Source organism: Diplotaxodon limnothrissa, linkage group LG10 (assembly GCF_057381915.1).
Source record: "Diplotaxodon limnothrissa isolate DT_005_m linkage group LG10, D_limnothrissa_male_GT1.1, whole genome shotgun sequence".
In the NCBI taxonomy this organism is placed as follows: domain Eukaryota; kingdom Metazoa; phylum Chordata; class Actinopteri; order Cichliformes; family Cichlidae; genus Diplotaxodon; species Diplotaxodon limnothrissa.
Window position 1 is genome coordinate 26,340,048 of NC_140605.1, and position 72,089 is coordinate 26,412,136.

At 39.9% G+C, this 72,089-nt stretch overlaps 4 protein-coding genes across 5 annotated transcripts; 2 read left to right on the forward strand and 2 right to left on the reverse strand.

Annotated features, from left to right (window-relative positions):
• Positions 1 to 4,086: 4,086 nt before the first annotated feature.
• On the reverse strand, positions 4,087 to 5,751 carry LOC146624562 (tripartite motif-containing protein 16-like). Its single transcript, XM_085364011.1, has one exon. The coding sequence runs from the start codon at positions 5,749 to 5,751 to the stop codon at positions 4,087 to 4,089; it is 1,665 nt and encodes a 554-aa protein (XP_085220137.1).
• Positions 5,752 to 6,709: 958 nt separating this feature from the next.
• Positions 6,710 to 10,200, forward strand: txndc15 (thioredoxin domain containing 15). Its single transcript, XM_085364012.1, has 6 exons — positions 6,710 to 6,894; positions 7,315 to 7,631; positions 8,153 to 8,299; positions 8,674 to 8,837; positions 9,532 to 9,662; positions 9,828 to 10,200. Exons 1-6 carry the CDS (start codon positions 6,804 to 6,806, stop codon positions 10,022 to 10,024), a joined length of 1,047 nt encoding a protein of 348 aa, XP_085220138.1. The 5' UTR covers positions 6,710 to 6,803; the 3' UTR covers positions 10,025 to 10,200.
• A 962-nt stretch (positions 10,201 to 11,162) lies between these two features.
• LOC146624564 (pterin-4-alpha-carbinolamine dehydratase 2) lies at positions 11,163 to 27,286 on the forward strand. The gene is made up of 4 exons (XM_085364013.1): positions 11,163 to 11,307; positions 12,171 to 12,302; positions 25,149 to 25,229; positions 27,038 to 27,286. The coding sequence occupies exons 1-4, from the start codon at positions 11,209 to 11,211 to the stop codon at positions 27,131 to 27,133; spliced, it is 408 nt and encodes a 135-aa protein (XP_085220139.1). The 5' UTR covers positions 11,163 to 11,208; the 3' UTR covers positions 27,134 to 27,286.
• Positions 27,287 to 47,022: 19,736 nt separating this feature from the next.
• pitx1 (paired-like homeodomain 1) lies at positions 47,023 to 58,060 on the reverse strand. 2 transcript variants are annotated; one of them, XM_085364016.1, is made up of 4 exons: positions 58,013 to 58,060; positions 56,895 to 56,949; positions 50,558 to 50,760; positions 47,023 to 47,571 (listed from the first exon to the last, which is right to left on the reverse strand). In XM_085364016.1, the coding sequence occupies exons 2-4, from the start codon at positions 56,938 to 56,940 to the stop codon at positions 47,023 to 47,025; spliced, it is 798 nt and encodes a 265-aa protein (XP_085220142.1). In that variant the 5' UTR covers positions 56,941 to 56,949; positions 58,013 to 58,060. The 2 variants fall into 2 exon arrangements, with proteins under 2 accessions (XP_085220142.1, XP_085220140.1); XM_085364014.1 differs by lacking the exon at positions 58,013 to 58,060 and adding an exon at positions 51,952 to 52,101.
• Positions 58,061 to 72,089: the final 14,029 nt, after the last annotated feature.

Sequence of the window (72,089 nt, forward strand, 5' to 3'; positions counted from 1 at the left end):
GAATTTACATCGGTCATTGTAAGTGCCGTTTATATTCCACCACAAGCGGACACGGTCACCGCCTTATGCGAGCTGCATGAGGCACTCACACAGCACCAGACACAACACCGGGACGCTGCGCTTATTGTGACGGGGGACTTTAATAGCGCCAACCTCAAACGCGCAGCGCCGAACTTTTATCAACACATCACCTGCCCCACCAGGGGTGAAAGGACACTGGACCACTGCTACACTACGGTCAAGGACGGCTACAAGGCACAATCCCGCCCTCCGTTTGGCAAATCTGATCACGCCGCCATCTTCCTCATGCCAAAATATAAACAAAGGCTGAAACAGGAAGTTCCGGTTCAGAGGAAGGTCGCGCGCTGGACGGATCAATCGGTGGCCGCGTTACAGGACGCACTCGATGACGCAGACTGGGGCATGTTCAGAAACAGCTCCGACGATGACGTCAACGTGTTTACGGAAGCGGTTGTGGGATTCATCGGGAAACTAGCGGATGATACCGTGGAGACAAAGACTATCACAACGTTTCCCAACCAGAAGCCGTGGGTGGATAAAACCATCCGCAACGCTCTGAGATCCCGCACCGCTGCCTACAACACGGGACTCACAACGGGGGACATGGACCCGTACAAAGCCGCGTCATATAACGTGCGGAGGGCGGTGAAAGAGGCGAAGCAGCGCTATGGGAGGAAACTAGAGTCACAACTCCAACAGAGTGACTCTAGGAGCCTGTGGCGGGGACTAAGGACAATAACGGACTATAAAGCACCAACAACCGGTATGACGAACGCGGCCGTGACTCTGGCAGACGAGCTGAACGCTTTCTATGCTCGCTTCGAGGCTGCAACTAAGGTCTCCAACAATGCTAGTGTTAGCGGCGCTAACGGCTGCAGACAGGAAGATACTGCCAGCACCGGAAACGTGCTCGTCATCTCCGAGCATGAAGTAAGGAGAGCCTTCAAAAGAGTGAACACCAGGAAAGCAGCAGGACCAGACGGCATCCCAGGTCGTATCCTAAGAGACTGCGCATACCAGCTAGCTCCTGTGTTCACTGAGATATTCAACATCTCTTTATCTCAGTCGGTGATCCCCACATGCTTCAAAGAGTCCATCATTGTTCCTGTCCCGAAGAAACCCCACCCTGCTTCTCTCAATGACTATCGCCCTGTAGCCCTCACCTCAGTAGTGATGAAGTGCTTTGAACGCCTGGTCAGAGACTTCATCATTTCTTCACTACCAGACACACTGGACCCACTACAGTTCGCTTACCGTCCAAATCGTTCCACAGACGATGCCATCTCTCATCTCCTCCACACATCACTCACTCACTTGGACACTAGAAGGGGGAATTATGTTAAAATGCTCTTCATAGACTACAGCTCTGCATTTAATACCATAATTCCCGCCACACTCACCACCAAGCTGGAGCATCTGGGACTCAGCTCATCTATGTGTCAGTGGATCTCCAACTTCCTAACTGGCAGACCACAGGCAGTAAGGATGGGCGGACATGTCTCAGCCTCCACCACTCTCAGCACTGGAGCCCCCCAGGGGTGTGTTCTGAGCCCCCTGCTGTACTCTTTGTACACATATGACTGTGTGGCCACTACCAGCTCCACCACCATCATCAAGTTTGCTGACGACACCGTCGTGGTGGGCCTGATCTCTGATAACAACGAGACGGCCTACCTGAAGGAGATTAGGAATCTGGAGAACTGGTGCCAGAGGAACAACCTCCTTCTAAACGTCAGTAAGACAAAGGAGCTGATAGTGGACTTCAGCACTAAGCAGGAGAGGAACTACCAGACCCCCGTCATCAACGAGTGCCCAGTGGAGAGAGTGGACAGCTTCAAATACCTCGGAGTTCACATCACGCAGGACCTGTCATGGTCCTGTCACATCAACACCGTGGTGAAAAAGGCCCGACAGCGTCTCTACCACCTCAGACGCTTGAGAGACTTCCAACTGCCCTCCAAGGTGCTCAGGAACTTTTACTCATGCACCATAGAGAGCATCCTGGCGGGAAACATCTTAACCTGGTTCGGGAACAGCACCATGCAGGACAGACGAGCTCTACAGAGGGTTGTGCGGTCAGCTGAGCGCACCATCCGCTCCGAGCTCCCTGACCTGCACTCAATCTACAGCAGGCGGTGCCGGACCAAGGCCAGGAAGATCGTGAAGGACCTCAGCCATCCCAACAACAGACTGTTCTCTCTGCTGAGGTCAGGAAAGCGATTCCGCTCCCTGAAGACCAACACAGAGAGACTGAGGAGGAACTTCTTCCCGCAGGTGATACGGTCTCTCAATCACACCACCACACAGTACTGACCCACACATATGGTTCTTACACACACACACTGGACTTTCTGGACATTGTTTTTGCACACATTGTTTTTTTGCACAACACTGGTCACTATATTCTTCATTTCCGGTTAATACTTGTACAGCTGCTGTTATTGTGTATATATTTATTTATATTTAGATTTCTTCATACATTCTTATATAGTTCTATATTGTGTATTTTGTTGTACAGTTATTTTATTTTCAACTTTAATTTATATATTTTATCTTATTCCTTCCCAGTTAAATTTACCCTTCATTCTAATTTGTGTTGTACAGTTATTTCATTTTTAACCTTAATTTATATTTTATTCCTTCTTAGTTAAATTTACCCTTTTTAATTTTTCATATTTATTTCCTATCTTATTCATAGCCTTTTCCTTTTTTGTTTTCTTTAGGTCACGAGCAGTTGTCCAAGCATTTCACTACATATCGTACTGTGTATGACTGTGTACGTGACAAATAAAATTTGAATTTGAAAATTTGAATTTGGTAATTTTGCTGTAGGGGCTTTGGATTGAGGATTTTACACTTATATTTTGGGATTTTCCAAGGTTACTTCATTTCTGGAATGATTTTCAAAAAACAAATTTAACAGCTTTTGGGAACTGATGATCATTTAGATCCATTACTCTATACTAGCCATATGTCTGTATGATATACCAGATGGAAACTGATACATTTGTCCAGAATTCTGCTCCATTTTGCTCCATATTGACAATATGGAGAGTTTCCTGCTTAGGTATGTTAAGGGGTTTAAATAATGCTCAGTTGGTACTACAGGGCCCAAAGTGTGCCGAGAACATAATCACCACAGCATTACATCATCAGCAATCTGAACCATTGATAAAAGGCAGGCTTGAGTCAAACTTTCATGTTGTTGTATCTATTATCAGTAACTCCCTGCAGGCAGGCAAAGAGTGTGAAACTGCAGCACCTGCTAAGCAGATCTTCTCGAGGAGTGATGGCCAGATGAAGCCGAATGAAACCATAGAGCTCTCCAAGTGGTTCGAAAAGAAAGATGAATTTCTTCAGGCTTTGTGTGTACACAAGCCCTTCTGCTGGAGGGTTCTTCTTGTTAAAAGGAAGTTTTTCTTTCCTAGTGTCGCCAAAGTGCTCGCTCAAAGGGGATCTTCTGATTGTTGGGGTTTTTTCAGTTTTCTTGATCTTAAAGTAGGGTCTTGGCTTAAAATAAAAAGAATCTTGAGGCAACTGTTGTAGTTTGGCGTTATATAAATAAAAGTGAACTAAGTTTCAGGACCCAGGATCTTGGAGGATCCAAGGCAGCGCATCTCATGTGGGCGAAAACTCCAATGCTTTGCTTTTTTGTAAATTAAAAAAAGGTATCCTATATAAAATCTTTTTTTTTGTAAAAATAAAAGTACATCAAACGAAATTATTCAAACCTACATGTCATCATAGACACATATTGTGTCATCCTTTTGCATTTTTCTTTTTGTTTCCCGCGGTTAAACTAGTGACAACAGTTTTTATCATTATTTCTCAACACACTGTATAAATTGAGAATTTCTGAAAAATCTAATTTTGATAAATGTTTTAGTTATGAGTTTGAAAGTAAAGTACAATATTTACATACATACATTAGTTATTAAATTATTGAAAAATTATTTTGTAAACAGAAAAAAATAAGGTACAAATCATAACATACATAAAGATCTTTGATAGTGTACATACATACATCTTAACAAATACTGTATTGCACAGTTCAATATCTCTTATCTACTTGAAGTCAAACAGCTCAGCAGTGTCTCCAGCACTTTGTGGAAGCCACAGTCCAGCATGGAGAGGCTGAGTGAACCTGGTCTGGACTCTGTGGAGGAGATTCATGGTCTCAGTGATGCTGTAGAAAGAAAGAGTTCCTGCCCTGTGATCCAAATATACTCCTATTCTGGAGGACAGAGGGCCTGAGATGAGAGTGGAAATGTTGTTGTGTTTGAAGTTGTAACCACTGCCTGAAACTGTTAATGCCCAGGATTTGTCATTAAATCCAAATCCACATTCCTTCACCGTCCCTCTACGGCCGATATGCTTGTATGCAACAGCTACTCCAACCATCCCGTTGCACTTCACCTCCAAGTAACAGTGTCCAGTCAGACCCTCTCTGCTCAGGACCTGCCGGCAAACAAGGAATCTGTCTGGATGACTTGGATATGACTGGTTTCTACTCATCAGTGTTACTTTTCTGTTGCTGTCACTCAATGATAAAAGTGTGTTCACTGTATCTATATCCAGTGTTATCTGACAAGAATATTTCAAAAAGTCGTCTCTGGTTTTGGGTTCTCCTTGAGGCAGTAAAATATCTGCTTTGGTCGTTCCAACTGAGATTTTTGGCCACTCATCACTGAGAAGAGCCTTCACTTTATCTCTGGTCCGTGACACAGATGCAGTCACATCCTCAAAGTACTGCAGAGTAAGATTGTTGTAGGTGGGTACGTTTGTAGATGCACTCTGATGTGACAGTGAGGAGTAGTTTTTCAGAAAATGGAGGTGATCCTCTGTCAGTGAGAGCTGCTGCAGTTCAGTGTCTCTCCTCCTCAGATCTCTGATCTCCTGCTCTATTTTCTCCTGAAGCTCTTTGACTCTGTTCTGTTCACATTTTTGCTTGGATCTGATCTGCTGCTTCACCTCAGAGCTTTTTTTCTCAATGAGACTGATCAAATTTTTGAAAGCCTTATCACATTCTCTGAAAGCTTTATCAGCAGAAAGATTCATAGCCTCAACTTGCTCTTGGAGCACCTTCACATCTTTTTCTCTGTTCTGGATTCTCTGTTGGACATTTTGCTGATTTGTTTCAAGATCTTTCTGTTTCTCGGCTCTTTCTGCTGCAGCTGACACTGTGACATGGTCTTTGTGTTCATCCATTAAACAGAGATAACAGATACACTGCTGATCAGTGCGGCAGAAGATCTTCATCACCTCATCATGGCGAGGGCAGATGTTCTCCTGAAGCTTTGAAGTGGCTTTGATGAGCTTGTGTTTCTTTAATGGAGCTACGTTGTAGTAAGGCTGAAGGTGCTGCTCACAGTAAGAGGCCATACACACCAGGCAGGACTTGGAGGCTTTCAGCTTCCTCTCTGAACAGAAATCACAGGCCACATCTCCAGGTCCAGCAAAGGTATGATCAGATGAAGCTGTTGAATGTTCTGCTTTCTTTAAGTCTTCCACTAACTCACCTAAAATCATGTTCTTCACCAGGACAGGCCTCGGTGTGAAAGTCTGCCTGCACTGAGGGCAGCTGTGTGTTTCCTTCTCATCCCAGCAGTTTTTGATGCAGTCCATGCAGTAGCTGTGGCCACAGGGAATAGTGACTGGATCTTTAAGGAGGTCCAGACAAATGGAACAGCTCAGTTTTTCTTGCTCCAGCTGAATCAGCTGCAGCGCCATTTTGTCCAGTCAAATTAAGTTTCACTTTCAGCTACCAGAGAAAATCTGCATTCATTGCCTCCTTACACACTAATCTGTGGTGTATGGTCTTTTCAGCGCTTTCATTTGATCACATGGTGTTTAGATTCATATTTTAACTGGCTGAGGAGTAGAAGGGGAGGGAATAAACGGACTTTGTACCACTTTAAGACACTCAGTCAAGCCAGCCCCCACCTTAGTTTGCATTACGTGTATGTGCTACACATTACGGTACGGGAAACTTAGACCTAAATCCAAAATAAAAGCAATCTAGCAATCTAGTTGTGAATGTAATTTTAACATTAATCAACGTGAGTCGGTGATCAATGATGTAATATACCATGAGATAAATATCAATACAGAAATAAACATTAAATACAAATTAAAAACTGCCAAAGGCAGAAATATTCAAGTATGAAATACTTATGCATAACCACATTTAGAAATTACAATTTCAAAAGAAGTGTACAGCCATTGCAAGTAAATTCAGTTTCCACAGAGTAATTTTGACACCATTACTCAAGCAGTATAGGGTAAGTAAGTGACTCTGATTTTGGATATCAGCGTTTTGACATCACTTTATACAAACCATTTCCCCCCTCTCAAATCACCTTTACATATTTTGAAATCGGTTCTCGGTTTCCCTTACCGTAATACGTAGTATGGACACATACGCAAAACAAAAGGTGGAGCTGTGCAGTAAACTTCAGGAAGTGAGGTGACGCTATCTTAAACCCTGTTTGATATACCCGAGTACCCAAACTGGAAATCAGTGTTCCCCGTAAAAGGCACCAATAACAGCACAAAAACGGCCAAGGAATGGTCTAGAAATATATGGGATGGATTTCCTAGAGAAAAATAAATGTATGGGTTAAAAAAAAGCATCCCGGAAGCCACCTTTTCATGTGCATCGTCTATTTTCTTCCGCCACAGATCCGACCACTCGTTCCTATGAGTCCACCAGCATCTCTTCACGGCTCAAAATGTCGTGACAGCGTTTCATAATCGTGTTTGGCTCGTTACATTTCAAAAACATGAGGGGGATTTTAAATAAGCTTCAATTACGGTTTGTCTTATTGTTTTTGCTGCATCATGAGGATGTTTTCAAGTTTTCGTCTGGTCAAGGTAAGAGACTGATAGCTGCAGCTAGCCTCAATGCTAACAGTACAAACCTTTATCTAATATAATGTTTGTATTTAGGTTGATCATTAACAGTAACACAGGATATTCTCTCTGTGTAATATTCTATTAGTTAGCTAGTTCTTCAAAGGGATTTAGATGACTGAAATAATGTGAGAGGCGCTGTTTATTCTAATCAGATGCCTATGAATCCGAAACAATTACGTGTCATAAATGTGCAAAAAACTATGAAATCGGGAAATGAACAAATGCTTTTCACAGGAGTGTAACTGTCAGCTTATGGCAAGAAATCTGATTGTCCTCAGATAAACTTCTGCAGTGATTCACTATTAAAAGTCAGATGGAATGGAAAACAATTACAAATATGTTATATGTACTGAGTTTAATTATTTTTTTGTCCCTTAGAGTATGACGACTCACTGGAGCTCATTTTGTCAGAGGACACTTTGTCCGATTTGGAGAACAGCCCCAAGTTTGTAGAGTCCGGAGACCTGGACTCTCTGCCGAAGAGGCAGTTCAAGACGGCTGAGATCGCAGATGCTGTGATGGGCACTGAAACTCCCATCGATCCATCTGACATCGAGTCTCTCTTCCCCAAAAATGTGAAAGACTTTCAGTCAGGCTTCTCCCCGCCCTGTGATGACAGCAGTGCCCAGTGTAGTTCACCGGCTCCAGCTGAGAATGGTGGATCACAGGAGGAAGATGCTGAATCATCACAGCAGGTTAGTAAGATGAAACTGTGAGACATAAAAAGGGACTGCTGTTAGACTGCAGCCTTAAAGGGTTACCACCTCAGTTACCACAGTGACTGACATCTAAATTGATGTATAAATTCCAAAAGAAACCCAAAATATAAAGATAATCACAAATTAGTAAATGATTTATTATTAAGGTAAAATTTGCACTTGTGAAGATTTGCAGATTTGTCTTCTAAGATGATTAAGTGAGACAATGAGATCCTTTGATTCTCAAATGTCTTCCTGGACAAATTTACTTTAAGATATTAACACTGGTTGTTATAAACCAACTGACTTAAACCGCTGTTGGATCAATAAAGTCTTCTCCTATCTTAAAAATGAATTGATAAAAAAATCAATAACAAGGTTAATTTAATTTCAGCCTCAGCTTAGCTTTTATGTTTTGACGTGTGCTTGATAATGTCTCACTGAAGATTAGCCCAAATATGCATAGTTATAAATGCAGTTTTGCTGAAACTAACTTTTCCTTGAATGTTTCCCTGCAGCTCACGCTTGACATTGTGCGTGCGGAGGTCATAACGGTTGAGGAGCACAACACCACGGAGACCGCCAAGACGTACAAAGTCAACTGTGATAGACGGAACATCACAGGAATGGAGAACTTCACTGTGCAGGTCCTCAATGCCTCACAGGTACTCACTCCATCCTCTGAGGCACATGTTTACACGCTGTGTAAAGTGTGTAAAAAGTGTGCCACCAATTTCCCAAACATTTACACCAGTTACCATATACAAGATTAATTTATCAACTTTTCTAATGCATCTATTTGTATATTTTTTGTGTGTATAAACCTTTTTGTAAATCAGTTTTGTTTTATTTCATCATAGCATGACTCACTGTTTGTATCGTGAGCATTGTTGTTTGTTGCCTTTACACCTTTCATTTTTGAGTGAATTTACCAGAATTCAGGTTCTGTTTGTATCCCTCTTATAAAATTCCATGCAGGAGAATTTCCTGTTTCTCTCCTGGATAAAAAACACTAAACCCATCCCTTCTTTTCTTTCAGGATCTAATGGAGTTCCTCAATGCTAACAGCACAGAGTGCTCTGTGGTGCTGTTCTTCACCGCCTGGTGCCAGTTCTCAGCCAACCTGGCACCTCACTTCAACGCCCTTCCCCGGGTTTTTCCCAGCATGCATTTCTTGGCACTGGATGCCTCACAGCACAGCAGGTAAATGATCACCTTTGTTCTGGTTTTAACTGTGTAATCTCACTGTGAAAACCCCTCTTAGAATACTTTTTAAAGCTGTTGTCGTCTGTGGCTCACCACCCCTTAGCATCTATATAGAAGCAGAATATAGCTCATGTTTATTAGCAAACAGTTAATTGCATAATTAGAGTAGTTGATAAAAGTTCTTTTGTGTTGAAAATGATAAAAATACAAATGTAGAATAAAGTCTTTTTTGTGACTTTGGTTTTATAATCACATTTGAGGCAAAGTAAGTAAATTAAAGACCAGAATTTTGAAAAGCTGAAAATCATTTTGTTGCAACAAATGTTTGGACTCTATTTTGTGTAAACATCCAAGAATTGATTGATTATGTTCTCATAAAGGGTGCTTATAATAATCTGTATCCCTGTACATTATACATGACATTGTGTAAGTATAATGTACACAGAGGGTTGGTGTGACAGAGGAGAATACTTGGTACAGGATTAGATGGAGGCAGATGATCCACTGTTGTTACCTTTAAAGGAAACAGCTGAAATAAGAAAAATCAACTAACTGCAGACTCAAAAATTGTTTTGAATGCATCTATCATGTATATTCAAAAGATTTTTCTGTAGGTTATTTTGTTGACCAGTGAATATTTAAATCTATTGCGTGTTATTTTCTTGTAATGCATGTCTCCATCTTCCACCAGCCTCTCCACGAGGTTTGGGACTGTGGCAGTGCCCAACATCCTGCTGTTCCAAGGGGCAAAACCAATGGCTCGTTTCAACCACACTGACAGAACGCTGGATACGCTCACATCTTTTCTTGTTAACCAGACAGGTACAAATGCAGGTTATGTGTTACATTATATAGAGCTTACTGGTTTGGGCTAAAAAGGGTCAGAATTGGGTGGTTGGAAGAACATTTTGAGTCATGTAAAATGAATCTGAACGACCACTCAAATGAAACTTGCACCCATGTGTGATCCAACTCTGTGTGTTCCAGGTTTTGAAGCCGGCCCTGATAGAAATGTGACAGACGTAGACCGCCTCGGTCCCCTCCCTAGCGTTCCCGTGAGGAGCATCGACTGGCTGCTGGTCTTCTCCATCCTCTTCATCACAAGCTTCACTCTGTACGCCATCCTGCGGACTGACAGCATACGCTGGCTCATACCCGGACAAGAGCACGAGCATCAAGACTGAAACCTCACAGACTGTTTGTCAAGAATGATGTAAAGAATTGTTCGCTAAACAGTTTAGTTTATTAAAATGGCTAATGTGCTCATGTTTTAAGTGTTTGAGTGAAATAAAAACATTTGAGCTCTTGCGGTTTAGAATAAAGATTTGCATTAAAAGTAACATTTTGAGGCTGTGTGCGAGAAGACAAACTGTGCTGTCATTTTTTTTTGTGCCTTTTAGTTGATGTTCAGCTGAACCCAAGTAAGTCCAAAGTACAAAAAAACTAAATAGTTGACATGTCTGTACAAACACTGCTCCTCTCATGCAGGCACACTTTGCTCCTCTTCCTCCTCCTGGCTCTACTGTGTTTTGTTGTCTTGCAGTCCCCTGATTCAGCTGCACTGAACAAACATGTAGGCTGCAGTGAGTGAAAGAGAGGAACATCCTGTGGAGATATTTTACAGCTGTAAATGAAAACATTGCAAACAGTGATGTGTGTAGGAAGGAAATTCTCTGTTGTGGCAGCAAAAGAAAAGAGGACAGAGGCGCAGACCCCCTGGCACAGGTCAGAGGTCACTGGCAGAGTCCTTCCAAAGGATCAAAGAATATTCCGTTAGCTTATACAGTGGTGAAAATGACGTTTCAATCATGGCATATGTCAGATGTTCAGTAGTAGTGTTAATTAATTGAAGAGAAATTTGTCATCATAGTTGTTACTTTAGCAGACTGATACCTATAGGGTGTATTAAGACATTCTATATTTATATATTTAACCTAATGAAACGTGTTCAGTAAGTAATTTTATTTAAGTGAAAAAACACCTCAAACATAAAATATCTGGCTATAGCAACTCTTTTGGGTTATTTTTTATTTATATAAGCACACAACAGAAATTGCATCGAAATCCAGTTTGAAAAACACATGAAGACGAGCGAAAAGTGACTTTTGTCATGTTAGATAATTAGCAGTGGAAAGCAAAAAATCACATCATTTACTTGTCCTTAAAAAGCATTCACAAATCCATGGCTCTCGGCTATATTTGCAGTATCATACCACTGCTTCTCAATAGAAAACCAGACTCCATTGGAAAAATGCGTGATTTTAATCAGGCACTACGTTAAACAGCTATGGCAAAGTATGAGAGGGCAGTAGAGGAAGAGCAGAGGGGGCATTGGTAGGGAGAGAGGACAGCTGACAGTTTACTGATAATGTTTAGGTTAATGTTTAGCCTGAGGACAGGCAGCCTTCTACACCTGCCGAGCAGCTTGAGGGCGCCTCCGTTCTGCAGCAACAACTCATCTAAAATGGTGAGTAATGTAGTGACAGGCTTTAGCATTAGCATTAAATAACAGAAGAAACAAACTCCACGTGAGGAAAGTCTGTTTTTGAACACAGCTAAGTGTGTGGGTGCACTCCCACGTGACAAGCCAAGCACCGTTCCGACGTGTAGCCTCCAAAGTATCCAGCTCGCGTCGTTCTATCACGTGAGAAACCGTACGCTGAACTCTACCAGGAAAAATGTAAATACAAACTTTAAGGCGTCCATTTACGTTAAGGCGCAAACGATTAAAGTGTGTAACAGTTTTATGAATTGCTCTTATGCTGTTCTTTAATTCGGCGTTAGTAGTTTTTTAGATTTCTCAGTTAATTTGATCCCTTTGCTTTTTACGTTGGCATTTGGCTCATGTGCAATAGAAATGTGAGCGGGGCGAGGTTGGTATTCATATTATTGCGAAGTTGAGATTAACTGTATATTAAAAGTTAACCATCACATTTATTTATTATTTTAGCCTGTGAAATGCCTGCATTTTGTACGCTTTGTTAGGGCTTGGTTGAGACTTTTAGAGTAGGGCGGGGCTTGAGTAGAGTCCCGTCCAAATCCGTTATTTAAACCAATCAAGTTAGGTCCCTTATGCAGGTTACACCCAGGTAAGCCTGACCTGTTGTCCTGGAAAGGACGGCGTTAACGTTCATTTTTGGGTCTAGACCGCCACCTTTTGGACGCAGCGTGAATAGCAGTCAGAGAACTCCTAATACTAGACTAAGCATGTGTGTAAAGGTTGAATCAGCACTTTTCATTATAGTGCAAGAAATTTTTTTTACAAAAAACGTGATTTGTCCTTTATAATTCCAGGGCTAAAGAGTTTAACCGTAATATGATTTTGTCCAGTCATCAGACTCACACTGGCTCTCCCCTGAAGACCGGGAGCAGCTATTGGTCGAGCTCAGGGCCACAGGCTGGATGGAGGTGGAGGACCGTGATGCCATCTTCAAAGAGCTTCACTTTAAAACCTTTAATCAGGTGTGTGTATTTATGTTAATATAGTAATTAGCTTTGTTGAAGTCTTAGATCTAATTAGGGATCTATGACTTAGAATTTTATTTTTTTTATATTGCTGTTATTTTTTCATCACTTCCTTTGATTTGAGTTTAGACCTAATTTAGATTATGTTTATGTAAGGCTAGCCATTCATGATCAGGTGCAGTTAGGTGTATCTAACGTCTTCTCCCCTTTCCCTGTCATGCATGTGTGCACTTTTTTCAAAATATGCATAGGTCCTATTCTTGATTTACCACGTATAGTTGAGTTGTGGCGGACTAGTCCACAAATTGCAGGGATGGCGATTCTATCACTGTCTTCTTCTGTCCACATTCCCTTGAGCAAAACCCTGAAACTGTAATTGCTTCCAAAGGACAGGCAGGCGCCTCTCTCTGCCACGATTAGTATGCAGTTATGCGTGCAAAAGATTGAACGACAGGCAAAAATCAGCAGCTAATTCGACATCTAGGCACCATTGCATATGGTGATTGAAACTGAAGTGTCTGTTGTCATTAAATCAAGCGCAGGATGTAAGATACTAAAGGTGTAATAAAAGAAAAGTGCCTCAAAATAACAGTTTTATATAAGTGCTGGGATCACAATATCAGACCACAACAGCCATGCCTGCACAGCTGGATGGTGTGTAAATGGTGTTTCTTTGAATTTGACATAAAGGGGGGGAAAAAAGAAACATGCACATCTATTTCTGTCTTAGTGGTCTTTTTTTATTCCAGGTGGCCAGTAGAGTCTGGGATGAAGCAGTCATTTTTCCAGTTTCTGTAGCCTTGAAAATCTGTTCACCTATAGGAGGGTTGTTGCACGCTGCCAGATGCATGCCCAAAGTGTTGATCGGAAACTCATAATTTCAGCTGTGATTCTGGTAGCATACTGAGCATAAAATTGTGATATTGAAATCAGTAGTCAGACATGTCTCCACAGGTTATAACTGTGTCAAGTTTCAGCATTTTTTCTGAAGTACTTATGAATGACCTAAGACACCAAATGTGCAGGATAATAACATCTAGGGCTTGGTATTGTTTAAAAACAATACTGTGATTAGCGTTCTTCGTGTCAGTGTCATCAATGAACTATTGTTTGGTTGTTATGCAATATCTCTGACTTGGTTTACGTGAGACTGAATTATAGAAATTTTGTGGTTCAAGAAAAGACATGAAGTTGCAGGAAAAAGTTAGTGATTTAAATAATATTACGTCCCCGGCCTGGGGTAACCTGGATGTAACATGAGGTGCAGCTACCCACACCAACCACACCGAAGAAAAGGCCAGAAACAAACAAAAGACAAATCTCCAACTTAAACTCATAACCAATAAACAAGACAAAAATGGTTCAACAAAAAAGTTTTCTTACTCCTGCTACTGCTGCAGTGCTCAATATATATACAGTGTAATAGTCAAAATTATTTACAAATCTATTTATGAACAAACTGGTTTGTAGCTTGCAGTAATACAAAGCACACTGCTCAGTCCATTCTACTCACTAACAGACATTCAGATCAGATTCCTCATACTTAGCAAGTATATTTAAAAAAAAAAAGTATCTAAATTAAAACACTTTTCCCTCCAATTATATTGTGGTTTCGCGCCTTATACTCTGCTTTTTCGTTTTCTCAACAAAAACTACAATTTTAAATAGAAGCAGTGCCCGTGTTCTTATAATTCCACCAAACTTGCCAAACAGTGCATCTGTGTTTAATATTTACTGAAAAAGGGAAGCTGAAGAAAACCTTGCCTTAAAAACTGTTATGATTCCCATTGGGGAATATTATTCAAAGAATAACTAAAACAGACCATGAATCCAAACAAGCCCTGAATGCCAGATTGTTACTTTAGTCTAGAGACACTTTGAGGCAGTGCTCAGGACGTTCAGTGACACCAGGATAGTTTAATTGCACATGTTGCAGAGGTCTGTTCTTTATATAATTTGTGCCACTATCCATAAAAACCAGCATCCATCCTTTGAATATTTATCACGAAGTGTTTAAATTTTAAGTGCTTCTAAAGACACACAAGGACACAGTGCAAGGATACTTTGGGATGCTAATCAGAGTCAACAGTAAAGTATGGTAATATTTGAGTAGGGCGAATATGCCGGGCGGCGGTGTAATCCTTTATTTATCCAGATAAAAGTATCATTAAGATACCCAACCATGAGGGCATCTGAAGTTACACCAAATACAATGCATAACAATATAATGCATAAAGAAACAAATACACCTAGTATTCCATACAGACAAGTGAACCTGATCATGTGAACCATGTGCAATAACAGGATGGCGGTTAGCACTGTTGCCTCACAGTAAGAAGGTCTGGGTTCAAATCCAGCTTGGTCTCTTACTGTTTGCATTTCGCATTCTCTCCTCATGTCTGTCTGCATGGGTTGTCTCTGGGAAATTCCTGCTTCCTCCCACAGTCCAAAGACATGCATGGGGTTAGGTCAACTGGTGTTTCTAACTAAAATGACTCTAGGTGTATAAGTGGGCATGACAGCCTGAGACGCTGAATTGGATAAGTGGAAGAAAATGGATGGATGGAAAAATATGCAGGTACTGTATGAGGTACTTAGATGAAATGGACAGGTGCACATTGGTGGTACAGTTTAGCTCTGAATTTTCAGGATTGCACTGAAAGTAAGTGTTTCATTTAAAATGAATTATGGCAATTTATCAGAAGGTTATTTATAATATTTATATAGTTATTTATAATATTGGTGACTGTGTCTACTGTAACACAGTTCCTGAGAGCTGCCTGGCAGCTGAAACTAGTTCTCTTGCTTCCTGGGGTAAAACAAACATTAAATATTCTTTTCAAAAGTTTTTTGGCACGTCTTGTAAGCAGCTGCTCCGTTCGCTCACTCTGTGCGGGGCGAAGTAAACTGCAGCATCTCAAGGCCACTTAGCGGACTTCCTCTAATCCCATCGTTAGTTGTTTTAGTCCCTAAAATAGTCTGTTTTTACACTTCCCCATGTTTGAAGTCGGAGGGTGAGCGCTGACCTCCCCCATCTACTCCTCCTGGCTCTAAAGCCTCTCCTCTTACCCCGACACGTCAGGCTGCATTACTCTGAGACTCGCCAGGAGGCCAGTTGGTAGCAATTAGGGTTTTGATCAGAATGATTTCTTTCACAAACAATCAAATTGGTTAAAATGTTTCATCTGGTTCACAAACCACTAACAACCCCATCATTCCTTCTGCTGTGCATCGCTTTCTCTCTTCTTTTTCTCTTCTTCTTTTTCTCTTCTTTTTTTTTTTTTAAATTCTTACTTGTTGCCACCCTCCTTTCCCCTGTCTCTGCCTTTCAGTCTTTGTCTGTCTCTCATTCCCATTCTGTGCCCCATGTTATTGGGGGAATGAGCTCATGTTGTTCCAATTTTACATGCTGGCAGCTCGCTCTGTCTGTCTGTCTCTCTATCCTTCTTTTTCACCCTCTTTTATTCTCTCCAGACACCACTCAAACTCTCTGATGCATTTTCACAAACTCTCCAGCTCGTTTTTCATGGCTGCTCTTAAAGGGCTTTTACCGAAGGGGAATGGAGATGAGGAGCGACATGCTGGCTGATTTCCATTCGCCACTTATCTCCAAGTGATGGGCTTGAGGAAATCAGATCCCCAAGAGTTTATAATGAGAATAACAAATCCCCTTCCTGTGTATCAAAACACTTCCTCTCCTGATCTCTAGGGGGCGGTAGAGCCATACTCATGCATTGAAGTGAGTACAGCAAGTTGAGCGAATTCATGAGATGCTCAAGAGCTGGAAATGAATTTAAAGGAAACATGGCAGCTGGGATTGCTTCTTTGAGTTTATTTTTCTTTGATTACAGCAAGTGGAAAGTGTTATGATGCCTTTATAAATGGCTCAGGAGTTTAGCTGCGGCGTGTGGGTATACAGTGTGATGTTTGTGGCATTAGTCGGAGGAGTAACTGTGAGTTATTTTTCCTGTCAAGTCCAGTCTGTTTAATGTGCTTTGAGAGGTGAAATCCTCTTTCTGGAGTCGCTTTGGTCAGTGGGAGTTATTGCAATCACATATAGACGTACGTGTGTGTGTGTGTGTGTGTGTGTGTGTGTGTGTGTGTGTGTGTGTGTGTGTGTGTGTGTGTGTGTTTAATACTGTAAATCTGGGCTGGAATTGAACATGTTCTAAGTTGTGGTCGCTGATATTGTTTACACATCAAGCTTTATGTTATGTATGTTTACAGATTACCATCTGCTATACATTTCGGTGGATGAAGTGGAAACTTTCATGCGACACAAGTGAAACGGGTAGCTTTCGGGTGCAGCTTGTATAAGAGAGGGTGAGCTGTGCATGCTCAACTGTTGTGTTGTGTTAGCTGAGGTTGACATCGATGGCATTCCTCCTTCTCCCACAAATATTCAGTCAAGCAGCCCTGGGAAAAAAAAATCACTCAAAAGCTACATTTAGGATAGAGGGGAAAAATGGCCGGTTATTATCTTCAGTCTTTCTTGTAAAGTAAACAAGGGCAGTCTTAACCTAAGGAGGGAAATTTTTAATGGTTAAATATCTGCATCCATAGCATGCTCCACTGTTTTTATTAGAGGGATTAAAAAGCAAATGGGTATGAGCACCAGTGAAGAGGTTATTAAATTTATCAGTGATAGTATTGTTGGCAATTAATGTTATTTTTGGACAATTTTCAATCGTTTTGAAGTTTTCATTCATAAATTATTTTAAAAATAAAAGTATTTATTTTTCATTTATTTAAACAGGTAATCCCATCAGAGATTGAATGTCTCATTTACAAGAGAGACCTGTTTCAGACGAGCATAATAAAATTACAACAGTTAAATAGAAACAGTAAAGTAGTAAAATATTGCTCAATGTTTACGCATCTGGTTCATTTCTGTTTTCCACACAAAACATTGCCTTGAATGTTCATTTTAATTGTGCAACATGTTTGTTTGTAATTGTGCAATCATTGATGATTCGGGTCAATTTATTTTATTTATATGGCTCCAAATCATCATCATCATCTTTATTTATAAAGCACTTTAAAACAACCACAGCCGACACAAAGTGCTGTACATTTGAACTAAATAATAAAAATACATAATAAATAAAAAAATAAAAACCAAATGAAAGAAAAAGTAAAACCATTAATTAGTTTTTCTTGTAATTGAATAAATAATTAAGTCACAACAATAGTATTATTAAAACATTTCAATTCAAAGACCTACGATGATATTATTAGATGAAACGAAAACATATAGCAAATATACACATTAAGATAAAGCATTTAAAAGTATTTCCTATCATGTGCTGTATTAAAATATATATGGATTCTGACAGTTTTAGTTAATAGTAAAAGTTAGTAGTAAAATTTATTTAATTGCTGTATGTTTAACTATTTTAAAGGGATTACATATTTACATTATTCACTCACTGCTATCTTGTTCTTATAGACCCCCCCCCCCCCCTCCCCCCCATATTGGGATATAATACAAACATATTTCACTGGCTAGCTTAAAGTATAAACACTGCATCCACTCCTGCGTCCATCGGTTGCTGATAGTACGCTTATTTTTTCACATTTCACTTCAGCCTAGAAATGAAAAAGTAATCCTATCTTGAACACATAACATTAGTGGAACTGTAAATGTAAAAGTATAATTTTACTCAAATGCATCAGTAATTACCTGGATTTCATCCCATACATTATTTTTAAAATAATTTTGAAAGGCTGAAAAGACTCCCCTCCTACTCTTGTAACTCTTTTCCTCGGAAACGACTTCAAGCTGCTGTGGAAAATATTTTAAAATTAATTTATTGTAGCTTGCCATCACCAGTGTGTGAATGTGTGCGTGAATGGGTGGATGACTGGATATGTAAAGCGCTTTGGGGTCCTTAGGGACTAGAAAAGCGCTATATAAATACAGGCCATTTACCATTTTACCATTTTATTGTTATTTTGAAAAATAGTCACTTCAAATAAAAAAATAAATAAAATAAATTCCGAACATTTTAGTTTTATTTGTGTGAAATTTTTTTTAAGTGTCTGCCATACACAAACAACCTCCCAAGGTTGCCGCAAACAATAACTACATCACAAGCTCTGGGAAAAAACTTCTGGACTTAACTTCCAATTTCGAGTCTGAGGTAGCGACTCTGATTTTTACTGAAGAGTGCAATGCTGTGTTCAGACAGCTGCCTCTGCTCCTGCTCTGCTCTTGGAGGCTGATCCCCCCCCTCCCCCATCCCTTTTTTATATTCAGTCAGAGGCTCCCTCTCCTCCAAATCTCCTTCAAGCCTCTGCCTCTCGTTATGGGACTTGGTCTACTTGTGTTGAATAAGTTGTCCTACAACTAAAACTGAGCCCCTGGGTAAACCAAACTCCCAAAGCCATCCTCCTCCAGCTTCACACACACACGCACATGTTTTCGCATACAGGTTAGACTGATGAATTCATTTGCTCATGCTCCATACCAAACAAGCAGGGCCTCTTCTCCCAGGCAAATAGTTGAGCAATCAGATTGGACAGTCTGTTGGGTTGATTTGTCAATTTCCCAGTCAGTCAATATCAATCAGTGAATTTATTTCTTTTTGAAATGAACGTTAATTCCTTTCGTCATGTGTGCTGTATTTATGTAGCACTTTGAGTCTTACTGACCACTTTACACTGCAAGCCACACCCATTCATACAGCCCTTAATGTTTTTATAACCTCAGCGTCTTCCTGTTACAGATAATATATTGTGGGCAGTTATGACGCTTTGGTGTCTTGCCCAAGGACATTTAAACTGGCGGATTGGTTGGACAGCGAATCAAATCACTGACCTGCCAGTCGACCTTCTAGACCTTCCAGATACCAAAAGATAATCAGTTTCCACTTCAGTCGTTACATCCAAGAAGCTGGAACTAGTGAATGGTTGGTTTCCTTGATACATGACTTTGGTGATCTATTATTTCAGCCACCTTTAAGTGGACTCGGGAGTATCCCACATTTCTTGACTATTGTTTGGACGCGATGATTCAGGGATTTGCCACCCTTCAAAGAGTTTAGGCAGTGTTTTACATTCCACCGGATGGGGAGAAAAAAGGAAAGCTAACAAGAAAATGTTATAATTTGTTCAAATGTTTAGAGGTATGCACACAGATTTGCATATACAACTCCTACACTTGTCCTCAGACGAGCAAGAAGCCAATTAATCGGCTCAGCGGTGTTCAGTTCCCACCTTCAATCTCCAAAGTGAAACTTTCCCTGGGAACCAGAGGCATCCTGCGTTCATCCCATCCTGTGAGAATAGCTGGAGGGAAGCCACAAGGTGTGGCACCCAAGCGGAGGTGGTTAGATAATCTGGCTATCAGACCTTGGGTAAAGTAAGATGGCCCTGACGTCTGCCGTCTGTTGACAAGCCCAATGCCTTTTTGAGCCCTCGCTACTAACCCCCGCAGTTAATGAGGGGTTTGCATAAGTTGGCCTTAACACCATACCTGAGCGTTACGTGACACTCGTTACAAAAAGGAGCTGAGTTGTGTGTGAAGAGTTGTAACACATGATATTAGTCACTAAATGAGCGTCAACACTGGCAGAGAGTCAAACTGAAACCCTGCTCTGCTTTTCTCAACTTTAAGAATCTTAATTTGAGAAGATTAATACCGCTGATGTTACACTTGCCCAGCAGAGCTCTCTCTCTCTCTCTCTGACTACATGAAAGAACTTCACAGCTGGCAGCTTTGCTTCATAATTACTTGATATTTTGCTTTAAGTTACATGTCAACTCAGCGGGCAGCCCACGTCTGGCCAGCTGGAAGCTCGTGAAGAGCTGTTTGGGGAAAGAAGAGAAATGAGGTGTGGTCATCATCATTATCATCACCACCACAACCACCGCCATCGAAATCACAGCTTTCTTCGCTTGCAGAGGAGCGAAGGTTTTCCAGGGGGCTAACGCTGACGCGGGTGATGATGGGGCTAGCGAAGTAATCATCGGGTAGTCACGGCGGTGTGTAATGGAGGAGAGCGGCTCGTCTTCCTGTGCGTGCGTGTCGGCGAATACTCGCGCATATGCCGAGGAGGCTTGTGTGTGTACATTTGTGCATGCACCAGTGTGAAAGTGTGTGTCTGTCAGAGGCTAGTAAGGGTGGGCACAATCTGCATGCACTTAGTCCTGGCAAAGCAGTGCAGGCGTTTCTAAGTCCTTGGACCGCGGGGTGGTGGAAAGCCGATCTGTAAATAACAGACACATGTGTTTGAAACTGAGTCCTGTATTCCAGCCCAGAGCCGCAATGAGAGGGAGAACACCACTCCGCTCCGACGTCAAATTGTCTCATCCAGTGTTGTATGACAATCATGCTGTAATAGCACCAAAATGGCTCCTCAAAAGAGTGTGTGTGTGTGTGTGTGTGGAGGGGAGAGGGGCATAGTGGCGGTCTGCTGTCGGGTGTTTCTGATTATTTGAGATGGGGGCCTGCATAATGTCACGTCAAATTATGTGACTCTTGACAGCTACAGCTTGTTGGGCCAGTTGGAGAGAACTGCTGGCTGGCTGGCTGAGAGGATGGATAGCCGACTAGCTGGCTGACCTGTTGGCTCGAGAAGTGTGGCCCGTACAATACAAATGGGATAAACAAAGCACTTTGAGAGGCCAAGCCCTTGACCTCTGCTGAAACGAGACCTCATCTGGGAGTTGAGGATTGGTTTTAATTTCTGTTTGGCCCAAGTGGAGGGTGTTGAGATGACCTACAGATGACGGACAGGCACAGCACTGTCACTTTGCCTGTATTGTTTCCTCATGCTCTGTTTACTGCCCCCAAGGGAGCACTGTCTGTTGAGAAAAGGCTGATGTAGGGCAGGATTTATTTTCTGGATTCACTATTTCAGGTTATTTTGACATTCAACTCCAATTCATTTGTAGCGAGAGATTACTGCTTTTATTTAATTTTTTTTCTTGTTTCTCTCCATTTTTGTTTCTTTTATCAGGCTTCATGATACTTAACAGTCATCTTATGTTTCCCATTCCCTCCAAATGCTCTTTGGTTCATTTGCACATCACTGACAGCTGAATGGGGACAGGAAATGTCTTGGAAAGTGTGACAATACTTATGATAAAAGCAGTGCAGCTTCCATGTTATACAGCACTTTTCAAGCTTGGGTTATCAATATAAACTAGTCCGGTTTAGTGCAGTTTCAGTTGAATGAATTAGGGGTAAACAAAATGGATGGATGGTTAGATAATTCAAAATACATTGTTCTTGATCATTGGCAAACGTCATGATACTGTTTAGCTGTTGCAGGATTAAAGTTATGAAATCTGCATTTACATTTGATGATTAAAATCCTTGAATTTACTAAACAAGAAAAAATAAATACTTGCAGAGGGATTCATTCCTATTGTTTATAATCATTTTAGGCTGTTGGAAACAATGCTAACATGACAAACCTTTCTTTTTAAGAAGTTGCTTAGTTGCATGTTCACCAGTGAAACCATTTGTCATGCTTTTAATTTTTGTTAGCTTGTCACATTTTTACACATTTGCAAATAAATTGATCGTTTCTATGTATTTTATGTAAGTCTTCAGTGAAAATAAGACTGCTAATATTTGTGGTTAGCAATAACTTTAGCATAGGATTGATGAAGCGCAGGCGGCGAGCATGATCAGTAAACGCACACCTACATGTCGTAGCTGTCTGCCGCCAAATGGGGACGGTGTCAAAGATATGTGGAACAGCTGGAAATGTAAGCTACTCGTGTTTGTGTTTGTCCTGCTGTTGATCCTTTAGCTTAGCCCCTGCTATAGAGAAGACGGAAGTCACACAAAGAACTCGTTGTTTTATTTTTTCTCTTCTCGGTGAACTCTGTTCTGAGTAGTGTCCTGTTGGACACTGCGGTGTTGTGTAGTTTTAGTGAAAAGCTGCCTGAAGGCACTAGAGGACATTGTAGTTTTATGTACAAGTTGTGGCAGTGCACAGGGAGAAGAGGAAGAAAGATGAGCTGAAGCTTCTCCAGCTTGTATTTTTTTGCTTTTATTTAAAAGCGTAGGATGCTATACATGCATGCTTGTCTCTTTACGGTACCAGCATGGTACTGGGCTGGTAGCCTATAGGTGCTCCAAAAAGCTTTACAGATCCATGTGTATATGTTTGTAGCTGTGTACTGTCATTTGGCCTGTTGTTGTTCATGTTTGTGCTGTTGTTGGGCTTTTAGCTTAGCACCTACTGCAGAGAAGACAGAAGTCATTTTAGACAACAAAACTTCTTTTTATTGGAGTGAAATTGAGTGTTAAAAAAGTTCATTGCCCATGCCAGTCATTGATTCTGCTTCTCAGGTGTGTGTGTGTGTGTGTGTGTGTGTGTGTGTGTGTGTGTGTGTGTGTGTGTGTGTGTGTGTGTGTGTGTGTGTATTGAATTATTTTGGTGTTTCTGTTGAAGCTAGCTTTTTCGCCAACTAAGACAGCATTGTTGAGTTTTTAGAGTGTACATCAGTGTGTTCTTTCAGCCTTGCTATTGAATGTATGCATAGCAAAGTGCTATGCTAATGGACACAAACATTCATGAGCACAGTTTTAAAAGCTGTGTAGACTGAATTTCTGTCATCTTTCTCTCTTTGAAACAAAAAGGTACTCAAGCTGAAAAACCCACTTGTGTACAGTATAAGCTAGTTCCTACCATAAAGGATTTACGTAGCCACTGTAATGTACATATTGTTACTATACACTGTGTTTCCATCAGTTTTCTAATGCCACACATTTCCACTCTTGAATGAGAGTGTCAGCTAACACTAGCAAATTTGGTTACCATTCTTAAGTTGTATTTTTGTAAGTAACAAATTGAAATCTGCCAGTTATTGTGAAGTAGCTAAATAGCAAAATACCAGAACTTCATTTAGCAAAACTCAAGTAGAAACCATTTTTTGTCAAATAAATGCATTAAAACTGCTTTATGAGGTCCCTACAACACAAATGCAGTGGAGCAGACCAAAGGTGAGGTGTGACAGCAGTTGTCTGTGTTAAAGTGGCCACACCCCCAAATCTAGTTTCCAGATAGATGAGTTAGAGAAACTGTCTATAGAGCCCTAAACACTTTCTATACTAGGCTGTGAATGTCTACTCTTAAATTCTGCTGTAAAATTGGGCACTTTAACATTGGATTGTATGGGGATCAATTCACTTTTGGAGCAAGCCTCTAGTGGACACCAGAGGAACTGCAGTATTTGGCACTTTGCATGGTCTCAGCCAACATCTTGTGTAGTGGAAACCCTAATACCAATGATGGTGTCAAAAAAGAAGGAAAAAAATGTTAGCCTGAAGAATGAGTTATAAACATTTATAGACCATGTTTAATCAGTCGGAAGTATCTTAAAATACCACGAGATGACTTTTTTGTTCTATAACAAGGGACAGATTAGGAAGGGAGTTTCTGAAAAAGCACAGTGTTTTGAACTGGGACATTGTGCAGGAACCAAAAGTGTTAACACAGAATCCTTTTACCTGTCACTTAATGTTCCTCAGTGGTATATTAACCTGAAGTCAGCCCTTGGAGGGAGAAGACATGTTTGGACAACACCTGACATGACAGGCTGCTTAGCAATCTCCATTAAAGCCAATGAAAACTGAGAAAAAGCAGACCGCCCGGCTCTCTAAATTGGTGCCAGTGAGGTCAAGTTGCAGGAATATGTCAATTACTTAAATTGATCGGGAGACGGTTTCCTTGATAACCAATTTGATCAAGCTCCTGATCGTGTTACATGCATAGCACTACACGTGAATTGAGCAGGCTGTCTCAGAAATTGGTTACAACACACTAAAAAGGCTAAACGCAATTTCCTCTTTGAGGCTAATTCTGTTTCGTCATGTCAGGTGGTGGATGGGGCCACAGCCATAGCATGTAAACAATGGCATTTCAGTTGATTTAATTAGGCAGAGAGGAAGCATTTAGGGGCTTAATTGAGATTGCAGTGGGAAATTGCTCTGAAATAGGTCTACCTGATTCTTTTTTTCTTCTTTTTTTTCCCTCTCCTCACAGAGAGCATGACGAGGGATTTCACTCTCCTCTTTGTAGATAATTAGAATAACCGTAATCACTCCCTGGATGGCCTGTGATTGGAGCGAGTCACATGCCAAACTTATGAAGAGTGTGTATGTTTCTCGGTGTGTGCATGCATGCTCTAAAGTCCTTTTGTGGTTGTGGAAATTGAACACATGCATCCAAGAGGACCTTCTATATTCAGAAATCCGTCTTGTACTTCTCCCCGCCTCAGATGGCAGTATTGCACTTTATTAAGCTTTGGATTGACATTATTTTATTTATATAGTATTAAACTTTTTTATTCTGTCCTAACATGGTTCTCTATTAACATTGTGTTTTAATTGTTGTACCACATTTTGTGACCTTTATGTCAGTGAATGTGCTATATAAATAAACGTTACTTACTTTATTTATTATTTATGAAACTTCACATTTAACTTATTTCAAATTTGATGACAGAGCCCTTTAAACAGGCCCGCTATATTTTCTAATCAATAGTTCTGTTGAAGTGTTACAATTTTGCAAGATTACTTACAGAATGATTTGTTTTCACTAATTATGTGTATACTGTTAACATTTATTTATTTTAATTTAGATTTTGACCATTAAAAATGCAGGAGTCCTTTTCTGTTTGTTATTCTGATGACTTTGCTTTTAGCAGAATTTGTACATCTGAACATTTGATCATCTTTTTGTATTTTTTCCATTTATTTATTTATTTATAAAAAAGTGGATCAAATTTAATGCAGTGTATTAATCACTTTGTGCTTAAAAACATGCATTTTGAAGCATGCTCGCAATAAATTCAGCCATCATTTTATTTTCCCCCTAACAGGCGTTTGGCTTCATGTCACGGGTGGCTCTGCAGGCAGAGAAGATGAACCATCACCCAGAATGGTTCAATGTTTATAATAAGGTAACAGGGACTGGAGATTCATTTACAGTGCTGTGTTTATTTACTGTCAATTAGAGTAAGTGCATCTTGCAAAATCAATAGTGGTTTGTTTGATTTGTTGCCATATTTACAGTTTTGTGGTTTGTTAATAACAAATTAGACACACTGCAACTGATCTTGTATAAAGCCTGATTTATTTATTTATTTATTTATTTATTTATTTATTTATTTATTTATTTATTTATGTCAAACGGTTATCACTGGCCCATAGCCAGGCTTTCACACACTCCTTATGCAAAAAGAAAAAGGAAGAGAAAATCAGGTTCACACTTTACTCCCATAGTTTTTTTTTTTTTTGTGAAAAGCTCTGCAAATATGTCTGCCTTCCTTCACAGCCCCAGCACTAACACAGGCTCTCTCACTTTCCCTGCCTCACAAATAAAGTAGTGGTTGATATGACAAACCCAGTCCCTGAAAATCTCTCAGCATTAGGCTGTAGCCACTGAGTTACTGTGTGGCGGACCGGGCCGCTCTGGGAGGAATGCTGCTCCTAATCCACTCTTTATTAAAGTCTCTGTACAATGGTGCAACAGGTCTCTGGGCCCCCACAGCACTTTCCACCAGACACTTACACATAAATCCCACACCGACTGAGGTACAGCCTCGACAAAACAGAAGCTGTATGCTGAGCTGCTGCTAATATTCTCTAAAATTCACTCTAAACCTTCTGTTCTGTTTTGGTGGTTGTCAGTTTTAAGGGTATTTACAAAAAATGTTTTTGGAAGCCGGGGGGGTCAAACTGCTGCAGGAAAGGAGTAGTTATCACAGTTTATGTCAAATAAAACTATAATGTGTATCACAATATGTACAAAGTTTCACATTTTGTAAAGTATGATTAGAGAGTGGTTTTTAGGAGAGTATTGTTTGACAGCAGCAGGAAGTCTCAGCGCCTGTGGGCAGTTTGCTTGAGTTTGTCATCACAGAAATGTCACACAGAGACCAAAAACCAAAACCTGTATTCACTGGCTGCAAGTGGCAAACCACAGCACAGCTGGGAGCACTGCACGCTGTAGTTACACCTACCAATACACAGGAAGGTCACATTATATTTCCACCAGAATGTGCAAGAGCTGTCACAGAACTAGGTGATAGTTTTAATATTTTTTTCCAAGGTTGCACAACACTGGATGCGACACATAATGCACTGAAAGCTGTGTCTAGATGGCCACACATATGCTATCTGATTTGTACCTTGTACTCTTGAATACAGACTGGAAATCAAAGGTGGACATAATTACTCTAACATTCCCCCCTTTAGACTGTGACCAGCATTTTGACTTGAGCCTAATAGCTTATACAACTGGAGCCAGACGCGCCCATATTTGGAAAACGGGGTGATTCTAATTAGATTAGTATATTTTTACAGGTAAAACCATGGTATTTAATTTGACAAAACTGTATATTGGTTCAGTTAACCACAGAGCAAGCCATATTATTTGTCCCATAACTGATGACTCCAAAAGGCGCCACCAAAACAAACAGTTGCGAGAGCTCCTGTTTAGTCACTCGAATGAATAAAGGCAAAGCCTGGTGATGCAGATAGGCGCCGGCACCTACCTGTCAAAGTGACCACAGTCCTAATAACGCAAAACCTTGAGCTATACCACAATTTAAAAGAATGGAAGGTTTTCTGAAATGACAAAGAATGTAATTTTATTGGATTTTTTTTTTTTGCAACTATTAAACTCTTAAAAGTTGTTTTTAGGAAAATATTTTGATCATGTTGTCATTGCCTTGTGATTGACACTAACATGTATATGTCTTCACAGGTCCAAATTACACTGTCTACACATGATTGTGGAGGGCTGTCAAAACGGGACATCAAAATGGCCAAATTTATTGACAAAATTTCACTTTCCATGTAGTTTTTTTTTTTTTTTTTTGTCTTTAGTCTGCAATCTGTCACAGCCTTTGTAGATACACTGATTTTAGTTTCAACTCTTTAAAAAGACGACTGCACTACAGAGTTAAATGTATTTAGTCTTTCACATGTGCATATCCTGCTTCTGATTTTTGTCCCAAATAAAATCTGTCAAAATAAAATAAACATTTTACACTGTTTACAAATGTTCTTGTTTCATCTCTAATTGTTTTAAAATGATGCAGTGTATCTTGAATTAACACTGTATGAAAGCTCTTTGGTTTAGATTTCCCCAAAAGTCAGAGACTGGAAAGGTATCACTGAGTGATTTTCTCATATGGAATTAAAATGGATCGTGATTGGTCAGCAGTACTCTGTCAAGTTCTCACCAGTGAGCTTTTACATGTGAGTCCATCAGATCACATGCTCTCCTTTTGTCACTTGATCGTGGAAGGGGTCAAAGTCAGTAGGAAGGGAATTAATTTGATTTGCGATTTTGTAAAGGCTGAACTAAATTCAGTGCCTTCTACCTCTCATGTGTTTGGTTGTAGTTTTTTGGGGAAAATCCAAGTTTATAAACATAAATATGCATAAATAAAGCATAAATATGCTTCCTTGGTCTTTCCTGATCATAGTGAGTTTAAAAAATGCTGTAAATTCTCATTTTATCGCCAAACTAAATTCAGAGTCGGCTCAAACAGATTTGCTACCTTTTTAAATGAGGACCCTGACAACACTTCAAGTACAAGTCAGTGTCTGCTAGTTAAGCATAGAAAGTAAAATTGGGCAGCATGAACTGTCTGAATGTTACAAAATTCATCCAACAGTGACTCGTTTAACATGTTCCATCCCATTTCTTTAATTTCTACAAAATGGGTGAGATGTTGGAGTTTGACACATCCTCAGGACAGTGAAAACATTGGAGGTCTCCTGCCCTGCTCACATTTTCATTTTCTATTACTTAAATCTGATCACAATCAGTCATATGTGCAATACCTAAAAAAACTAAATCTTGATCACAGTTCTGGATTGAGGGATTCATGCTATGGGAAACAAAGGAAACACTGAATGAATGGAATAATCAGAGACAGGGCAGGTTCTGTAATATCAATTTTCTCATTTAATCGTATTTCTAAATGTCAAATAGTTTATTTATTGCATCAACTTGAATGCAGCTGGATTTTCAATCATCGCTGACCATGTGGTATGTGATTGTAATAAGCCAAACAGAAGCTAATTGCAGTTGTACTGATGCTTGGACTGGATTTTAAGTAACTATCAGTAATTGTTCTAGTTAAAGAGTAAGGTTAAAATGTGGGGTGATGGACTGGGTGTGCTTCTTCTCACAATTAGTGGTAATTAATTACATGCTGACAAGCCTGGGTGACTATATTAGCCATTAGAAAGGCTTTTAGCGCAAAGCATCAGGTAATGACTTTGATGAGGTTTTTCTGGTCACAAACGAGTGACATAAAAAAACCCAAAGCAAAATATGAATTGTCTGTCAGAACAGCTTCAGTGTACTTTGACACTGACTCTACATGTCTCGAAACCTAAGCTGGAGGGACTCTCCTATGTTATTCTTTCATTTGGTATTTAAATGACGGAGGAGAGCGCTAACTTGTCAGCCTGAAATCTCCCAGAAGTCAATTGGATTGGAATTTAGTGACTGGGAAGCCCATACCATATAATTCATATAATTTTAATACTCATCAAGCTATCCATAATCCCTTTGTCCTGTTTGAATGGAACCTTCTCATGTTGGAAGAGTCCATTCCCATCAGGATCAGAAAATTCACCCCCTAAACCCCGCCAGCAAAATGACCCCCATAACATATAACATAGCTCTGTACTGTGTAATGCTTTTTTCAGATGGCATTGCTGGATCGCGGGATGCTGCTGCTAAATTCAGTTTTCTCATTGCTGCTAGGCCTCCACTTACAGGGTAACTTGAATATACATATTGTATAATTTGTCAAATTTTCACATTGTATTGCCAAGGCCATCTAAGCCCACACACGCTGGTGAGGTTAAAGCACATGCTGAAAGTCAGATATATATATATATATCATATTACAAAGATGATTTGTGAGCACTAAAGTAGCCCCAGTTTATTCATCTGAACGGGGAAGTTCTCACCAAAATAAGACGACGGTTGCATCTGTTGTGTGTTACATTGTACAACACTGACCCAGGCGGCCACCCTTCAAACTGCTTTTTGTGCAGGAGGACAACTTTGAGGCTGGAAACAATAGCAGTGAATTCAAGTGTTTTCAGTGTTGCTAATAGAGACCACATTGCCTCTGTTTGCACTCTAACGTGTGTGTCATCTGTATTGTCTCAAGGTGAATGCACTAGCTCCTTTTTAACAAATTTCTGTGGAGGTGTGCATTGTTCTGTGGTTAGAAAACTGAGGTTGAAAACAATAATAGAAGACAGAGGATTAAAAAGCAAAGCTCTTTTTCTCCCTCAGAATTATATTTTTCTATTTTTAAATAACCCAACAGAGGAGGGATCTTCCTCCCCTGTTGGATTTATGCCTCCTTGCAACTCCTGCCTCTGCTCCACTAACTCGCTGGCTCTTTCTGCACTGACTGCAGAGACCAACCTGCAATCAATACTCCAGAAAAGTGCTGAGAAGACAGCAAACAAGCTGACCACATACTGTGAAATCAGTAACTGTGGTTTAATTAAGAGTTTCCAACTGTAACCCAATCACAAAAACAGTTAATTAAAAACTTAATAACCCTTTATGGACCATGTCTTGGAGCCTCGTGTCTCAGAACTTGATCTAGCAAATGCTTCTTGCTTTTCCATGATAAATCTCTTAACTGGTTAAAAATCCACTCATTCATTCATTTCTCTTTATTCCCCTTTGGATTAATCAGTATATTTTATCACTTCAACACTCTATTTTGTCTGAGGAGAAGGAGGAGGGCCACTTTCTAAGTGACCGGATGGACCTTGCTACAAGGCCAAGCTGGACCAGGCCAGGCCAGATGTGGCTCCTTCAGATAATTGACCTCAGCTGATGGCCAGAAGCAGCAGCAGCAGCAGCAGCAGCAGCAGCAGCAGACAACCGAGGCAGACCTCCCATTAGTGAAGTCCCTGGATTCTGGCTCCTTAATCCATTTCACCTACTAATTCTGTGCTGCCAGCAGTCCTGCCAGAGGAAGACAGACAGACAAACAGGAGAGGGAACGAGGAAGAAAAGAGAAGCAGAGAAAGCGGGGAGGGCAGTTAATGGGAGATTGCAGAGGTGGAGGGGAGTAAATGACAAACAGAGAGAGCGGGTAGAAAGGGACAGAGTCGAGAATGGATGAGTAGGACGGGCAGGTGGGGCAGGCCTATGTTTTGTGAAGACCTTGAAATGGAAAAATAATAATTCTCCCTTGCATAAATGTCTCCTGCCCCTGAGAGGAGAAGAGAGACATGGAGTTGGGGGGGAGGGGTGGGGCAGCAAGTGAGAAAAGAAACCACAAGCAGGAGGGAGGCTTTCTGGGATTTTTCCAAGTAGCTGCAGTGCGTGATAGCGGCCCATATTTTTCCACTCGTGTGTGAACTGCATTTTCACTCCCTGGCCGTGGAGGGGTGGTTTGAGGCGAGGGGGACTGGTAGTGGCAATCGGATCCCGACAAAAAAAGATAAAGAGGTCATTGAAAGTCAGTCTTGACTTAAGTCTGCTTTTGGAGCCTCCAGGGGGAGTGAACAGGCCAGCGTTCAGCATGTGGGCTTGTCTGTAGTGGGACTCATTGCAGACACAGTGTGATAGTAATCACAGTGTGCGCTCAATGCCAAAAACAACCAGCAGCCTAACATTTGCACACACATTTGTATGGCAGTTGTTTTTTGATCAAATGCACCCCCGGTTGTACATTTCCCATGTGGTGCAGCAGTAACTACTGAACAACCACTGGCTGTTCTTATCTGTGTGAACAGAAACATATTGCTGTCTATTTTACTGATAAATGGCAGTTTCACGCTGTCTTCTTCGATTTAAAAGACAAACCGTCTGTAAAAAGGATTTTCCTTTTTACAGACTGCAGAAATGGATATCATGCCGATTCCAGAGAGACGAAAAGGATCAGCAACAGAAGGTCCTAAATAAACTCACATCTGTTACCAGTGTCACTGTACTGTTAAAGCTTCTACAAAAATGTAACTTTGTATGAACCAATACAAACACATTTTTTGAAGCCTTGTCACAATGCCACATTGTATGGAAAATAGGAGAGATCTATCATTTTTAGCATATAAATATTTCAGTAACTCCTCATCATTCCCTCTATAGTACATACCTTTTATAATTGGTGTTAGCATAGCTGGAAATCCAGGTACATAATGGACTCTGTTGATGAAAGAGTGCTCTGTACTGACGTGAAACAAACTTTTCTCTCTAGAAAGCCAAACAAGTTTAACTTTCCTCATAACTGATGCTGTGCTTGGAGAACGGATCTTCCTGTGACTCTGTAAGGAAATCACCTCTCAGTGACATCAACAAGACCCCAGAGTAGAAAAAAATGTTAGAAACTGAGAGTTTGGAGTGAGCTAAACCTGAGCGGGCTGGCTCATTTGTCATTATGTGTAACTTTGGCTCATAAAAAACAAATAAAAAGTGCATTTTAAGTAGTGACTTGCTACTTCTCCATGAAATTATCATCAAAACCCAACAAAGAGAAAGCAGCAGTTTTGCTCATTTTCTTCCATTTTGATCCATCTCTCTCAGTGTAACTTTGCACACACTGCTTTGATGGAGGTATATAGGTCAAGAAGTCAGATAACTGGTGGTCTTTTAAAATAAATAATGTTGATATCTTTCATATAATGTGCTTCATTCTTTGCTCAGCCACCCACAGCTTTCTTTGACTAGGCTGTGAAGTCCTAGCAGCTCGACTCAGCATAGTCACTAATCCCAAAATGACAGTCATGTGTCAGTTTTGTTAGAATTATTGCGGTACAGAGACAGAGTCCTGGAGGTAATAACATAATTTTCTCAGGACACATATAATTATAGTAATTCATGCTGTTGTACTTGGGCTTGCAACCATATTCTCGTATTGGCCAAATGCTCTTTTTGATTGTGTGAGCCAATATTTTGTAATAAATCTTCAGCTCCATAAATCAAAGTGTAATTTGCAGCGCAGCTTGAATTTGGGCTTGTTATATCACTTAATATTACAAGCAGCATGTTGACTTTGGCTTGATTAAAATAAACTCATTAATTAAGATAACGTATTGGGCTTTGAGTGTATCCTGAATATACATCGAGCTCTTCAGGTGCTGGTTATGTCGTTAACGTGGGAAACACAAGGAAATACTTGTGTGCTGGTGTCTGAGTCAAGAAGTTTTGTTGCCACCTCAGTGAGCCTCTACATATACCATCAACTTTTCCATACTTTTTCAGCCAGCATGTCCACATAGCAGCTTTTTTAAAAAAGTGTTTTCTTTAACCATGACTTTAGTCTCGAAATATTCAACATAAGAAAGTTCTCTCCAAAATATATACCTTGGGTCACATTAAAAAAAAGCAACATTTCTCTGCTGCTTTCAAGCTTTCCTACTCTGGTTGTGAATTTCAGCCACAGTCGGTTTAGTGAAGTAGATACACTTCATTAAGTACAACTAGTTCAGGTTCAGCTGCTTGCTAATGCAAATATCTAATCAGCCAATCACATGGCAGCAAATCCATTCATTTAAGAATGTAGACATGGCCAACATGACCTGCAGAAGTTCAAACTGAGCATCAGATTGGGGAATAAAAGGTTGATTCTAGTTGTTTAGCTGTTGATATATTGAGTTTTTCCTGCACAACCATCTCTAAGGTTTAGAGAGAATGATCTGCAATCTGCAGACTTGGTTAGAAACTATTTGTTTTTAGAACTAAAGAAGCCTCTTGCATGAGAGGGAAACAGCTTCATAAACCTAAAGAAGTCCAGTTGCTTTCTTTTTTCAAGCTGCAAAAGACTGTACAAAAGAGTGACACTTCCCGAGCCAAATGTGTTATAGATGTCAGAGGTCAGGGGAGAATGACCAGTTAGCTTCAAGTTAAAAGGAAATAAACAGTAACAAAATAACTGCTTGCTACAGCCAAGTTATCCTGAACAGCATCTCTGAATATGAAGCATGTTAAACCTTGAAGCAGATGAGCAACAGCAGCAGAGGACCACCCCAATTGGCCCTCATGTTAGCTTAGAATGCAAAACTAAGGCTACAGTTTGTACTGGCTCACCAAAATGAGATAATACAAGATAAGAGAATCTGGATCAGCATATGACGTAAACAACACGAAAGCATAACTCCATCTTGCCATGCATCAACAGTTCAGGCTGCTGGTGGTATAATGGTGTGGAGGATATTTTCTTGGCAAACTCTGACACCTTAGTACCAACTGAGCAGTGTTTAAACCCCACATGATACCTGAGTATTGTTGTCTCTGAATCTGCAGCATCTGTATGATATCATGTCAATATAAACCAAAATCTCTGAGGAGTGTTTCCAGCACCTTGTTGGCATTAAAATTAAAGAAAAACCAAATGGGGTCCAACCTAATACTAGTATGCCTTACATAATGAATAGGCTGGCGAGTGTAAGTTCCAACTAAAGATTTAAATCACTTGATACAGTTGAAAAAGTCTAACAACTGTCTGAAGGTGATATGCACTGAATGTCTTTCAGCACCTGAATGTATATCACTGTAATAAACCCACAGCAGACCCGGGTGCACCTTCATGCTTTGCAGCATCTCACACACTTTATTCTTACAATATTCACACGGCAGCTGGCTACACTCAACTCAGTCAGCTGCAGCTCCGCAGCGCACAGCCCGACTCACATCAACAACAAAACTCCAGGACCCAGTACCATATTTAAGTAGGCAGGGCATGATTGCGGATGCCGTGCAGGTGCGTCCGTCTTCCATGCACGGCATCCGCAAGCCACACCCCACCACAATAACCTAGCTCTCTTCTTGGTGAAATGTATTCCTTCGCTTTTTGTGACCCTTTGTAACAGCACATTTTATTCAGGATAGTGTTGTGCAAACTACTTCTCACCTAGTTTGCTACAAACTTTTATATCAGCACCAATATTTCCTTTTTTGCCCTTTTCCCTTAATTAATTCATCCTGATTGGGTTGAAGAAAAATAAACCCAGATACTTATTGGATATACCCATTTTAAAGCTTGTCACAGGACTCAGACTCCGCTACTATGGCACACAACAAACCCTAGTATATTACTCTAAGCATCTCTTAATTGGAGAGTGTTTGTTTATCCACTTTCTGTTATATTTTGTTAATCATAGTCATTTTAGACAGTTGTCAATTTCCCTCCTTTGTGATCGCTTGTCCTAGCCTCATTAATGTTACCTGTGTACAGTCTGCCTCACCTGTTCATTGAGCTAATTACTCCTGTGTGTGTGTGTGTGTGTGTGTGTGTGTGTGTGTGTGTGTGTGTGTGTGTGTGTACATATACTTCTTTGACTTGTACCCCTTGCAATCAAGTGTTCTGACATCCCTTGGTTTTGTCCCCCATTTTGTTGTTATTTCTCACCCTGTGTGTGACTTTTTGGACTATTCTTGGATTTGCCTGTTGACTATGCCTTGCTGGATATGTTTGGTCCACTGAGTGATCACCTGTTAATGACCTCAGCCTGTTTTCTGATTAAAGATTTGGACTGTGGAGCATTAATCTACCTCTTAGTGACCTGCAGGGTAAGCACACAAACACATAAATATCCCAAAACATAAATAACAACAAAAACAATTTTGTTCTCAACTTCCCAAAGTAATGATAGCACCAAATAGCATCGAAATCATCAATGTTAAAGAAGCATATTTGATTAAAAAACAAACAAACAAAAACCCCAAACTATAGAGACAGGTCCCTACAGTTATCAGCGTTTAGGTTTTTTTATTTTCATCCTTTGTGCAGTTCTCGTTTTCTTCCATAACTGTCACAAACTGTAGACTCATGAATCTGACGATCTTATTCAAACACTAATGGATACATGGCATGAAATTTCCCCTCTGTAGATAAAAACCACCATCATTCATTGTCTGCAATAAAGCAATCATAGGCTTCCTCGTCCAGCAAGCAAAGGTTTTTATAAATGCATTTGACATGTTGAGAACATTTCAAGTTGTGGTTTATTTTTTGGCCAATTGTTTTATTATAGCAGTACGCTCACATTCATAAACCTGATACCTGAAAAACGCGTGTTCACCCTCTGATATCAAGTGACAATGAAATCTGTGAATGAACAGTTTATGAAAACTTCCTTTTTGCAACGGCATGCAGGTTTCTGTTCAAGGGAAGTTGTACTAAGGGTGAAGCTGTTTTGCCCTCATATGTCATGCAGGCTGTACACAACTCATTGCATGATGTGCTTTGTTTGTTACCTCTGAAACATCAGTCTTTTTGACATTGGAGCCGTTTTGCTGAATTTAAAAATACCTCCTTACGTTGATCGTGTGCACATGAACCACACATGAATCAGATACATGCCACTCAACATCAGGCTGCACCTCTGATGATGATGATAAGATCTGAAAATGGAAAGTCCTGTTCCCGATACTGACAAGGCAGGGAGCTTGTGCTTTATGTTCTCTCGTGCACTGTAAAACCTAATAAGTTCACAGAACTCAAAAATTGTTGTGTAACAGATTACACAACAATTTTTTAGTGATGTTTTTAAAAGTTTTAAGTTTAACTAAAATAAAAATTATAGTTGCAGTTGCCTTAAATTACCTCAATGTTAACTCATAAATGTTGATATTCCTCAACTTATAATTAGGGAGTAATAAACTCAAAATGTTCAATATTTTTCAACTTAATTAAGGTGGGAAATACACTCAAAATATTTTACATATTGCAACTCATACGATGTGGGAAATAAACTCAAACTTTTTCATATTTTCTCACTTATAATATGGGAAATAACACTTAAAATCTTCAATATTTTTAAAATACTGTGGGAAATACACTTACAAATAATTCTAAACTGTTTGCCCAGTAAATTATAATCAGCTAAAAGTGTTAGAAAACATGAAAGTAACAACACTAACAATTTAACAACTTTTTATTAAACACAATGTGCTTTTAAAAAGGCACAAACAACAGAGCTCACTCATAAAAAAGTGCTTAATAAATAAAACAAGAGAAAAAGACTCCAAGGGTCTCCATCTCAATTCTAAAATTCAATAACATTTTCAGTATTAACAGCAATTGCAGCTATTAGAACATTGAGGCATTTAACACTTACTGTACCTTGACAGCTGCAGCTCACTTTCTTTTTTTAAAAATACATAAAAAAAACAGTACTGTTTCCACTGCTGTACTTATAGGGAACAAACATCAAGGCAGTGCATTTACGTATTAGGCAACAGAACATTAAACATGAATAGTGCATGAACTGAACAGTCATTCATCTTAAATGTGAGGTAGGAGAGGCAAATGATTAGGAAAAAAACAAACAAAAAAAAGCTTCCTCAATACTCAGCTCAACAAGTAGTCCATTCTGAGTGATTCACTCATTGAACAAATCATTCTTCAGCATCAGTAGACGCCCTTTCAGTGGTTTGTTGTCCTCAAGGCACATCACAACCTTCTGGATAAATGTGAATGTAAGCTCAAGTTTCTTTGGGTATTGTAGGTCTAGTGCATAGATGTACCCAAAGAGCAGGAGAAATGACTCAGCCAGATTTGTGGGACCATTCACAAGTATTTCATCCTCAACGACAATGCAGATGCTTTCGGGACTGAAGAGGGCCGAATCAGTAGTGTCATCCGTGACAACTGTCAGCAGAGCCACAGGAGTGTCAGTGAGGTCTGGACCATCTGCTGACTGCAAAACAAAAATTATACAAGAATGAGTTCAGCCCCACAAGGACACAAATCATGCTACTGATTAGAGGTGTGAATCTTCATAAGTCACACGTTTCTTTTAGGATTATAATGTCAACGATTTAATTTGATATTGCGATACATCATGATGCATTACAATAATCTTAATTTGGGTTTGGTTTCAAAACATATGTTTAAATAAATGTTTTCAATAATAAATATATGCCAAGATATTTGTTTTTGTTATTTACCAAACATTTCTCTGACCACAACATGGCACCTCCAAAAAAATAGAACACTTGAATTTTAAAAGGGAGAGTTTTTATCTGTGGATTTGTTTTTGTTTAATAACCTTTCAACTATTTTCATGTTTTCTGGTTTATGCGTAACAATCTTCTTGCAATCTTATTCAACAATAGTTGATATATGGGAGAAAACAAGTCAGATGAGGACTGTGTTGAACCTCCTTCCTGATATACACCCTGGTTCTCCTTGAGTTCTGAGTGATGTCATATGTTTGACTGAACAGCTAGGCAAAGGGGTTGATGCTGAGGCCAGTACACTTACATCACAAGTCCTGAATAACGTGGAGGCATCTTCACGCAGGTGTACACAGGAAGTGCACGAAGGACGAGGGCCCGTCTTGTATTTACATCATGCTGTTCCTAGATGAACATACAATATCTATTAGAATAGTATTTACACAAATGCAGAGTAAAAACAAAGTGTTGGATAGCCATGTTCTGATTGTCATTGTTACAGATCAGGGGTGTCCAAACTTTTTGTGTAACGGGCTAAACTTGTCAATCTAGAAGGGTAACCCAAAAAAATCTAAAAATTTTGAATAATTCAGGGCAAAATTCTCTAGTTTCTTTGTATTTATTTTTTATTTAAATTAGGACAAATTATAAAACTCACCCACTGACAACTGGTGAAATGTTGACTCTCTGTAGTACTCTTTGCAGTCTGATATCTGTAAACAATATGTGCACAAAGACGACTTATTAATATTCAAAAACATTTTTTGCACAGCACACACACACGTAGTCAGCTGATCTCATCTGATGCAGATCTGCTCCTTGATCAAGTGACATTTGTGTGACGTCAAATCAGCACCGCAGCTGGATGGCCCGATTTACATACCCAGCGCAGCTGATACTCACCACAATAATTTACTAAGATTATATGCACTCCTGTTATTAAGTCCAGTTCAGTCTGTTAATGTTAACCGTTTCAAACTAATGTTGATAGGTGTGTTGCTAAGCTTAATAACTTAAATATCAAACTTGAAATTTACCCGTCCTATTTTCCCCTTTATTGTTTTTTCTCTGTGCTGTAAATCTTCTGTCTAAGAAGAAATCTGAGGCTGCTGTTCTGAAAATAAGCTACCAAAGCTTTTTCTGACTGAATCAATAAAGATCCATTTATGGAAAGCTGTGATGAAGGCAGTTTTGTCTTTAATTATATTCAACAATATAACATATTCGACCACTTTTAAGTGATTTTGTGATCTTTAATACACTAAAGTTAAGGTTATTTACCTAATTTCTAGTAAGTGGCCCTCAGTGAAAAAAGTTTGGACACCCCAGCCTTACAGGTTAGGGAGTATTTGTGATCCGCACAGTCTGCATCAATGATTCTTTCTTAGCCTGGGAGCAGAACGTGGCTCTTTATTTTCATTTCATTTCAATTTATCTATCAAAGATCGATAGGGTCTGGCTTAAAGGTGTCAAGGAGGCGCCTCAGTCTGGCTGGTTGAGCCTTGTCGAATTAGCGTGAACAATTTAGCTGAACTTCGTTCGTAGCACAGAGTTCGACCAGTGTATAATGTTAGGCTGAATCAGGCGATGCATTTTTCCGCAAGCCTTGACTTGTAGAGCTCGCTTAGTGGAATACCCCTCTAAACTGTTAAAAGGATTTCGAGATTATCTCACAACCACACATTTGAGACTACGAAAAAATACAAACATGTGTCTAATTACCATAATGATAACACACTCATGTTGTTTATTATTGTTCGCTTCATGCTAGCACACACACACACAGCTCAACAGCGTAAACTACTGACTGTGTAACACGGACAATTATTGAAATAAGTATACTCACAATACGCACGTGCATTACCGGCGAATACGACAACCGGTAAAAACGGACAGTAGAACGTTTTAGTAGAAAGTTCAAACGCATGGAGCTAGAACTGCCACCGTCAACCTCCCGGGCAAGAATACAATGCATTATGGGAAATGTTGTCCCCCACGGAAAACCGCCAAAACGTTACACCATTCTAATTTGAAATAACATTACGTATTTGTCACATTCGAAAACTTCAAAAATTACAATTACTTGGATTCGAATTCATTTATAACAAACATTCACTGTGCACAAAGTACGAATATATTTCCAGTAAAAAATAAAAAAAGAATGTTTATCGAAATTAAATTTAAACAAAACAAAAACACGTTAGACTTACCAAATTTAGGGCAGTTGATGAAAAAAAATAAGGTGGTGGTCGTGGTGGGTTGAAGTTGGGGACTCTTAATCCACAGGGCTGGCCAAATCTTCCCTGCATCAAGGTAAATTCAAGATGGCTGACTCAGCTTTCCTGAGGGAGCGACAAGACTCCACCCACCAGAACGTCACTAATATATGCTTCTTAAACTTTCTGAGCGTTCCAAAAAAATTAGCTAAAAAATATTGAGCCCTATTCAATTAAAGCTGCATAAAAGCCAACAGAGCTCAATACTTTATAGTTTGCTCAACTACAAAACGACATTTGAGTGTTATGAGCTTATTAGTTATGAGCTAGGACAACTGTTAGGGATTACAGTGTGGTAAATGTCACTGGCAGCATTGGAGGCTTTGTCCGTTTGTCAGTATCATGACATCACTTGATTTTAAGGCAGATATAAAATTTGTGGATCTTCTGTCATAAGATCATTTTACATTAAAATACAAATAACACTTGAACATTACTGAATGTTAAAATCATCATTCTTTTGTTTTGGATATTTGCTTCTTTTTCTCCACTTAAGCCATTAGTAATAGTGTTGCGGGTCACAGTCAGCATTCTAGTCTTTAAAATGTCTTTATGGAGACAGGAAAGAGAGCTTTGTTTCACTATTCCATACTGGAAGCTTGCGAATGTCTTTCATGTAATGGCGAGCAAGCAAAAAGTTATAAAGTGCTCAATAGAATGCAAAGCAAAAGTAAAATAAAAAATAAAACAAAATGAATACAAATAATAATAATAATAATAATAATAATAATAATACAAAATGAAGACATGGAAAACAAGACAAATATCATAGTAAATAAATATAGAGCTAGAAATAGTGAAAGATCAGCGCTGATCTAATGTTATATGATGAATTTAGCTTTGGATATACTTTCAGTTTCACAATGTAAATTTGTTGATTGTTATTGTTATTATTATTAGTATTATTAGTTGATTTCCAAATATTCAGAATTTTGTGTTACTTCGATTTAGTGACAGCCTATTTATAGCAAACCATTGCTCGACTGTATCGAATTATTTGTTGACAGTATCAAGCAGTTGATCCAGATTTTCTTCACAACCAAACAAAGTTGAATCATCAGCAAACAATATGCATTATAAATTCACAAATACCTTACATAAATCATTTATATATAAAAATAAAGGACCAAGTACCAAGCCTTGTGGAACACCACATGTAACTCTTTATAATTATGGGCTTGTGTTATTTACACTGACATACTGGTACCGATCTTCTAAATAACTGGTTAACCAGTTCTGTGGCATCCATTTTTTCCCCTGTAACTGTACTGTTCATGCAAAAGTTGTTGTTTATTTAGGAATTCAGTCAACCTTTCATGCAACCTATGAAGCATGAATTAGATGTTATGTTCGTGAAATAAAAATGATATGCTTTAATAAGGTCTTGTAGGTGCATAAAGCTGAAAACAGGTCATTTCAGCCTTTTGTTAGGTGGTTGCTAGGCAATTTGATCTTGTCATAATATTTTATATAGAAAGGAACCTTCAGGAGCATTAAATATGCCTATGTGTCAAGTTTGGTTGCTCAAGTTAATGGGATAGGAGGTTACTGATCCATCCATCCGCAGTTATCCAGTTCGAGGCCTAGCTGTTATGGGGAGAGAGGCAAGGTACATCCAGGACAGATTGTGAGTCTACAACAACAGTGGTCTTCCCTTTTAACTATATATTATGCAAAAAGATGTCAAATCTGAACATTTGGCAAATATAAACTAGATTTTATGTTTTAAAATAAGTGTGAACCAAAAAAGTAACTGATGGTTCGGATTTCTTAAAAGGTGTTTTAGAACGCACTTCAAGGCCGCTTCCATAAGGAAAGAAACAAAAATGCGAAACCTGAAAATGTGACTTACAAACTGCTTGCATTTGAATATTTGAAACCGGGACAATGGCAGCAACAGGGGCAGCTGCTGCAAGTTTATCATTCATGACAGTTTGGCTGAGCTGCGGTTAGCTCGCTCAATAATGACACATAACACAGAACAGAAAACTAAACAGTGGCTTAAATTGTGTGTGCGCTGTGGAGGTTCCTCTTCACTGAAATCTCAAACCCAAAGTGTTTGAAATGAGCCAAAGCACAAAACATGCAGCATCTTGAGCTACTATTTGTGATACATGTTTCATGGCAACAGTAATCCAGAAGCAATCTGATGTGAGCAGCAATTCAGGATTCAGCCTGTTGGTTTACTTTGCTATGAATGTCGGTTATTGTTCTCATAGTTATTTGAAATGTAAAAAAAACTACATGTCTTAGAGAAGAATGAGAATAAATACTTCATTGTAAACCTTTTCCTACTTTCCAGACAGTCCTTGCTTTAGATTAATTTGAGTGTGGTTTCAAAATCAGTGTGCAGGGATTTAAACACAGTTGGAATGGGGCTATAAAAATGTTATCTGTCACTGTCAATATCTGCTTTTATTGATTGATTTGAAGCCCGTTATTGTCAACAATTTGCTGATATGCTGATAATAGATGCAGATGAGACATTGATTAGGATGGATGGCACCCTACTCAGGTCTTTGAGGTGTTTGAAATTGGATTTTAATGGCTTCCTAATACACTGAAATATGTCTACTATTGCTCAAAATCAACATAATGCCATGGAAAGCCATCATTAGTTATGTTTCATTTGGGGTTTTATAGTAGTATCCTTACACCCAGAAATAAATGTTGATCTCCTTGTGAGAAAAAGTCTATGGGGTCATATTAGACCAAAGCGGCTTTTTTATTTAAATTAAAGTTTTGGATCTAAACGGAGACTTGGCATGTTTACAGGATGCAGCAGCTGTAGTACAGATTTCAGGATCATGTGAACTGCTGCAGGGACCTGGTGGCAGCAGAAGGAGAAAACAAACAGAAGCTGAGCAGCATTAGTGTAAGTTGAGGGGGAGGCCTTGGTTTAGCAGAGATTGTTTTGTTTCTAGATGGGCTGGATTGCAAATGTCAGTCACACAATGGGTAGAATATCCCTGTAACAGCTTTAAATGCAAGTTTTGGACTCCTTCACCATAGTGCTGTATATTCGACTTGTCAAATACTAATAACTGCGCCACACTCATGAAGCCTTTGTTTACATTTGTTAATGTTGCTTCCTCCTTTATGCAGTTGTGTCAGCAAATACCGTTTCAGTCTGGTCTTCTTGTTGCTTGAAAAGATTTCCTCCATAGCCCACTATGGTGAAACTTCAGCCACGGCCACATTAACCTCTTACAGGGCCCAAGGGTAGAAATTATGTTGTCGGGCCCCCAACGCAGAATGCTGTTTGGGTAGCTTTATCATGTGATCAGAGACACTGGGATGGACCTGTGCTACTGTGGAACATCACCTGCAACATTTTCAGTAGAATTTGACTAATTAAATACAGCTTTATAAAAGAATGAGCACCATCTCATAAAGGATAATGCACTGCAGTGGAAAAAATTCACAACTATGACTGATAATCTGCTTCTTTGTAATGATGTCGACTAGTGTGTGTATGTGAGGTGGGGATTGGGTGTATTTTAAAGCTTTTTCATAAACAACTAGTATTTTTTATTTAATATCACTGTAGATTTTATAATAAAACTACTAATAAAGCTTTGCTTACAAATTAAACTTAGATTTTCTTGTGTTTATTTGTTTCCATGTTAGCATCGGCTTTAAGGCTTTAGCCATTTTAAAAGCTTAGCTACGAGTTATCATGCCACTGTTCAGAAACAGTCCTTGAAATCGTTTTGAAATCCAGCAGAATTTCTTTGTGATACTGGAGTCCTTTTGCTATATTCTGCGGTGGTCTCAAGTTGCTGGGCTTCCACTAAGGTTTTATTTAGGTATTTTCCACCCCACCCCCTCCATCTGATTTGCAGAAAACCATTAAAAACTGCTAGCATTTCTTTTTCTTTTTTGTGGGGTTCAAAGGATGCCTTTAAATGTCTTGTTTTCTTCAGCAACCAGAGAGATGCACTTAATCTTCACAAATGAGGAACAGCAGTCAGTTGGATTGTTTTTTGTAATTCTTCACAATTATTATCAATATAGTTGATCAATTAATGTCTTGTCTAACATTTTCTGTGTCTTTTCTTTTCTTTTATTACATCTGGTCTGTGTTTTAACTCTGTAATGTGGGTAAAAGAAGGGGCTCAAAATGGGATAAAACACCATTATCATTATTTATTGCTGGCTCGGTTGCAGTAGTCACACTTGCTTTCTTGTGTGTCACATTTCCCTGTTTGTGTAGTCTGCAGAATGCAATGTGGGAATTTAGCAGAACTCACTCAAGTATATTTCGAGCACTGGGGGAGAAATAGTATGCAATTAACAGGATATTCAAAAAAATATGTGGTCATTGTATATAAGGAAAGACGATTTTAAATGCTTTATCTCATAAATGATGACCTATTATTTTATTAATCCCGCACCAGGTGTAGTTTGTTTGTATCTGGATGGATGTCTGGTCATGAAATGTTGGCTAGATTTAGTTGCAGAATTTGGAGAAGTGAAAATAAGTGTTGGTTATGTGCTGTGAATGTGTTGGAGTTTTTCCCAAGTGGGGCACACCTCCGTGGAACCTGTAGACCCAAACAAGCAGAAAGTGATACAGTGAACATACACCTGGTTTACTTTTTATTCTATTATATTCTATTTTATTATATTCTTGTATCTCCAACAATTCAGGAGCAGTGGGGATTTCCTCAACAGAGATACTTTAGTTCAAATATTTACCGGCTATAATGCAGCGTGTTGAACTTTGCCCTCCAGGTTCGGGCGCATTCACGTCTTTATTTTCGACTGGAAACGGGTATTATGGGAAAGGTTTACGACCGCCTGCGCGCTTTGTTTTTGTTACGAATCACCGTGAGTCTTTGGCTGCGCGTTGTCCTCTCGTCAAACATTTCTAAATCAAAGCGGATGGCTGCAAATACACCCGGTGCGCATGCCCGTCTTAAGTAAATGTTCCGTGCGTCCGTGCGCTCAGGCGCGCCCTAGGAAAGAATTTGCAGCCGGGCACGCGGTTGATATGACTGTTGTGACTTGTTGTGAATAGTGAAATCTCAATGACAAAAGAGCGTCAGCAAGGCCACAGCAGAAGGTTAGAGAAATAAAAACTGTAATAAAAATGTGCAATAGTCCTTTAAAGGAGCATAACCTCATATCTAATCGGATCTGGAGAGCCATCCAAGAGCCACAAACTCACCCCATGTTGATATTTCATTTTAAATGAATAAAACGACTTTAAAAAGAGGGAAGATCTCCACAAACGGTCATGTGCTGAGAGTGGAGGTAAGATTATGTCAAGATACAATTATGACGAAGTTGTGGAAGAATAATATGAAGCCCCCTTAGAAGACATAATTCATTCACACTTACTTTACACGAGCTTGAGTCACACTGCATTTTATGCTCATTAAATTACATAGACACCTTCATTTTACATGAAGTATCGAGAATAATAACCACAGAATCAAGGTAAACTTACAGTTGAGCATGGGAAACAGAGAATTTGATACAAAATGTCAGAAGGTGAGTATTACCTTAAGGAAATTGCTGTGTGGACCGTGTAACTAAAAAGTATAAAAAGTATTAGTATTAGTTAAAAATTATTTTCAGTTTACATTGGAGTTTGCTGTCTTATTGAGATATGTATATATAAATCATTTCTTTTCACTATCCAGTTGTTTATTAAAGTGTTGCCTCTAATCCAATATCCTCTAAGACCCAGCGCTATCAGTTAAAGCACACACTGGTGGCTGCTCCAGCAGCGCACTAATATCAGTCTAATGGTGAGTAATATAGATATGGGGATTTCTGCAGGTGTCAGAAAACAAGATAGGGTATTGACTGAAATCATTTTGTGTGCACGGGCTTGTCGCCAGTTGCATTTTTTCCTCCCCCCGGAGGTGCAAATAAAAGATTCTAGCCCACAAAATATCCATGTAGATGTAATTAGATAAAATGTTCCCTCCAGGTGTGTTTGAAGATGTTTTTACTTATTTATTTTGTGAAATCTGCTCAGTGTATTCAGCATTTTTCGCCCCCTTCCAGAAAGTTTAACTGCCGTGTTTGTCAGTCCTTAATGTTCCTGAATGCGCACTCCAGGTTTCCACACACGCTGGTGGAACTCTTAATAAGCAGCTCAGGTTTCAGGTGATCTGAAATCATCCTTTTAGTGGGACATAATCTCCGTCCTTTAGTACGCAGACAGAAATTGCTCTGTGTTGCAGCAGAATAGCCAGGTTTGAATGAGCCCCCAATCTAATCTTCTGTATAGGGAGTGAAGGGAACAAAAGTCGAGTAAAATTAACCATAAATCTATTACTGGAAAATCCAGTGAGCGCTGAGATGTGTTCATTAACACGATGACCAAATAATAATGAGAGCAGTTCATAGAAATGTAGCTGCTGAGGTCCCAAAGTTGGGTCAGGTGGATTTATCTACCCACCCTCCTCTGAAATAAAAATGATATTAAAGGAGCTTCAAAAAACAAAAACAAACAAACAAAAAACAAACAAACACATAAAATCAAATATTATAGTTAAAGCTCGGACTGATTCCACTTTGTCGAAATAACCGCAAAGGATTCTTCATCTTTCTAAGGTAATTCCCCTTCCCTTAAACTAAGTGGACCACTACGCTGGGGATATTTAGCCAACCTATTTATTTTTCTCATGTTTTGAGGGGGGAAACCCGGAGCCCGAGTGCTTGTCTCCTTAAACAAAGACCTCTCTAAGACATGTACTTGAAATAAACCTCTCTTTTCCTGGAGTTTATTCAAACAAACATGTTACCATAAACACATGAGGACTTTGAATCACCTTTTGTATACAGTTTAGGCTAATGAACGTACTTCTGCAAAGTCTTACATTATTGTACAAAACACGTTGCACTCAAGTTAAACATGCAGGGTCTCTCTCTCACTCTCTCTCTCTTTTTTTCTATTGGAGCAAACAAAATGAAAAGCATTTCAAACGGGAGGCGTCGTGGAGTCACCCTGCATATGCGGTAAATAGAAAGCACACAGAAGCAGTATAAAGTATGTACAGTAAAGGCCGGATTTTCTTCTGTTTTCTCATTGATTCGTTACATGCTCGATTTTTTTGTTGTTATTATTATTATTTTGATGCAAATCCTCGCTTTGGTCGAGTCAGTCTTCAAGAGTAAGCAAGCACAAAAAGAAAAAAAAATCCCACCGTCTGTTTCACATGTTAGACCTGTATATATTTACATTTAGATATGTACAGTGCAGCCATGTAACACGTCTTCATCATTAAAAAAAAAAAATCCAAAAAACCTGGACATTTAAACTGCTGTGCAAGTTCACTGGTAAACACATGTAACCCGCATTATCCACGTTTTCTTTTTCATTTTTTTTCGAAAAAAAAATAAAAAATGATTGCAACTAATCCAGTTTAGTCGTCTTTGATACCCCCCCCTCCCCTGATCCGCAGGTAGCCCATAAGCTATGACACCGTGTCCGCTTATCACATATTTATATATATATATATATATTTGTATTTTTAAGGCCCCCCTTTTGGCCCGTCAGCTGTTGTATTGACAGGCGTTCAGGCTGGAGCCCGGGCTCTGCAGGCCGCTGTATCCAAATGTTGGATGCTGTTTGGATTTAAGTCTGAGAGAGGCCAGGCTGGAGTTGCAAGTGTCCCGGTAAACGCTGTACGGTGAGCCGGGAGGCCCGTAAGGACAAGCCGATGATGACATAGCTGAGTTGATGCCGGATGTCCCGATCCCATTCAGGTTGCTGATGTTGTTAAGACCTGGCGTGGGCATGCCGGGCACCGCGGAGTGGCCCATCCCGGAGGCCATGGTCATGGAGGAGATGGAGTTGGGGGCCGAGAACATGGACTGCGAGGTGAGGGGACTCATGGAGTTGAAGAAGGTGAAGTTCTTGGTGGACAGCGGTGCCGGAGTGAGGCCCTTGTTGGTCCAGTTGTTGTAGGTATAAGCCGGGTACATGTCGTCGTAAGGCTGCATGAGACCGCTGAACTGGGGCAGGTAGCTGTTCTTGCAAAGGTCCATCTGCTGGTTCCGCTCCCGCTTCCTCCACTTAGCCCGGCGGTTTTTGAACCACACCTGGAAGGGACACACAGAACCGTGAGCATTAACCACAGCAGAACGCTGTAAAATGTAAAATTAATTTTCTTGTCATAAAATAAACCTGCAACGTTGCTACAGATGATACAGGAATGACTCGAGTCCACATCCGAAGCAGCATTTCAAGCTCGTGTGATATTCAGTTCATGAAGCATAAGTGTAATTTTTTTTTCTTAAAACGACACTAATGATCATTTATTGATGTCTGAATCATTTATTTCCACATATATTGTGGCAACAAGCTTCAGACCCCGCTTTGGTGCCCTTGAATTGTTGCCTTTAAGGTGAGTTAGTGTCTAGGGTGCCTTAAAACGTTTCATTAAAAGGAAACAAACAACAACAAATTAAAACAAACAAACAAACAAAAAAAACCATTACAGCATAAAGGCATTTTTAACTAAATTATCTTTGAATTTTATAGCGGTTAATTGTTGATGAGTTAAAATCTTTTATAGGCCCACTGCATATTCAGCAGTTTCAGCTGCGGTCCCATTTTCAATGTTCTCAGATGTCAAATATCAACAACTGCTTTTTAATTTATGATTAGTTACGAAACACGCACTTCTTTTGTTTTTGTTTTTTAAAAATACCAAAACAGTTACTTACTTTTGCTTATTAAGATGAATCCGGACATTAAAAAGAAAGGATCCTTTTTTGAGTGAAATGCATATTCAGAGTTTCCATACCCGAGTCGACAAACTAGCCTTGGAGTCAGGGGGAGCAGTTTCTGCTGACGAGCTACAACCCGGTAAAATAAATACAAAATCAGCGAGACTGAATGAGTGGACATCCTTTAAGTTCATGTGGACGACGACTGCGGGATGTATTAATCCTAATCAGTGGACTGATGTTAGAAATTCGTTTTGGTTATATTCATATAGACTATACAATATATTCGACACTCTCTTTACAAATGTAATTTTTCCTTCCTGTAGACTATTTTGCCCTTTACAAATAAACTAGCAAATACATTAAATCGTTTATGAAAACTGTTTCCAGGTGTTTTGATATTATACATATTAGTATAAGACTACCACACACTTGTACATCACAACGAGAATGTGTGTTTACACCAGATCTAAGATGGAGGTGCATTAATGTAGATTTTTTTGGCCTCATTTCTTACAATGAAATAAGAAGTATTTCTAAAGATAAATCAGTGTAAATAAAAGGCGTGTGTGTCTGTGTAAGTCAGACGTAAAACCAGGTTCACAGAGCAACTCGAACGGCTCCGCGGATGACTCGAAATGAAACAGAAAAGCGCTTCTGGATATCCTCACACCTTATCAAAACCTAACAAAATACTAGTCGCTACTCTCCAATTCATTGTTAATTCATAGTAGAAACAATTTACAACTGGTATCACCAGACGGCCTCGCGGAAGCTATTTATAGTGGTGCGGGAACACTGTGCGGCCGACAAATTGTCCACAAAGACTTGAGCGATGTGACAGAGAGCTGTGGAGGAAACACTCAAGACTGCAGAGCCCAGCCTCGAGTTTCCTGCACCCAGCTATAAAATGCATGCTTTGGATTTTAATGACATTTGCACGACGAAAACCACGTTAAGAATATGAGTATAATGACTGACGTGTCAAAGTGTGCTTGTAAATATTATGAAATTATATTTAAAATCATAATTGCATCTTATTTAATGTAAATTGATCTTTAAAATATTTCCAATTATTTCAAATTTCACTGAATCTCAAACATTCAGCGTACCATCACCCCCTTTTTTTAATCCTAATATTATTATTTTTTTATTCCTAATGAAAAAGGGGAACGAAAGAAAAAAAAAAATAGTCGCTGTTTAAATCTGAACCTGCTCGTGACAGCAGTGAGTTTCTTGGCTCAAAATGCATAAAAAGCAACTTATTTTCATTTTACACCTCAAACTGAAGATATTATAAGAACTGTGCTGATTCAAATATTATATTATTATTGTTATGATTCATTTTTACTCAAAACAGTTTAAAAATGTAGCTAGAATAAATATAATACATGTAAGTCATATATATATATATATATATATATATATATATATATATATATATATATATATATATATATATATATATATATATGAGGAGAGACGTGAACGCTCTCCGTGGAGAAAAAAAAAACAAGGGTCCAGATTTTCGATGATGTCATCAAAATGCGAATCATCCATTGGCTACATTAGCAGATACACCCTTTGAAAGGACCTGCAATTTCCAACAGATTCAACTACTTTTTTTTCTCCTTACTTTCTTTTTTAAAGCTTATCTTTCTTCTGAGTTTTCAGCACGAGACGTGTTAACATGACTGCGTACCATTAAGGCCTGTAACGTCCTCTGTGCCAGTATTGGGAATTGTGCACGTGCTGTAATAACGGTAGATTTACTTTTGGATGCACCGTAGCTGACAGTCAGGGATGACTGCAACTTAATATGTTAACAATATTCTGCTGAAAACCTCCGAGGTCTTTGGAGACGGATTTTCGTAAGCGTGTATTTGAAATGTATCACAGATTTAGTTTATTACTTCTGATCCGTTTAAAGTCACCAAAGTCTGTATGTGACATGGACTCTGTTAAAAATAGGAATAGTGACTAACGCATGAATTCAGAACCTTCAGGGAAATGTACTGACTTTAATATACATCTGATTTCTCGCTGTACTGACAAACAGCATAAATGAGTCTGTGACATCCTTATTTGAAAATTTCTACAAAGTTCTGTTTTTCTTTTTGTTTTTTTAATACTTGAAATTGGGTAAAAAGTCTTGTGGAACCAAGTTCAAAAGTTACATATTTTGACAATTTAAAAAATATATAATTTTAAGTTATTAAAAAATATCTTCTTCATTTTCTTATAATTTTTTGTTGGTTTTGGAAGTTTAATAATTGCTGTTTTTGATGAGCGTCTACTTGGCCAGCTTGTCTTTATTCAAACTTTTCGTATGGTTTACGCACGGCCGCTATCTTACCCGGACTCTCGCCTCGGTCAGGTTGGTCCATACCGCGATCTCCTCCCTGGTGCTCATGTCAGGGTAGCGATTCCTCTGGAACGTGGCTTCCAGCTCTTGCAGCTGCTGGCTGGTGAAGTGAGTCCGCTGCCGCCGCTGTTTTTTCTTCTTGGGGTCGTCCGCGTTTCCGTCATCGCTCCTGTGTTCAGCGTTTCTTTCCTTTTCTGTAGGTGACAAACCGGTGTGAAACAGCAGTACTCCTATAACATATTTTGAATGGCATGCAAATAAGGGACGTTTAAACAATGAAGAAGTTAGTGTGTGTACGTCGACAGTTCAATATTTCCCACGAGGATTGAGTACAACGACGTGGATTTTTTTTTTAAGTAAAGCAATTGAAAAAGACCCACCGCGATGAAACCAACCATTTTGGCTAATTTATTTACGAAGTCATTCATAAAAAATAAACCTCAAAAGAACAGAAACAAATTAGTCACACATTCACAAACGTGTGTCAGAGTTAGCCATCGGATCGCTCCGGTTTTCGCTTAGAGATCAATATCTTTACGATGAGGTCTGCCCACTCTTATCTCCCAACTGTCTTGTATTTTGTGTCCTAACAATTGCCTCGTTAAACTTAAGAGGCCACACGCGCAAAGGTCAGTCACACACACACACACACACTCGCACACACAGAAAGGGAGCTAGGATTTTGAGAGTTTCCTAAAAACAAAAAAAAGCTTAAAATCACGACTCAAGATTGTTATTTAAAACGATTTACTGTCGTGACTGATAGCTAAAAAAATAGAACTAACTGACCTTGGTGTATTTTCTATTTGCTTCTCGTGCGCCCTGAAATACGCGAAGAAAGGCCAGAAAGGCCTCTGTTTTTTTCCCCTAAAATTTTGGAAAAGCTGAATAATAAAAAGTGTCTCCGGGAACTGTCAACACAGACCGCTTGGTTTTTAGTTTAGATTTGTGGATAGCTCCAATATTTATAGTTTGCTCTAATGCATTCACTGACAGCAGGCCAGGCTGCTCTGCACATTTTTCCCTGACACATCTCGGGTTCCTGCCAAATGTTTGGTTCTGGGAGCACAGTAAACAAAAAATGGGGAGTAACTGCACAAAAAGCGCTCACAAACACAAACACACTCAAATACTAAGATTTGATGGAAACACATTTTAGAGTTTGTCGTTTTCGTGCACGCTGCCCGGTGACACACGGAAATAAATCAAGCAAACACAAGGGATATAAAAGTTAAATATTCTTTCTCTATGTTCTGTAGCTTTTAAGTGCTGGAGATGCCTCTCTGACAGTTCGCCGTAAAAATGCTTACGGACACGTAAAATAAACTGTTACAGCACTCAGTGGGAAAAAGAATGGAGAGGCTAAAAGCACTCTGACTGTGTACCTGCCAACTCTGTGTCTGAAGACTCGCTGCTTGAGTTCTCTACAGTTTCTCGACTGCTGTTTGAAGTTCTCTGTAAATGAAACGCGGGGGCCACGTCGCGGGGCGGCGGTGCTCTCACTGCCTCTGCAATTCTGTCCAAATTCATCCCACCTTGAAGAGAAGGGTGCGTAAAAAGAGGAAACGGGGTGAATCCTGTGGATCGCGAGGCTTTCTTTCAGAGCTACGCTACAAAACATCCACCCGCTCTCAGACACACACCACGACATGGGATATTTAACCATGCAGGTTCGTTTGTTCTTCCACGCAAAACGTGCTTCGAGAGAATAGAAGAAAGAAAGGACAAAAAAATCACACGGCCCCGTTCCCCTCCTCTGAAGCAGTGACAGCCCTGTGCGCTCTCCTTCTATCCGCAGCAAGGAAAAGCTTCCACCCGCTGTGACTGAGAACAAGCTCCGGCTCTCCAACCCTCACATCAGACCCACCCATTAGCTGCGTTAAACCTCCCCAAAACAAGTCCCACCCACTAAACGTGACCGCTGCAAGAAAATACCCACCCAGACAAGACAAAGTCTGACGTCGCGCTTAACAAAGTGAAAAGGTGCATTTAATTAATTTTAGATTTATTAGACGTATATGTCGCATTTAGATCAGGAAATTTCTTCCAGTGTGAGTGGAGCGAAACTATAAGAGGTGACTCATCTGCTAAACACTCCTAACAAAAAACCTGCCACGGTGGCTGTCTGCTCATTTGTTAGTCTTAAGGCTAGTTATTGTTATTACTTTGTATTTTATTTCATTTTATTATTTTTTGCAGTGTACGCTTTGTCAATTATCGAGAGCGCACAAAGCGAAGCTTTGCTTTCAGGAGTAAAAAAGGGGCCTTTTATTCGCGCAGGCATGTTTGAAATGTGTCCAAAGCAATGCAGCTGGGCGCGCTTATACACACAATGTATATCTCGGATATGTACCGAGCTGAATAAACATTTGCCATCCAACACGGTCCTGCCCAGTTACTGTGTCTCCAGTATGAAAAGTGCTCGATGATATCAGGCTCGTTGTGTGCGTGAATACGAGCGCTGTAACCTGACAAGAGTCGCTCTGTCAGCTCGCTCATTCACAAAGAGACAATCGGGAGTAATACACGGAACATTACATCTCTCATTATTTAACAGGATGTGTTTGTCCGTGCTGTTTTTTGTGCACCACATCGTTTGAACCACATCAGTCAAAGAATAAGTAATCTATCAGCAGCAGCAGATCGGTCTGCCCTGCACTTTGCCTAAACAGCCACCACCTCACCACTTCAGACATTACTGATATAATATATTTAAACTCCAACAACATGCACTCAGAATCCAACCGCTATAGATCCCAGCCTTTCAGTGACAACCGCAATATGACAAATGGACCGCTGCGAATGATGACACATTTGACTTTTGTGGGTTTTGTTGGCTATGACGCGCAAACAGCAGCAAGCAGTGGCTTGATAAAGGAGCCCCAACATCACCAGAACATAACGTCTTTGTATCCATTAGCAGTGCTAATTCAAACCAACCTCATCCCGCTAAAGATGGAAAACAAGTAAGATTAAATTAGATGCTACAGGGATTATAATCTGACATTCAGGTATGCGCAGTACTCGTGGTGCTTTAGAGCTAAGTGAACTGTAATGTGTCCGTGTGCAAAACTGAAGAGCTGAGTTGCTGATCGTAGTCTGTGTCGCACTGGCTATTTTCTTGTCTTTCTTGAATGCACAGATGCAGGTTAGATAATATTTAAAGTTTTACCCAAGCGCGGGGCTCTTTTATAGGATGGCAGAAATAGATTCCATGTAACTTTTGCATGAGAAAAGCTCTGCAGGCATTCTGCCACAGACTCGCCAAGAAGTCTCTGTTTTAACCCAAACCATGAGCTTTTCATCCACCAAACCAAGTATTTCGTTGCCTAACCAAATTGCGCATGAAAGCTGAAAATAATGTAAAAGAAAAGAAGGCCAGCGTAAAAAGCGTTTGTTTCAGACCACTATGAGTAACCCTTTACATGAAAGCAAAATGTAAAGGCCTTTACTCGTGTAACTGGAATCTGTGGGCAAAAGTCTCCATTTAGCATTAGGGTTTGAGTCATTAGACGCACAGAGTGTATAAATCACATTTCTTATTTGAAAGTTTGAGTTTGTATTTGAGATAAATATATTTTCTATTTAAATGTGATGTGCCTGTAGGTGTTTTGTTATAATATGACAAACACTTACGGGCAATAATAATTTATTGAGTTAAATCACCTCTGAGTGACCAGAAATCACAGGTTTACTGAATGTAAAGAGTTCCAGATTTCTCTTTCTAAGCTGATTAAAGATCAGTATAATTTGGCCACATCTTCGATATGAGACCAGCTGACCTGCTGGCTTGCTCGGCCAGTCTGCTACCTCCTTCAGGTAGAGTCGCACATCAGGCCTCAGAGTCTCAGGCTGACAGACAGTCAGACTGTCACAGGCGCCAGGGTCGAAGACTTTCGGCCATTGTATGAGCGTATGACTTTTGACACGAGATCCTCGTTTTGTTCAAAACGCCCCCGAAGGGTTTTTTTTTTTTTTGGCAAAGAATTGTGTTAGCTCTCAGAAATCACCTGCCGTGTTCATCAATATTTGCTCAGCCTTTCTGCACAGAGAGAGTGGCACGTGTTTTCATAGACATCTACACTGAATGCACTCAAGAAATTTGAATACAGCGAAACTCATCAACGAACTTTTTAAATTTTTAGTGCACAGTGTGTAACTGTTGTATTACTATGGCATAAGTATTTGACTAGCTAATATGAATGCGTCACCTTAACCTACTGAGGATCGCAGTCAACAAGTTTACCGCCGCAGCTTACCGAAGTGCTTTTGGGCACGACACCAGCATCGCCTACCTGCTTACTCATATTCCAAGATGGTTAAATGGTTTGGACACAATATTTGAAAACAACAAAAGTTCATCTGCATCTAAACTCTGGAGTAAGAAAGCAGAAAAGGCGTTGATGAGGTGAACTCGAGGACCTCGTGACCAGCAGGTGGTCTTTACTATTCAGGTTGCGAAGGTTGAGTGAAAGAGACTACCTGTTGGTAGCTGGTAGGGTTTAGTGGGAGATAGTCTATCAATGAAGTGCTTAAAGCTCTAGCTTGTTTCAAGATTGCAGCGGACTCCTGAAAAACTAAAATCAGCCTAGAAAAAAGTCTTATGTGCCATAAAGTATTAGCAAAAGCAAAAGCAGCGGTAAAAAAATAACAATAAACCCAGTGACTCTTGAGGTCAATATTATGGGATTTACAGCACAAAGAGATTCGCCATGGCGGAGCTCTTATGAATTCTACTTTGTTCTGTCCACATGTTCCTGGCTGATAGATGGGGGTAATCTAAATACCCAGCCTCCTCAGCCTCCATCTATGCCCGCGTCCCGCTCCTCCAGCACTCTGGAGGGCACTTGCGTGTGATGGATGAGTTAAAAAGCCTTTCCATCCGGCAGGACAGGTTAAAGGCCAGTGGCTAAGCAAACACTCATATTTTTCCCCCCAAGAAGTGAAAATAAACTCGGCGAACGCCGTGAATCACACACAAAAATACAGTCTTGGTTTATTTTTCTCTCCAGGGAAAGCGAGCACAGTAAAGCTAACCACAGGACCGAAAAAACAAAGCATATAGAAAATTAAAGCTGGCGAGCTGATTCAAGAGCAGTACAGCAGCGGAGATGTAACTGGACACGGTGCGTAACTGGAGAAGGACAGAGCTGATTATTGCCTTGGTGATGGTTTCCCTGCTTGGTCCAAGGCCTGTTTGACCTGAGGTCTGACAACCAATAAACAGCCTGTGCAGGGAATGCAGGTGTAAATAAAACAACGTCTAATAGCCAGCACAGGGAAACACCCATAGGGCAAATCCACTAAACTGCAAGAATATGTAAAATTTCCTTTTAAACCCCTTCATTCGTTGATAAACCAGAGCCAGTCCGCCACACGTTCGGTCGTTTCTTTTAGTTTTACATACACGCGGTGTTGATATTTGAAAAGAGAGTGGTTCTTAATATGTGAAAACATAAAAATATACATATACTGCCTTTTAGGGTGAAACTTGATTGCTACTGCATATTATTATTTCCTCGGGGAACGTTTTGTGAAAGGTTGCACACGATGTTTCATTTAAATTTCCCCCAAACCTCGAAATTATTCCAACTTTTTTACGTATCTTTTTAACGAATGGGGGATTCTTGGTTTTTTGTTGTGATTAAATCCAGAAAAGACTGATTGGTTTATTTTTATGTGAGCTACGACTGCTGGATCTGAAGAAAAAAATTAAATGAAATATTTTCCACTGAACAGATTGGCATGTTTATGTGTCGTTTGTAGCATCTGGCTTGATGTTGCTTCGTTTTTCCTTTTGTTTTTAGTGTTTAAAAGATAAATGGTTGGGATTTATTACCAGAAAGATGAAAAAAGTTCATTGTTTGTATATGTACTTATTTATCTATTGCCGATGCCAATTTCACAGAGCTCCATAATCATTTTGCAGCTAATGAATCACAATATCCACTCTCTTCCGGTTATGCAATTGGGGGTCGCGGTCGGGCTGGAGCCTATACCAGCTGTCATAGAGCGAGAGGCGGGGTACACCCTGGACACGTCTCCAGTTTATCGCAAGGGTAACACAGAGATACAGACAACCACTCACTCTAGACTTGTACTTCACAATCAGCAGTCATCCTAACATCCTTGCGTTTGGACTGTGGGAGGAATCCGAGACCCACAGAGACACGGAGCGAACATGCAAACTCGACACAAAATCGCCTCAGCCGGATTCTAACCCAGTCCTAACCACCACCACACCACCGTGGATCTGAATATATATATGGATATTTTGAAAAGTCAAACATAATCAACATGTTAAACTGAGCACAGAAAAATGTCATACCAGATTCCCCACAAGAAATCACATTCTTCGACAGATTCAGTTCCATTCCAGTTGCCTGAAAAACACAAAAAACCCCAATTAAATCAAACGTTCTCCTCCAAATAAAAAAAAAAAAAAAAAAAATCAAAGAGGCTAAACACACCTATTCTCATTAAACCACATCATATTATAGTTACCATTACAATGTTGTTGTTTTTTTAATATTGAATAAATGAAAGTTTGTTTAAAAAACAAGTCAGAGCAGGCTGTGTCACAATCCTACAACAGCAAGTTTAATTCTTTCTGGACCCTTGGCTAATACATTTGTATTAAAATTGATTGTGAGAAGAAACATGCAAGACAATTAAGGACAATAGCAAAATTAATAAACTGATTAATACAACTTAAAAAAAATAACGCGAATTTTGTGGTAATATTTATTCGTTTTTAAAGAAAGGATTTTCATGTTTTCGGCTCGCAGAATGAGAAACACCCTCTCCCTTGCCCATCACAGACCCTCAATTCCCCCCCCCCCTCTCTCTCTCTCTCACACACACACACACACACACACACACACACACACACACACACACACACACACACACACAGAGCGAAAGATTGACCCTCTTATCTAGAGGAATCCCTTTGCTGCTTTTATGTCCTCAGTAAATCTTTACTCAGTACCCTTCGTACTTTCGTCCTTCGCGCTTCAGTGCGCGCACACGCTTGTACTCTATATTAGTTACTCTAAGTATCTAATGTAGTGTTTTTCTGGGCTACAGTGGGAATAATGTTGTAAGGTGCAGCTGGCTGACTCTAATGCTCAGACAAACTATTGTCACACTCGCTGCTGCAGTTCTATGCCAGAAATCGTTGCTGTGCGCAAAGCTCTATTCGCTCAGTCTCTACTCCAGGTTTTTGAAAACCAAATGGCCAACAGCATGCTCTTCCTAAAGGAGTCGGCGCTTTTAAATATTTTATTTTCTTCTTCACGCTGGACACATCTTCCCCTCTGATTCACATTCCCAATATCTTGAAGTGTTAAAAGGCACAGAGCGACCTGCCCGCCGACACCTTCTGACCAATTCCCACAGCTAAAATCCACTGACCTGACACGACACCGTGCGTGCCTTACTCACCAGTTGGTTCCCAGCAGAAGACAGAAAAACGGAATAAACCCTCACGGTTTCCCCATGCAGGTGTTCAGTAAATCCACTTTAGCGTCAGCTGCGCGTAAATGCTGCGTCCGCGGTAATCAGCACTTTGGTCGTCTCTGTGACGATACCTTGGTTTTCTTCACTGCTCTGCTGCACGCCTAGCGTTGACGTCATCACACCGCAACCCCCCGCTGCCGCCGCCACCACCACCAACACCTCCCCCGCTGTCACCCCCCAATCACTGGTCTCCTTTTCATCCCATCGCATCTTCATTTGAACTTTTCTTAAAAAAAAGAAAAAAAAAAAGACATCACTGAATTCCTCACCTGTGCTGCCATCATCACCTGACGTCACCTTCTTCTTCCTCCCCATCTTAATTCACGATTTTCTTCTCCGCAAAATATGTTCTCAAACGCTTTTTTCTGACTTTTACTTTAACATAGGAAAGCAACAAGTGATGTAATAATAATAAACCTATTTGGTGTGTGTGTGTGTGTGTGTGTGTGTGTGTGTGTGTGTGTGTGTGTGTGTGTGTGTGTGTGTGTGTGTGTGTGTGTGTGTGTGTGGCGTTGACGAAGGACAGTTTCGGCGTAAAAAAAAGGTGAGAAGAGTTTTCTTGATTTTCATCAGAGGGTGTTTGTCCTCACACCGATGACCATCAGCTTGAGGAAAGAAAAAAATCTATTTTGAAGAATTCACATAAAAGAAGACGCACATCCTGTTATATGTAGACATATATATATGTGTGTGTGTGTGTGTATACATATAAAGATAAAGATAAATGTTTATTTGTTTATTTATTTATCACAGTTTAAATAAATTTAAAAAACCAAAAACTGTAAATCACACACAACCACACATCTTAAAGTTTTGTGTAACACATAGGTTAATTTTAATTAATTAATTAATTTTAATGTAATGACTTAAGTTGTTTTTCAAGCACGAAAAGATCCCAATATTTTGCTGACACAGGCGACAGCATTTTATTTCTATAAGTTGGCATCAGGCTTTTGCGTGGTTGCGCACTGGCCGTATTTTCCTCTTCGATAATGAACCGGGTCGGCAAACAATAAGCCGTCTGACCATTGTGAACCTCTCTGTTAGCAGATGATTATTTAACGACTAATTGTTCATTTTTGCACGCAGGGTCCAGATTTGTTTTGTCCTTCAAAGTAAAACATTCGATCTGCATCCCATTAAAAATGGTCTGAGGTTTTAAATGGAGGAAATATGACCGAGTTGTGAACAAGCGTTTGCGCCCTAAAAAGGGGAAATAATTAGGCTAATGTTTTCTGTAAAAGGAAGACGAAGCCATTCAGGCCTTTGTGTGTCCGTGAGCGGTTGCAGAGAGAGCGAGAAATAGAGTAAAAACGCCATGCCAACAAAACAACTCTTGCAAAAGCAAATAAACGGAAGATTTAGGTCGGGTAAACTCTGCAGCGTTGCTGTATCAACGGACAAAAAGCATGAAGAGAGACGCAAAGTAACAGCGAAGGCCACAAGAAACACAGACAGAGATTAGAGTTGTTCCACCGTAGCCGTGGAAGGACTGCATCACCGATTAGGCCACGAATGAAAATAAAACAAAGAAAATATAATAAAAAAACCTAAAAGAAATTTATTTTAAAAGAAAAATGAGTGACTGAAAAGTTATTACAAGTCCTAATTGTCTTTGCTAGATAGATGATCCTTGGGACAAAACACACTTTCAGGCCGGATTTCAAGCGTCCGCAGCCAAGATTGTGCAGCCCACGCACACAGCCGGCCCCACCACTGAACCACCGCAGAGTTCGTGTGGCAGGGAGTATTTCCAGCTTCACATACTCAATTTACAAGCTCCTTCTTTTGGCCTGAGACATGGGAGAAAGTGCGAAATTTGTCCCACCCTTACACTTTCCTTTTTAACTCGGCCAAGAGCTGCGCACAAAGCAAAGCCCAGCTCTGAGAGAGTGATCCCGGAGGGATTAAAGGCGAGCTGCAGGCCTCCCTTTAGGACTCGGAGAGACCTGCTTCCCAAGGTGCCTCTTGGAGACAGGGAAGGCTGTATCTGGTCATGTTAATATTTATCCTGTGCATGCAGGAGATACTAAGGAATCCACAGACCCGAAACTGCAGAAAAGCCAGACAATTTGTACCATAATCATTTACTGCCAGGAGGTGCTTGTGCTTAGAATCAGGAGCCACTTTTTGCTGGATATTACTGTCACAACCAAGTTTATTATGGTAAAAGACAATAATAACTTACAATTAATTTACTTTTAATGTAAATTAAAAGTTTGCAGTTAAACCAACTTTATGCCTCAGACATGTGCCTCTGCTTGGCTGGAGCAACAAAGTAAATGTGTTATGGCTCCTTTAGACTCCAATACTGACTCCAGCTACTTCGTATGAAATTGTATCCAAAAAATAGTAATAATACTCTATAAGCATGTGTAATTGTCAACCTGTGAGACCTGGGATGCTAAATAATGAGTCTTTTACTCTCTGTCTCGCGCACACACACACACACACACACACACACACACACACACACACACACACACACACACACACACACACACACACACACACACACACATGCTCACACTCTAATTAGGCAGTAGGCTGGCAGGAGAATGCTGTGATTACTCCACGAGTTACTCGAAGAGTTAAGTAGTACCCTGAAGGTGAGGCAGTGGCCTCTTCTCTCCTGTGCAAATAGGTGGAGGGATTGTTAGGGCTGTTAAGAGTGTATGTGCGAAGGTGGAGGAGGTGTGTATCTGTGGCCAGGAGCTGTCTGATGGTCACCTCTGCAGCATAAATAGTTATTCCTAAATAACACAAGGGCTAATCCAAGTTTGAGAGGTGGAAAAAAACAAGCCCAGAGTGCACAAAATGCCAGATTGCTTTTTGGAGAAGTCGGAAGGGTGAATTTGTGTGTTTGGGATACATTTAACACACACACACACACACACACACACACACACACACACACACACACACACACACACACACACACACACACACACACACACACACACACACCAAGCATTGCACATTTTATATTTATTGTCTTTTTTTGCTCTCGCCAAGCCCACAAAAAAACGGAAAGAAAAGAAAAGGCTCTCATTTTTGTGTTTTTCTCTTCACTGTGGCCTTTTCAGCAGTGACGCTCAACAATGGCCACATCCCTGATGATCATAGTAAAGCAGTGCTGGTTGCATTAAGGCCCATTTCCGCTGAGCGAGGCTTATAGAAGTGCTTTTGCACCACGTGCAATCCAGACTCTGTAGAATCAATCAGGAAGGTCTTGCAAGCTTGACGCCAGGCTGCTCGACGGGATGGAAAACCTTTTGTAACATCACAGCCGACCTTCTAACTCAGAGCAGAGCTGGAGAATCTGCCGGCATGTCAACACCAGCCAGCCTGCCCAGATGCTCAGACGGACACACGACAGCCTGTTATACACACTCTCAGCAAGCAATGCCGAGGTATTTACTGCATAAAGTTTCCACTACTGTGGATATATCCTCTTCAAAACATTTAAGTGGACAAGGATGAAGTCATCCTCTCATCACTAGGGTTATTATAAGGAATGGATGCTTCCCAGTTGCCTCCCCCCCCCCCCCCCCCTTTGAAGAAGTCCCCCTTGAAGTGTGTTGAAAACACAGATGTCACAGTTTCCAATCGGCAGTGAAATTAGTGATGTTTTGATTACACTGGGCTTGGAGATTACTAACATAAACAGGTCTGGTGCATAGATCATCTTTTCAAGAGGAGGCATCATTCCCTTTTTCCACTCTGTCCAAACTCGGCAGCTCTCTCGGGCTTAGTGCTGATGAGAATCGGACGTCCAGCTTCCAGTTTTTCATCTGAGCATAAACTTAATGCTGACTAAGTGATATTTCCTTTTGTTGTAATGTTTCACTGGCTAAACTAAAACCAGCTGACCTGGAGAGCCTTACTCAGCACCAGAGTGACAGAGTTTCACTTCTTTATTAGATAAAGCAATAAGATTTACTCATCTTATTTCATTCATGCTTTTTATATCTGACAGACTGACTTTAATAACAAATTAGTACTGTAAAACAAAAATCTGAAAACGATCAGCTGAATACGTATGATTGTTTTTTAGCTACAATAATAAAAGGACATTTAATTTCTATTGCACCAAATCACAACAGCAGTTGCCTTAAGGTACTTTATATTGTAAGGTAGAAATCCTATAATGATACAGAGAAAGCCCCAACAATCAGACGACCTTCTTGAGCAAGCACTTGATGACAGTGACAAGGAAAAACTCCCTTTTAACAGGAAGAAACCTTCGATAGAATTCAATTCAATAAAACTTTATTGATCTTGAAGGTTAACCCCGAAGGAACCGGGCTCAGGGAGGAGCAGCCATCTGCCGAGGGGAGGAAGACAGGACAAAATCAAAGCTGAATTGAGTTATTGTGCATGTTGATTGGATGCAACAGGTTAGCTGCGTGAACCCCATTTTCCAGTATTTGGAGTAATATCTGTAGCAGCCGACCACACTGACCTAATTTCCTTCAACTGACCTGACACCATAATTTCAGCTATGAAACTGAGTAATTCTGTGTGTTCTATGCATAAATTGTTAAATTATAAAATATATAAAAGACAGAAAGAGCTTCCAGGTCTGAAAAGCAAAGTCAAGCGGAGCCACGGAGAATTCAGGGTATACTGATTATGTACATTATTACTGACAAGTCACCACAATATAAGCGTGTATTATCCCTCTGTAAACATTCGATGTAAGGCTTCACTAACCAATGGAAGCCATTATAGTCCATCCTTCATTTCCAGTTTATAGGTCTAAGTTGGCATTCGATTCCAGCTGCTCAAATACAAAACAAAACAAAAAACTTCATGCAGTAGCTGCACATCTCTCGGTGCTCTCTTATTACATTTTATTCATCAAGCCAGCTGAAAGTTGAGAAACGTGCAGTAGCAGCATTGACACAAGAGATCACCAGCATCCAGCAGGAGTTCATGTCCAGAGGCAAAGAGTCTTAAACAATAAGCCATCGCCATGTTCTGGACGATAAGATGTTAAGCCTCAGATATTTGTTCCACAATGAGGCTTCCATATCTGTTTATCCCTCCAATCCACGTGCACCATAAATGATAAAAACTAATCCAGAGGAGCAGGCCTGTTTTTTATTCAGGAACACCTTGAGCTACAATGGACCAGTGGTGCTATAATATCTGTTATCCCAAATGGGATTAACATACTGATTTCACTCACTGAGGGAGTTTCTCTATGTCTGCCTGTTGCTGTGTATGCTATTTAATTTGATAATGATTTAAAACAGGTAGAGAATTTGTGCTTTTTAATATCAGCTACATGAAAAAAATCCTATTTTTCCCCCGTTTTCAGTTTTGATAGATTGTTTATTTACTATCTCTTTCTCCAACATCTGGATTCTGGCCTCTGGAGCAGCACACAGCACTGAAAAAGCTTGGCTGTGGACGAGATCTGAGATTTATGGTGGTGGCTTATAGCACTCTGCTGTGTATGGGATAGCGTTGTCCTGCTTCGTCCCACTAAGTTCGCTGTACTCTCACCCGCTTTCACTCCAGGCTCTGGCTCGTCGAGGAAAACTGTCCGCCCACTTTTCCCCCTCTCAGTCTGCTTCTGTCACCAGCGAGGGACAATAAAAACCTCGAGGTCATGTGGCTGCTCTGGTTACAGGGTTTTGACTGTCGGATTTGCAGGAAAGTGGCTGAACTTTGGTGCTTCACATTCAGATGATTTAACTGATTTTTGATGGGTTTTCTCACCATGGCAGTTTATTTGCTTGACAGAATAAACCTCAAGTATTTAATTTACTTATCCACTTGTGTGTAGCAGAAATAAGTTGAACACAGTGCCAACTTATCATCGCCTCTAAAATTGATATGATGAACTACTTTACAAAATAAACTATTAGAGAAAACCACGATTGCTCATTTAGAGCCCTGCATTTGGGCAGTCTGATATTCATTCTCTCACTACCAACTTATGTAGGAAGCATAGCCATCACCATCTTGGTTTTTAAAACCGGCTGTGACGAGTAACAGGCTGATCTGACTGAAAGCACTGCACACTTGGATGGTAGTGACTTGTAAAGCATACTCTACTTTATCCTCCTTTTTGACTCAAATGGAAACCACAATTTAGAAATGAATACCATCATGTGTTGAACTAAATCGAGGGAGGGTGCAATCTTTTTATTTTTATAAATATCTGTATAATCTGGCTTCTTTTTGCAACCACAGGAGTTGCTGCCTGCTGACAAATTGGAAAGAATGCAGATTTAAGCCAATTGTGTATTGGTTTCACTTTTCAAACCCAGAATCCTCATCCATGTTTTCATTTCAGTCAGCGTTGAAATATATATCTTTAGCTGCTAAAAACTCCACATTCATCTGTTATGTGCCTCATTTGAGTATACAGCGGGGCTTTTAGAGCTCTTATTCTGAAAAATGCTGCTTCTGTGAGGCTTTGCTTGGGTGAAGTTGCCAAGAAGTTGTTGAACAGTGAGTACAATGAGAAGTGCCAAAATCACAGTTTGTGGAATGGCCACTTGAGGCTGGCTCCCGTGCTAAAACATTTGCAGCACGACACATTAAACATTTTTTTAACCTGGTAGAAAAACAGATTTTTGTTTTAATAGCTACTTCATCCCTTTGAAACCACAGTAGTATGGAAGCAACAGTGTTTTTATGACCTCTCCATTTGAAATGTGTTAATCCAATTCAAGTTTGCATTATTAGGGCTGTGGCCGCTTTGATTGACAGTTGGATACCAGGACAGGTGAGTATAGCTGGTAGATGTCTGCTGAGCTTCAAGCCCTTTTACATCACTTTTTATGTAATTATTTCAGGAACAATGTGGCTGACCATGCGGTACTCTAAGGAGCCTGTATATTAAGACTTTTTAGCAGACATCCTTCTGTTTGCCATGAATTCACACAGTCAATGCCAACTTTCTATGGCACTTAGCATTAGCTGATAACTCCATAACAGCAGTCCACTCTGTTGTCCATATATGGTCACCTCAGGTGCAAACCCCCCCCCCCTCCCCCAAACAAATCAAAAACATAAATAACTAATAAATAAAGAAAATAAAATTAGGAAAACCCCTTAAAAGGAGTTTGCAAACCAGTGCGTGACTTTGGCCATCTTTTATATACAGTTTATGTGATAGCGCCTTTAACCGCTCAGTTTTTGCACAGAAAATGACAACAAATACAAGATTACAAACAGTATAGTATTTCATACCTTTGTGTACTGTCAGCTGCTCGATGTTCCAGTTATCAGTAATGCCAGGATCAGATAACAGAAGTTTTAAAACACTAAATTATTTGGAAATCGGGCCAGGTCACACATGTAAGGAGAAACTTGACAGATATTCTACTCTCACTCAAAGTGACTTTGGCAATAATAGCATAACATCCACACTGCAGGAAATTATAATCGTCATCTTGTCAGAGGACAACACGCACGACCTCACGTGATGTCATGGGGGCGTAGATGTAAACAAAGATGGAGGCTGTGGTTGTAGCAGCATTACTTTGCAGTGAGGTGGAAAAACACAAGGTTAAACTGACAACAAAGTGGTTGGATAGACACTGTCAGCACAAGTTGTCTATTCAAGGTAAGACTTTGACTGCCAACAGTATGGTCGCTTATATTCCCTTTGATATTATGGGTCTCAGATTTGTCTTTGTCGCAGCTGATACTATCAGCATGCAAGCAAGCAGTTTGGGAGGTTACCAGATAATCTGGGATGACCACTGGCACTCTCAAAATAGAAATTAGCCTACTTTAATGTAGCCTTATTGTGGTATAAAGGCTTCCCAGTGGGGTGGTGCACACTGTGGTCATACCCATATCAGAGGTTAGTTATTTGTGCAACTGTGTTTTTCAAAAAAGTTTTAGTTTACTGGTTGAAATGGACTGGCATACATGTCATTTTTCTACTTTTAGTGACCACGAGTCCAGGAGGGCAAGGTTCTAACCTCAGTGTGTGGTGAAAGTGTCAACTTCTGCACCACTGTACCACATATATGCCAGAATGTTAAAACATAAACAAGGAAACATTCAAACTTCGTTAAATTAAATTTTACATAATTTTGTACTTATTCCTCATATTGAACATTAAAGGAAAAATTGTGTTAGTACCTTTTACTGCTTAAAAATATACACAGCCTCCTTGGAGTCCAGTGACTCATGAGAGTGCAAAGGCCAGTGTCGGAAATCTAATTAGGGGTGGATTGTTGCTAAATGTTAAATCCAAAACTCTCATAATCTGAGCCTGGCATTGTGCAACAAGGCCAATGCATTAAAAAAAAAAATCATAGCTTTTATATAGAAGCATATTTCTTAAACTTGAGTTCTATTTTAATGAAGTATTTTTATATAGAAACCTCACAAACAGTTTTTAAACCACTAACACACTGAAAGAATTTGTTTTAAAGAGAATGAACTCTGGTACTCTGCTACTTAAAAAAAAATACAGCTTTAGCCAGGTGTTGGGCTGATCTCTATCTCTACAGTGCATGTCAGTCAGTGCTTCTCCACTTCCTCATTTTTTCTTTGGTTTCCCACCATTTAAGGCACATTACCGTGACTTCACTCTTTGCTGGTCCACTCAACTTCACCGCATCATGCACAATATTAGGAAAAATTCTTTTGGCCATCTCAAAAAAATTCAGTTTAAACATAATGGAAGTGTAATTGACGGGTAATTTCTAAATAAGTTGTTTTTGGCTTTAGTCAAAGAGCCCGAAGCTTACTCAGGTTGATGATGGATTTTTCTGGAACACTGAAACAGCTAATGTTCAGTCTTGCTTTGTATTTGAGTCATACGGCAGAAAAATGTTCATAGCATGATTCGCTGTTTCATGTTGTGCATCTCTGCAAATACTCCTCCAGCTTACTGTACCTGGCCACGTGTAATAACGATACATGGAGAATGAGAACTGTTAAAAGAGACAGTTCCAGCCTCTGCACCATGCCTATATAAACCTACTGACAGCAGGCTGGAAAAACAACTTGGCTAAGAAAGAGAATAGAAAGTAGAGGAGAGTTAATGAGGAAAAAGAGAGAGAGTGTGACCCACCCAGGTTTTGACCTATAGCTCTCTTTGTATTCCACTGACACAAAGATTTATTATGCAAACATCACCGGTCCCAAAAATACATATTGAAACAATTTTTGGGCAAACATGAAACAAAGTGAGCCTCCTGTGCTGTCACGGGAGTTTGCAGCTCAGTGTGGGCCGATGAGGCGGCAAAGAGAGCAGCAAGTGCATTAGTAGTCTCGCTTCACGAGCGCTGAAAAGGTATGCAGGCCGGGGCGACGTTGTGGGCCGTCACACAAGAGCGAAGGAGAGAAACAAAAAGAGAAACAAAAAGGAGGGAGACATGATTGAGAGGCTGCCATGGACTCCCTGCCTGTTGGTGTACCTGCTTGCTTGGAGGAACCAGGCTGAGCAAAGCCGGAGAGTGTAAACAGTTATAAACACACTTCTGTGTGCATGTGCACAGACTGACACACACACATGCAAACTGAGATACTCGCACAGCTGCACGTTAACTCTTTCCCCCATAAAGATGGCATCTGATGACCTCGCCTGTGTGATGAGTTTTGCCTCTTCAATATATATCAATAAAGATGGTAGTTTCTGGGTTTTTTCCACAGGTAGCTGCACAGGCAGGGACCATGTTCACTATGCAAACCTAGTAATTTTGTTGTATAAGCAGGCCTGAAACAGCTCAGTTCGGAAAAGTGCTTCAAGGCTTACTCCTAGTTGAGCTCCAAGGGGTAAAGGTTTAAGTGCATGGACCCACAGATATATGGATAACTGCAGCTTTGAGCTCATTTACTGACTAGGCTGTATGCTAATTTATACATCTGAATCCAAATGTTCCTGTACTCGCTCTGCCAGTAGGGCGAAGAACATTTTTCAAAGACAAGTTTGTCCAGCTACGGCAGAATAGAAAAGACAAACTGGCCAAAGCATCATATAAGTAAACACAGTTCTCACGGGATGTTCGGCATCATGTCATGACTCACTGCAAATCTTTGCATAGTTCTTTGGACAGAGAACTATGTAAACTATCATATGCTACTAGAATAGCTTTGGCCATTGTGGACCACATATGGACCTCACCCTATGAGAGAGATGTCTCTTTACAACTACATGTCAAAACATTGCAGGGGGTTAATTAAGGTAGCCCAGGTGTCCTTATGTCCCATGATGCTCCCAGATCAGATTGGGTGTCTTATAATCTTGTGTTATTTCAGTTTCATGGTGAAGATAGGTATTTGATTCAGTTTTATTCATGATGTGCCAGATCACAACAAGTCACCTCAAAGCACTTTATATTATCAAGTAAAGACCGTCAAATAATATAGAAAAAACTCCAGCAATCAGATGACTAAACACTTGGCGACAGTGGGAAGGAAGAAACCTCTGGCAGAACTAGGCTCAGAGTTCTGCCAGACCGCGTGATGCTAATTCTGAAATTTTTTTCACTGAGATGGTGTGAGGAGAGATCTCAGTGATTAATAGTTGGGATCAAATGAAGTGAATGTGTAAAAAAACCTGATCACAAACCACTTTAGAGCTTTTCTGCTAATTCAGTTTCTTTGCACCTTTGTCACGCTGAGTAATTCACAGGACATTATCATTCTCAGGTGGCTGCAGTGACTTCCTGTGTTCTTGTTATGTCAAGTAACCAAGATTTTTCATCTTTAAAGAATTTCTTTAATGTGAAAATATTGATGATATGTTTAGGAATATTTCCCTTCTGATTAATGGACAAAATCTTTGAAGTTTAACTTTAAAGAATAGCCTTCCATTTGTTAGATATCCCGCTTTTTATGGGTTTGGTCTGTTTTGTACTTGAAATATGATAATAGCATTACTTGCTACGGCACTGTCACATTAAAGGTGCCGACATTTACTTGGTTAAGCGGTAAATAGTGCAAATGACGACTCCTGCACCAGTAAAAATGAGTCTGCCAGTCATCCATATGGTGCACTGACTTACACCTCAGCCTTTAGAGAGCTGATAACAAACCCCGAATTGACCACAGCATCGCCTTGCGGATTTAATTTCTTTCTGAGATGCCAATACATAAATATCACATCCTGCACATTATCCAGAGGTGCTGACATGTTCTTGGCGAGGTTTGAACTTCTCTGCAGCGAGTAAACGTTGCAAACTGAACAAGAGGTTGAATCCGCCTCCTTCATATTTGCTCTGGAGCCTCAGTAATGTTTGTCCATCAACAAAAGGTCAACCACATATTTAATTTCTCTGAAAGTACCGCACTCCCCATTCATCTCTATATAGTAGGTGGTGGACCTGAGAAAGTCATGGACTGAATGCATTCAAGCAGATATTTACATGAACACACGCAGACGCTACTCCACCTCAGGCCTCCCATGGAAAAAAAAAGAAGAAAAAAACCGAAAAGTGATGTATGTGTTTTTCAGAAAGGACACATGGGTGAAACTCAACATGCCTCCATTCTTGTCTCGTTTTCTCAGGGTGAAAGGTATTCAGGAGGGAGAGGACAACGTCTCCCCGCTGGACAATTTACTGCCCTTCTCTGGGAATTCTACATGATCCAGGTATGGGAATGGAGAGTGGGAATAGCTGGAGCAGTGAACTCACTCTGGCAGTTTTATCTTGATTGCCAGATAAAACAGTATCTGGTGTTTTAAAGTCCTACACGAGAGTCTTTAGCAAGAAGCACTTTAGCTCCTTCTCACGTTCTGGTTTCTGATAAAAATCACGAAAACACTGTCATTAAAAAGGCCAAGAAAGGTGCAGGGAGGCTGGAGATTCCTTAGAAGACTTCTATTTAAAGCAGCAACATATTTGCGGAGAAATAAAAACCTTTCTTAGTTCATCAATCAAAGACTCAAATGCTGAGCCTTTACTCTGTGAAAGCACTGTACGTCTGGTTGTTCTCTTTGTAAAGTGTTTTGATTATGAGGGATAAAACCAATCCTTTATAAATATTAAGGCGTATGAAACAGCACCACAATCACTTCTTTGGTGATTAAAATTTGCTGTACTTCTTGATTTTTAGGTGCAAATGTTGTGTAAAGCATTCATCCTTTAATGGGTTTCTCTGTATTTTGCCCTCGTTCTTTCCCATGCTCACCGCCGAGCCAGATGCACAAACACAGGTATAGATCAACACAGGTATATACATGCGCTAATACCAGCACATACACACAGTAGCCTGACCCAGCAGCCCAGGTTAAATAGGGAGGAGGAGTAGGAGGATGAACTGCTGGGACTCTGGTTATCTTCAGTCGGTAAAATGCATTTTCCCAGAGCAGCACACGCAACAGCAGATTCACATGGCTGCCTGTGTGACGCAGAGTTCATCTCTTCTTTCGCTCTGTTAGTTTTATCTGATCATGAAGATTCCAATAAAAAATAACCTATGACCCCTGTGCTGCACCGTGCATACTATATATTTAAATAAACCAAGCATGTGCAGACACCAAGCTGAGCAGATGAGCAGATTTTAATATGTTGAAATGCAAAAATGTCTCTAACAAAATAACAAAATGGGCCATTTTTCACTTTCTCAGAGAGACACACTTTTATGTTGACTTCTTCCAATTTAATGTCTCCATTATATATATATAAACATATTTTTGTTTCTTTTAAAAGAGTTACCACTAAACTAGACTTATCATGTCTCTGTTGTATGCTTGTGTCCACTTACAGCTTATATCTATGCCATTCTGTGACAATATAATTTGAAATATGACCCTTGACCTTTGACTTTTTGCATCATCATCATTTTATCCTTGCGCTAGACTTTTTTCTATGAAAGCTTGTCAGTTAGATTATGAATCCTTATGCAACAGGCAAAAATGTGTTTTGTGAGATCGTTGTGTTCTTTGACATTAAACCCATCGTCATCTTTAAATCAAAGTGAACATTCTTGTTAAATTTGAAGAAATTTCCCCAACATAGTCTTTTCTAAATGCTTATGGTAGCACTTTCGATAAAGGATGGTCCGTCCGTCCATTAATCTATCCGTCAATCGATCAATCAATGCATAATCTGTGATTTATTGAAACGTGGAAAGGCAAAAGGCCAGTTTCTTGAAGGAAATCCAAAGCTCTGCTTTGGATGTTGGCTGCAATCCGATGGTGCTTGTCTGTGTTTATAATTTTACCCTTTTTCAACAAGATCCACCACTGGTTGAAATGTAGCCACAAACCATGACAGAGCCTTACGGATGATTTACAGATGGCTGTAGGCACTCACTGATGTAACTCTCCAGACTCCTCTGTACAGTTTGGTGACAATTTGAACATAAAATTAAGTAGCTTAAGTAAATGAAGTCCCACTTAAAAAAAAGTTAAAATATTTTTATGACATATCCTTGGCGATTTTAATTTGGTTTTGGTACTAACTGAGCAGGAAATAAGAGTGTTTAGATGTTTAGATGTCATAACATAACAGAGGGAGAAATGGATAAGAGTATAAAACTTAGCAAACCAATTCAGTTATGGGATATGAAAATGGCTAACATTAGCCACCATAAATGCCAGCTGATATCAGACTGGCTACATTTGTGGCAGTAAAAGATTGTGTTGTGTGTGTGTGTGTGTGTTTTAATCCTTTTTAAAATTTAAAAGGATTTACTTTTTAAAATGAAATCTATTCTAATCATTTTAAAGCAACTTGTCCATTCTTATCTAGCTAAAAAAGTGTTAAATAATTAGGTGAGAAAACCTTTTCTCGCTGATCATTTATCTTTTAGCAGGGTCTTTGTACAAAATTTCTAAATACATTATTCATTCAGTTCATTATTCAATAGTTCAGTTCAGAACTATTAGCCTCTTCCCCCCTCTCTGTCCTTGTGGTCGTGGTTTTCCCCTTGTCTAACATCTGCTGTGCAAAAAGAGCAAACCCGTTTCCAATGTTTAGTTGGAGGGAAACACACTCCAGTGATAAAACAGGTGTGGGTGGCTTTTGTTAGACTCTTGTCTTACGCTGCTCGACTTTATTCCCAAATGTTT

Bases quoted from the DNA above. Each gene is read 5' to 3' on its own strand.
- LOC146624564 (XM_085364013.1), top strand. From the start codon at position 11,209: ATGTTTAGGTTAATGTTTAGCCTGAGGACAGGCAGCCTTCTACACCTG. The intron at 12,303-25,148 runs GTGTGTGTATTT...TCCCCCTAACAG, and splicing joins ACTTTAAAACCTTTAATCAG to GCGTTTGGCTTCATGTCACG. The intron at 25,230-27,037 runs GTAACAGGGACT...ATGTCTTCACAG, and splicing joins GGTTCAATGTTTATAATAAG to GTCCAAATTACACTGTCTAC.
- txndc15 (XM_085364012.1), top strand. From the start codon at position 6,804: ATGAGGGGGATTTTAAATAAGCTTCAATTACGGTTTGTCTTATTGTTT. The intron at 7,632-8,152 runs GTTAGTAAGATG...GTTTCCCTGCAG, and splicing joins ATGCTGAATCATCACAGCAG to CTCACGCTTGACATTGTGCG. The intron at 8,300-8,673 runs GTACTCACTCCA...CTTTTCTTTCAG, and splicing joins AGGTCCTCAATGCCTCACAG to GATCTAATGGAGTTCCTCAA.
- LOC146624562 (XM_085364011.1), bottom strand. From the start codon at position 5,751: ATGGCGCTGCAGCTGATTCAGCTGGAGCAAGAAAAACTGAGCTGTTCC.
- pitx1 (XM_085364014.1), bottom strand. From the start codon at position 56,940: ATGGAACTGAATCTGTCGAAGAATGTGATTTCTTGTGGGGAATCTG. The intron at 52,102-56,894 runs GTATGACATTTT...CTTCTCTTCAAG, and splicing joins GATTTCTTGTGGGGAATCTG to GTGGGATGAATTTGGACAGA. The intron at 47,572-50,557 runs GTAAGATAGCGG...TGTCCCTTCCAG, and splicing joins TGACCGAGGCGAGAGTCCGG to GTGTGGTTCAAAAACCGCCG.